Source organism: Mya arenaria, chromosome 1 (assembly GCF_026914265.1).
Source record: "Mya arenaria isolate MELC-2E11 chromosome 1, ASM2691426v1".
In the NCBI taxonomy this organism is placed as follows: Eukaryota; Metazoa; Mollusca; class Bivalvia; order Myida; family Myidae; genus Mya; species Mya arenaria.
Genome location: NC_069122.1, coordinates 23,422,487 through 23,475,118, shown reverse-complemented (window position 1 = coordinate 23,475,118; position 52,632 = coordinate 23,422,487). Strand labels below are relative to the sequence as shown.

The 52,632-nt window shown below is 42.2% G+C and overlaps 1 protein-coding gene across 1 annotated transcript; it reads left to right on the top strand.

Annotated features, from left to right (window-relative positions):
- Nucleotides 1–974: 974 nt before the first annotated feature.
- LOC128206740 (sorcin-like) lies at nucleotides 975–40,749 on the top strand. Its single transcript, XM_052909449.1, has 9 exons — nucleotides 975–1,208; nucleotides 9,872–9,946; nucleotides 10,657–10,732; nucleotides 14,297–14,321; nucleotides 29,904–29,925; nucleotides 30,029–30,176; nucleotides 34,228–34,365; nucleotides 36,276–36,346; nucleotides 40,057–40,749. The coding sequence occupies exons 1-9, from the start codon at nucleotides 1,050–1,052 to the stop codon at nucleotides 40,081–40,083; spliced, it is 741 nt and encodes a 246-aa protein (XP_052765409.1). The 5' UTR covers nucleotides 975–1,049; the 3' UTR covers nucleotides 40,084–40,749.
- The last annotated feature ends 11,883 nt before the right edge of the window (nucleotides 40,750–52,632 follow it).

Sequence of the window (52,632 nt, the reverse complement as noted above, 5' to 3'; positions counted from 1 at the left end):
TTTCTTGCAAATTGATCATCTTGAGCACAGTTGCTTCAACTAAGGCCTACGTTTTTAATTTTGAGTACAACATTGAACTTTGGACCATGTGTACTGTTTTAAAAAAGCCCATCTGTTAATGTTATGCTTCAGTTATCTTGATTGTGTCATTTTGGCGTATTTATTATGCAACTGGAATGAAATTTTGACCACGAAGTTGTTCTGCAAACAAACATTAACGATGAGATTGCCAGGTGACCTTTTCATCAATTTTTCAAAGCTACAGCATTAAGATGAATAATTATGTTTGGAAAATAAATATCAAGCTTAGATATTTGGTTTGAAGCATTGTCTAATTGTCCTCACCTAAGAGTGTTTAAATTATGCTTCTATATTCAAGATTAGGTTCCGATGATTTTCTGTGTTTATAAGAGAAAGGACTTAGTTCTTTACTTGCAGCAGACCGAACAATGTCACCGTCCATCAGCACTTTCAGTGCTTTGATTTTATAAGGAATGCATTTCGATCAGCATATTAATCATCGTCATATATTTTTACATACTAATTATGTACAAACTGGACAAACTTTTTTTATAAAAAAATCACATTGAGGAAGATTGCCAGTAGCAGCAAGATACCAAGTTTAAACTACCAAAATAACATTAACTTAAATAATATAAATGGAAAAATAATTGTGTAAATAAGTTTGAAAAAATAAACCAACGTTGTAACTTATCATTCATACGGTGATATGGATACTGTACTGTACATGTAAGCAATACGTACAAACTTTGTACACGATGCATGCCAAATGCATAGTAGGCCGTAAAACAAGAAGTTGGGGGGGGGGGAATTCACCATATCTTGTCGATACAGCCGCCTATGATCAATGCTGTGTCGATAATACATTATGTGCAATCTTTCTTTATATCGGTATATAAAATAGTGGCAGTTAGCCTACTTGTATTGATTATCTCCCTTGTTTAATCCCTTAGATACATGACGCGACGATGTAAATAAACTACCCGGATACGAACGATTAAAGTGAAACCTGAAGAAATTGATTAACAATGTCGTGGAATTACACACAAGCTCCACAGTCCAATCAACAACAGCAGCAGTATTATCAACAGAACCACCCGCAGTATGCAGGACATGGGCAGAGTGAACACTACGGCAATTACGGAAACTTTTATCAACAGAATGTATTCCAAACGAATGCATGGCAGGTAAATATTGCTTACATTCACGCTCGATATGTTATTTATGTAATACACCAAAAAATATTTGTGAAACTATTTTGTTGATGCAGGGAGGGAAGGGGAAGTTACTTTAATCATGGTCATGTATATAACTCGATATATCAGGTCGGGATGGCTCATAGGTAGTGTCTGCCTCTTGACCAAGAGGTCCTTGGTTTGACTCCCGGTCGGGTAACATTCTTGTTGCCTCTCAAATGGACACTCAGTACTGGTGAATTTGACCCAGCAAGCGGACTTGACAGTGTTTAAATAAGCTGTTAGCTGTCTACACAATTGAGCTAAAATATAAACTTAAACTGAAAAAAACCCTGCTCAGTTGCATAGTGCAACTCCCTGTTCCAGCTACAGTAGTGAAAATTCAACATGAGTTGGCTGTACAGTACCAGGGTATACATACATGTACAATGCATTAAATATTGATAGAGCTAAGGATATTTCTTTACTTTTTGAGCACTTTAATTGCATTTATAAATGGTTATTTAATAAACATATATATATTTCCTAAACGTTTAAAAAACATTGAGGTTATTCCTTTTAAACAATTTAGTGTGTTTATTTATAAATTAAAATTATTATATAAATAGTATTTTTACGAAGATACATCTGCGATTAAAAATACATTTACCTTTTTTTGTGTGTGTCCCTTTTACATAGTCTAAAATAATAGAAATTCGAAAGGGATTCTTTGAATCCCTAAACGTCTAAATGTTTTTGTCAAATAACAGGCGGAGATGATAAATATTAAAATGGTTTAGATAAGTATTTGATTCTTGAAATGGATTTTTCACTTTATTCAATGTGATATTCACATTTTATCATGTAATTGCAAAAGAAGTTATCACAAAATAAGCATTAAATTTACTGATAAACTGGTCTTACCCCTTTAATTAAATTCGTTAAACAGAGCTTCAAATGAAACACAGTTTTGCATAGGTGAACTGCATACAAAACTGTTGTCTGTTTCATGTACATTCCGTAATGAGTTGTATGTATATGTATGTATTTTTTTAGACCTTGCGGTCAAGGATAACCCGTGAAAGTGCAAGCACTTATTTCCAACGGGGTTCTTTGTTTTTGCTGAAGGGACAGCACGCTGAAGAGACAGTGGTGGGATACAAGGAAGTCCGGAAGCGATACCCTAGCTCTTTTTCGAAGAGACCCCTTGGTTCCTTTACGTGCTCGGTGTAAAGCACCGAAACACGGGGTACAACTTTCCTGGGTTAAACCAGTACTGAGTACACCACTTTTCCAAGCACTACCCTTTAAATGCCGAGCGCCAGGCAAAGGAGCTATTTGTACCAATTTTTAACGTCTTTTGGTATGACGCGGACAGGGATCGAACCCCCGCCCCCCCCCCCCTTCGCCCCCCCCCCCTTCGCCACCCCCCCCCTTCGCCCCCCCCGCCCCCCCCCCCCCGCTCCGTAGGCGGACACTTATCCACTAGGCCACGGAGACGGTTTAAGTTGACAGTAAGAATAAAAACACACCTTAAGCTCATAATTGTTCGTTGGACATTAACTATAATAATAATAGCTTACACTTAGATACATGTGCCCAGTAACTGCTAAACACCAAAAAATGCATAAAAAGATAGACGTTACTCGAATCTCATTTTGTTAACCAGTTTATCATGTGTACTTAATGAGGTGGAATCCGCGCACCATGACTACTTAATATGTTAGTGGTACTAATCTATACAACAGCTAGGTGACAGTTCTCGGCACTTTTAAGCATGTTTTAGGTATTATATATTTATCTTACCGAAAATGGTTCTCGAATATTTAAATAGATAGCTAGATAACTATCTCGACAATTTTATATGGTATTCATGAAACAATACGCGAACGTTATCAAGTTACGGCAGTAATATGCCACCATAGTTTTGTGTTTTGATGTTGGGGGAATAACACTTATTCAGAAGTGCCTTCTCATTTTTGATGCCTTATTTCTTTAAATTAACATTTGACCGTGACTCAACGCATGGTTGTACCAACTCAGACCATGTGGTGGTGTTAGTAGTTTATACTCCGGGTCTCGGCGTTAGCTCATTGAAGGGTCCCAAATAATGAAAAAAATTCAAGTTCATCTCTTATAAATCAATTGAAATGTCAAGGGATTACTTAACGAGGGAATATACAAGTTGTTCGAGGTGCTCATTTGGTTCATGCTAATTGTATTTATAATTGATAAAAACATTTCATATTCAAGAAAAAGGAGCATTTCATCATTTTACTTAAAGTTCTTTATTTAAGTTAACCAATGCGAGCAGAAAGATGATTGGATATGGAAATAAAGAGCTGTAAGAAAAAACGAAACACAAGTAATTAAAGGGGGTTCTATAATAGAGTCTGTCTCAACCATATACACTTTCCGAACTTTTATCAATGAAATGTATATGAAAAAAGTGACCAAAGTCCTTATATTGATATCCGTTTTGTTGTTTATTTGGGAATTGTTTGTTTTGTTCAGTGGACCAAAGTTTGAGGTGTTCATTAAGTATTCGTTTAAAGAATTTGTCGATAAAAAGCAGTAGCGTGATTGGTGTTCAACTCTTACACAAATGCGTTGGTTTGCTTGTGTATAGGAAATAAAACTACTGTTTTGCAGCCGTTTGGAACGTATGATGCTTCCAGTATAAGCGTACATAATGTTTTTAGTACGACTTAAGAGTCTGCCCTCCGTGTATTGAGTGTTCATTAACTATTTGTTGATTTCCCGGTGCCTTTAGTTTCTTGAGGTTTCGCAGCGCACTATCAAGTTTATTTGGCTGTACTGTCTTCGAGAGAATGTCATCTTGAAAGAAGTCGCTGAAAGTTTTGTACTTGTTTCTTATGTCCATCATGGAACTTCATGTCGTAATTTGGGGGTGTTTCGGAGTGAATACTTCTACATAATAATGTCCAGGCATTAGCAATTCCAATTGGCTCTCGCAACGTAATATTGTTGTGTTCGATTTCGTTTACTGATTCTTTTTGTGTATTTTGTTCTGAGCAGACGTATATCACAGGCAGCTGCTGTATTTGGGTCATCTTAGAAAATGAAGGATACAGATTTTTATTGCATCATTTTGCGTAATAATGAACTGCCGTTGTGCTTGTTTATAACGGGCATTAACATATTCACCTTTCTTTGTGATAGCTCCGTTATTCAAGCATTCATTTCTCGCAATTATTTGATTGCCATGTACCGTTTCATGTCATTATTCCAGTACGGTTTAACATGGGCATTGAATTTACTGATGGGCAATGCTTAAGATGCTCTTTTAATTCATTTTATCATGTGCTCATACAGCAATTCAATGTCGTTTGCTCTGTGTGATTAGTGCAGCAGTATCTAGGCATATGAGGTAGGCGTGAAGAAGGTCTACATGATTGCAAATGTCAGTTTCTTTGCATTTATTTCAAGTAATGGTTTTGTAGTTTTCTCGAAAACTGACATTTGAATCTTTAATTTCGTAGGAAGTGGATATTGGTCGGATGTAACACAACATGCGTCCTCAATAACTTCGTGATGTTTTATAAGGTCTTGTTGCCACGCGCCTGTAATGATATAATCCAATGTTTTCTTTGTCGGTCTAAATGAGTATTTTATGTTCTCTGTGGTTGGGACACATTAAATATTCTTATGTGTTAGGAATGCAGTAAGATAGTAGGCTCGGAGTTTAGTCCTTTGAAAGTTATCGGACGTGACGTCAACATAAGGTCACCACCTATGAGAACGATGCCTTCCGGTAATAATATAGTGAATATCACTTGAATACTTGCATTTGATCGGCGTAGTCAATTGGATCTCATAAATGGCTGATGGCATATACGTTGCAAAAATAAATACTGGTGTCATGTCGCTAGCCTGGTGTCATGTCGCTAGCATATAAGTTCAGACCACATATGTTTCGACAGTCAGGCAATAGGATAGTTTTACTGAAAAATAAGGCAAGGACTGTTAATACGTGATGACAACACCTCCCTTTCCCCATCTTGATTTAAATACGGTTCACTGCAACACACTGTAATGCACCAGTCAATTGTAACCACGCCCCCCCCCCCCTGGTCCGGGGGTGTACCGGGGATAGCCGGGGAAATGGGCCGTGTTTTCACCTTTCAGGTGGCCCCGCAGTGCCGGGTGAATGCGGTGGTTTTGTCTTCACTTTAAATATTGCAGGGAATGGGCCTTACCTAGGGTCCCTGGGGTGTGGGGGCATTTGGCGGGAATTTTACCATCTGTTCGTGTCCGCACGGCGGGGATTTTAGCCGGGGTTGGCTGGACCGAAAGTCAAAGTCCCCGCTATTCCCCGGACCCTGGGTTGCAATTGACTGGTGCATAAGTGCATCATATTTGCTGTTTGTTGGTAAAAAGCTTTGAATGCTTCGCGAAGAAGTGGAGGTGTATCTGCTTACATTAAAACTGATCCAATGAAGGATAATTTCATCACCATAATATGCTATGGTTGTACCGATTGTATAGTGTTAGTATGAAAGGTTAAAAGAGTCAAAATCCAATCCGCGTATTGATTATTTAAATATTGTTGTTTGACATTTCTTTCTGCGGACACTATCTTTTCTTTTAACATATGTGATCGTCAGAAAACCGTGTCTTTACGCTAAACTGTTTGTTGTTACATCTAATTTTGTCATTTCTAATCACATTTTAGAAAATAGTTATTCCCCATCGAGGCAAACGTTAATATATTTAGTTAACTCCCATTTGCTGATTTGGGAAACCTTATTTGATCTTTCTGTTCTTTATGTTATCAAAAATGAATGTGCCGATATTTCAATTGATATGAGTAAAATTCATTTGATAGTTTACACTAGCTAAACGTACAGGTGCAATTTTCTTCGTGCTAATTGCTATATAACGCTTTCCGCTTTAAGCTATTCCGCTTGTTTCATTCTGCTTGTTTCATTCGAACTTTCGGCTAGAATTTGTTTGTTGGCTCTATCCGGTCACTATTAGCAACACCACAACAGAAATATTAACTACTATTAGCAACACTCGACGGACATATTAGTTCATATTAGCAACACCACCACCCGACATATTAAAAAACATTGCCGTTTCGCCGTCAGCATCGGTTCACTGTCTGGACACTGTCTGACCTCTGTCGGATCGCATTCGAGATAATTTGGACGCTGTCGGGACAGATTCGGGTGTTTTTTACCATGCAAAAGATACAAATCGGATCAGAATCGGATTGAGAATTCGGCTGGAAACGACTGAATCGGGACGCTTCCTGAACAATATCAGATTGTTGTCGTTATTTTTTTTATTTCCAGCCTCGAATCAAAGGATCTTGATCAGTCTGTTGACAAATCGAGAATGATTTTATCAAGGACAGCACTAAATCGTGAATGAATGTGTGAATGAGGCATTAAGAGAATTTTGATGTGTTCATGAAGGATGCTATCATCACCCGCTGCTTTATCATGTCGTATTGATTTAACGGCTTTAATAATTTCCTGTTCATTAGATTACGTTTTTTTTCTTCCTCTAAATTTTAAATATCTGCATTTGCCTGCATGATTCCTTCTCATTGCAAAGTATCATCGTTTCCAATGTAAGCTATTTCAATGTCTCATAGATCTACATTGGCAAGATATAAAGCAGCGCACTAATGTCAACTTAGCGGGTCCGCAAAATAGGCGGATTTCAAACTGAAGACGTTTGATGGGTTGATACACAATACATTTTTTTGTAAAAATGGGGCTCAATGGTTTCCATGTATCCAAATCCACACGGATCTGTCGGCGACGATAAAGTAACCCAGCCCGTTAATTATAAAGTTGGCCGGCAATTAATATTTTAAAGAGTTCCCACTTTGTCCCTTGTGTCGGTTCCTTTTTACTCTCCGACCTTTTTAAGCCAGTAGATCGGGTAGCGCTTTCTTCATAGTCCTTACAGAATACACTAGTATCTCCGACAGCTCTTACATTGTCATCGCCGTATAAAATAACATTCTTTTTGCAAAGAATTTCACTAACCGTCAGAAACGTTTTGTTCTATAAAGACGGTCTCTCTGTCTTGTGTAAATTTTTCTATTGCTTATAGGTCCATTATCAGTATCTTAGTTATATGTTATATCCTCATATTGTGTTTTAATTTCTCATTTTGCATCACAGAATGTCACAGTAAATAACCAAACTATTAGATTATTATTAAATTGTAAAGAGTAAAAACGGGCGTTAATACGTCTGACTTACTTAACGCCGTACCTTGCGACGAACTCTGTTTGTTTGATAATTCTGAATAGCAGGGGGCGTTACATACACATATATGTTGAAAAATATGTGTTTTGAACATTTTCCTCCCTTTAATAAAACAAATAGTGCACCTTGCATATTTTTGTGCGCGTGCGCAATGTGCTTAAGGATAGATCATAAAGTGTTTAAGGTTTTCCGTTTTGACATACCATAGTAACTGTTTCTTGTGGAGATAAATACTTAGTTTAGTATCATATTAAAGGGTACAGAATGGCATTTTGTTTCTTCAAGTACTGACTGGGGCAAAGTGATTTGATTGGAATGAACTCCTGCTTTGATGTCATTTAACCTGTACAAAATTTAGTGACAATTAGTGGAAACCGGACGATATGGACCTTACACTATAACTTTAATTTGGGGAATTTGGGGAATAAGTGCTGTAAAATTGAACATGTGGCAAAGTAAAGCCCCTTTTTGCATAAACGTTTATATACTCAGTGCTTCACGGTGCCTTTTTGCATTAACACTTGTATAATTAGTGCTGTAAGATACCATGTGTCTCAATACTTCCTTGTTGCATTAACGTTTGTATACTTGTTGCTGTAAGATACCATGTGTCTCAATACTTCCTTGTTGCATTAACGTTTGTATACTTGTTGCTGTAAGATACCATGTGTCTCAATACTTCCTTGTTGCATTAACGTTTGTATACTTGTTGCTGTAAGATACCATTTGTCTCAATACTTCCTTGTTGCATTAACGTTTGTATACTTGTTGCTGTAAGATACCATGTGTCTCAATACTTCCTTGTTGCATTAACGTTTGTATACTTGTTGCTGTAAGATACCATGTGTCTCAATACTTCCTTGTTGCATTAACGTTTGTATACTTGTTGCTGTAAAATACCATGTGTCTCAATACTTCCTTGTTGCATTAACGTTTGTATACTTGTTGCTGTAAAATACCATGTGTCTCAATATAACTCCTTGTTTCATTAACGTGTGTATACTTAGTGCTATAAGGTACCATGAATCTTACTTACTGATGTTTCACATATCTTACGACACATTTATCATTTGCAGCGTATTTTTCCAATTCGAAATCTATTAGGTTTATCTACCCAGTAAGTCTAAAAAATAGCATTGTTATATTTATCGACACTTGATCATAACGTGACTTGCATATGCTAAATATTTACAATTCATGGTTTCCCAAAACGGACCTTTGAAAATGATCAATACTGCTTAATATGACAGCGAGATGGCTGAACGCTTATTGGCAGGTTAGTGTGTGAAAACGATCCCGTGAGTTGCAAGGTGTTCGGAAAATATCCATTCCGCGCTTTATTTAAATTGGTAAACCATTTAGCGCTATTTTTAAAAGGAGATACTTCGCTGAGACAGCTCGAAGGGCAACGTGATGTTGCGTTTATTCTTTAAATAATGTAAAATTATGTATTATCGGCCAAATACTGGATCGTATTGACAATTAAAGGCTTGTTTTAAGGAAATTCGGTATTTGCCGATTTTGGGACCATCTGGTGTCTAGTCCCATTGCTCTTACGTGGACCATCTGGTGTCTAGTCCCATTGCTCTTACGTGGACCATCTGGTGTCTAGTCCCATTGCTCTTACGTGGACCATCTGGTGTCTAGTCCCATTGCTCTTACGTGGAGCATCTGGTGTCTAGTCCCATTGCTCTTACGTGGAGCATCTGGTGTCTAGTCCCATTGCTCTTACGTGGACTATCTGGTGTCTAATCCCATTGCTCTTACGTGGATCACGGAGACGAGAATAAGAGAAACACACAATGCATGAACATCCTAATACAGTGTGTGTACCACATGATAAATTGCGTCATAAATGCTACGTCGGAAGGCAATATTTTGGTTTGAAAAAAGACTTTAAACAAAGATAACTTCACTATTTCTTCACCATTTTAAATGAAACAAAGCGCAGTCTACGCCGCTTACAGTGCCCCACCTTCGTTTTTTTTACCAGAGTTTGATTGCGAGTTTAGTTTCTTAAAACACTTCGACAAACCTTTTCACAATACGGCCGTCTGACGGAGCACTGTCATAACATTATTTTGGAAACAGGTTTGTCGGAGTGTTTGATGAAACTAAGGACCTCATCATATTTCGGAAATAATACAAATGCGGGACTCTTTAAGCGGCATAGACTGCCCTTTGTTTCTTTTAAAATGGTGTTGTAAATGAAAAGTTATCTTCGATTTAAGTCTTCATTTTAAGCAATTTTTTTGCCGTCCGACGTAGCATATATGACGTTATTTATCACGTGGTATACACACACTGTAATATACATGTATATATGCACTGGATATTGATATTTTGCCAGTGCATTTATACGTGTTTGTTTGGATGTTCATTCGTTGGTTCTCTTATTCTAAGATAAACTTTATGATACTTCAGGCATATAATATGAGTGCGGAAGATGAGCTGGCGAATCTGTTTGCACACTACGTGAACAAATCCGAGGCCAACACGGTGAGTACATTTGATTGCACACATTTGCCCTTCGTGAGTTAGTATATGTTAACCCAGTGTCACTACGGTCAACACGGTGACAAATCAGAGGCCACCACAGTGAGTAAATATGTAATCACATGGCAATACATCAACAAATTTAAGGCCAACATGTTGTATGAATATGTTCTTACTCTTTGGCATTAGGTCAAACAATTCGAGGCCAAAACTATTCTGTTGGAATACCATGTTGTTATGCAAATCCAAGGCCAACAAAGTGACTACTCACGTATGTGTTTGCTTTTAAAAGTTTATCCACCGGATAAAATCTCTCGGTAAAAACTACATGTTTATAACAGTTTTAAAACACTTTTTGAATAAATGCCCTTTTTCGTTCAATCTACTAAGCTCGGCTTAGACTGATTTCGTTTAAACCTATTTTTGGCAATTATATAAAAAAAGCTTACTGTTGTGGTAAGGCAACAGGTCAAACCACCTGATTGTTTCCATATTTGACTAGCTGCCATCGAGTTCGCTCTATATGATCAAAATGCGTATTTAAAATAATAGACACGTAATTTTCGACCGCAATTACATCCTTGATGGTTATTTTTGTGAAAAACACAACGCCGTGAGTGATGCATTTGATTAATGACGATTACTAGTATTATAGTGCCGACGTGTATGTATTGCTTGTTCTAGTGGTGCATAACAAAGGTCGTGTATTTCAGAGATCACAGGGCATACAGTCAGAAGATTTGTGCAGCATTTTGAACGAGACGCAATCCATACGGGCTTACTATGGCAGTAAGTTTCATATCATTACACTATTTGTTTTCAACGAGATACACGTACCCGTAAATACATGGAAAAACGCTTAATTGCCAGCGCCGGGTCATGTTTACGGTGGGTAAGTAAAAATCAAAAGTAGCTAGCCCGCTGTGCAAGTGAAAATGTTTTATACCACAGTAATTTTGAAAGTTTAATACCTTAGAACCCCTCATATCTCACTCAGAACATGTTTAATGAGTTGACGTACTTCGTTGTTCGGTTGGGGCCATCACACTCACCTATGAAACTGAGAATAGTTTTAGTTAGGGTTGACATTTTGTGAGCAAACTTTGTATGTATTTAGAGTTTAATGAGACCTTTCATGGGTTTGATTATGGGGCCCCTAGGGTTAAAGTTATAGCCATTGTTTCCAAAAATCGGAAAACGGTTGAACTGAATACCTTTAGTTAGGGTTGACATATTGTGACCAAGATTTGTATGTAGGAATAGTTTTAAGGAGACATTTCATGGGATTGTGTTCTGGGCCCCTTAAGGTCAAGGTGATGTCATTGTTACTAAAAATGAAAAAAATGGTTGACACTGAATTGCTTTAGCTTGGGTTGAAATATTGTTACCAAACTTGGTATTTAGGAAAGTTTATGGATACCTTTCATGGGACTGCATTTGGAGCTCCTAGGGCCAAGATCAAGGCCATTGTCACCTGAAATAGGAAAACGATTGAAACTGAATATCTTTAGTTAGGGTAGACATATTGTGACTACGCTAGGTATTTAGGAAGCGTTTATGGAGAACTTCCATTGGATTGCGATTGGGGCCCTTATGGTCAAGGTCAAGTCACTGTTACTAAAATAGAAAAATAAGGTTGAAACTGAATATCTTTAGCTTTGGTTGACACATTGTGACCAAACTTGGTTTTAATGAAGAGTTTATGGAGACCTTCCATTTGATTGCGCTAAGGGCCCCAATAGGTCTAGGTCGGTGTCACTGTTACTAAAAATTGAAATACGGTTGAAACTGAATACCTTTAGTTTTGCTTGACATATTGTGACCATACTTGGTATATATGAAGTTTTTGGAAACATTTTTGGGGGATTGGGTTTTGAAGTCCCTTGACAATATAAACGAGTTATATAGTCAAGGGCATTGGAACTAAAAATAGAAAAAAGGTAGAAACTTAATATATTTAGTTTAGCTTGACATATTGTGATTTTTTTATAAAGCAAGAGTTTATGGATTTTCCTTTCCTGTAATATTTGTTTCTTTTGTATGCGCGGATATTTCTTTAAATTGTGAGCTACTTTAAAACAATACAGACCAACAATCAATTGATAGTCACGGATAACAGGCTGTGATGGCGATAGTACTAACTAGTACATCGGTCTGATATTGTTTTTGACACTAGCAAGTCATGGTTTACATGGCTAATTTCATTCTGAGGTATGTAGCTTTTTGTTAAATTCTAGGATAACCATAGTTCTCAGCGACGGTTCCAGGACTAAATGGAGGGGCACAACTAATTATAAACATATCAAACTTATTTTGAATGCATTATTTAAATCATATAATGACATGGAATTAACATTTGTCTTCACTGTCAATAATGTTTGGCAGATAAATTGAATTAAAAAGATATCATTAACTAAGATAAACATTTCAAAAAAACTTAGGATGTCATTGTTATAAATTTAAGTTAACTGAATTAAAAACAACTTGACAACACATTCCAAAAAAGGTTTTAAATAAATTATAATGAATTAATTTACAAAGGCTCTAACATAATTCAGAGAACGAGACGATAATAAAGGCCGAAATGGAAAGTTTTAAAGCGGCAACGTTTTGAATTTACACTTTTGTTTAATGCACGTCATGCACATCTTGTTGGCACAGAATGACATTATTAAAAGCAATGACGAAAATATAATGTGCACATGTTAACAGTTTAAAACAACTTATATTTCTGGAATATGATATATTTTATAAACAGTAAACTTATGCGTATAACTGCAGCCATAGTTGTCTACTTTTGATCAGCTGTCTGTGTAAAATGCGGCGCCAATTTTTTTTTTATCGAATGTCATTTTTCGTTTTTCGTTTCGAATACTATATCATACTCGATAATCAGGTTGTTTATTTGCTCAAATGCTGACATAAAATTTAAATTGTGACAAACAAGTTATTTTTACAGTTAAATCAATATAGATGTGCCCCAAAAACTTTACTTGCCCGTCTGCTGGGGGGGGGGCATGGGCCCTATGTGCCCCCCGATAGATCCGCCACTGGTTCTGTAGGTGTTTGCAATGGTGTTCTTTTCAAAAGTCGTTTGATTGCTGAGAAAATTAGATTAAGCTATCGGCAGCATTGTATGTAAGTACTAGTCTTTTCATTTTTAGGCAAATCTTTGATCGATTAGCTGTTGTTGATGTCGTTCGCGAGTCGTGACCGTCTTCTGCTCTGTAGTATTTAAAGAGATGATTTTTTGAACGATTAGTGTTGGATCCGTGGTCTATTGGTAATACATTTGCATGGCAACCCAGGGGTCGCAAGTTCCATTCCCCGCCGCTCCACTAAAGATACTAATCGTCATCCGGAAAGGACGTTAAATGGGGGTCCCGTGTGACAGTGCTATATACTGGTGCACGATAAATAACAGAACCTGGGTATCTCTAATTAGGGTTACATTCTGTGCACTATGCTCTAACAACCTAAAATGAGTAACGCTCTTATCGGAGCACTCGCCGATTGGGCAAGGCCTGAGTGCGAGTATAAAAAAGCTTACACACCAACGTTTGATAGAGGGGGACGATAAATGGGGGTCCTGTGCGACAGTGCTATTCACTGGTGCACATTTAAGAACCAGGATAGCTCTACTTGTAACATTTAAGGTAGTACACTATACACAGTTTGCTGAATTTTCACATATGTTAGGAATTCCAAGGATATTCTGAAACTTGTACTTACTTATAATACTTGTTATTTTGGCAGGAAAGTATTTACATTTCTTATACATGTAAAGAAGATATTCCCAATAATACACTTTATATGGGCGTGGTACGATTTATTAACCCCAAGGCCATGTAGTCATTATATGATATGTATAAGATATTTGGGTTTCCAAAATGACGTTGCGTTCACATAAAATGTGGCGCGCTTTTATGTAAAGCTACTCTTAAGTGTCTTGCTGAATCCCTTTTAGGCATATAATAAAATGAATTGTTTCAGTGTAAGATCGCAATAAATATCACATCTTTAACATCAAAGGTATACGCCAATCGTGAAATATAGCTTTTGGTGTTCAATCGGTGAAATATATTATGATCTTACACTGAAGCAAATAATTATTCTCCATGTCATATGCCTTCTTTCAATATATGTAAATGATGTATATTGGACATAAAACGTCTACAATAAAAGCGTTTTTAGAAAACAAAAGCCTACGGGTAACGAATGCTTGTTGTTTGAGGCATGTACATGGGCCCTGCACTCGAAAACTGGGATCGAACCGGCACTTTAGAGGACTGGACTGAAATGAGACGTTAATACTAATACTAGTAACTGAAAACACGGTGCTTTACATTTCAGTTAATTGGAGTCGCGAATTATGTAGGTAAGCACCACTTTGTATTTCTTTTGTTGCTATTTGCTAATGTTACGTTATTATTTTGTGACTGGAAAAGTATTTGAGTGTATATCAAAATTTTGTGGAACTTCATCATTGAAATAATCCATGTAATTTCACCACTATTGATCAGGGCCCACGTTTACGAACGGTCTGTTTTACCACTATTGACCAGAGCCCACGTTTACGAACGGTCTATTTCACCACTACTGGCCAGGGCCCACGTTTACGAACGGTCTGTTTCACCACTATTGGCCAGGGCCCACGTTCACGAACGGCCAGTTTCACCACTATTGGCCAGGGCCCACGTTTACGAACGATCTGTTTCACCACTATTGGCCAGGGCCCACGTTTACGAACGGTCTGTTTCACCACCATTGGCCAGGGCCCACGTTTACGAACGGTCTGTTTCACCACTTTTGGCCAGGGCCCACGTTTACTAACGGTCTGTTTTACCACTATTGGCCAGAGCCCATGTTTACGCACGGTCTGTTTCACCACTATTGGCCAGGGCCCACTTTTACGAACGGTCTGTTTCACCACTATTGGGCAGGGCCTACGTTTACGAACGGTCTGTTTCACCACTATTGGCCAGGGCCCACGTTTGCGAACGGTCTGTTTCACCACTATTGGCCAGCGCCCACGTTTGCGAACGGTCTGTTTCATCACTATTGGCCAGGGCCCACGTTTGCGAACGGTTTGTTTCACCACTATTGGCCAGGGCCGACGTTTGCGAACGGTCTGTTTCACCACTATTGGGCAGGGCCAACGTTTGCGAACGGTCTGTTTCATCACTATTGGCCAGGGCGCACGTTTGCGAACGGTCTGTTTCACCACTATTGGCCAGGGCTCACTTTTACGAACGGTCTGTTTCACCACTATTGGTCAGGGCCCACGTTTACGAACGGTCTGTTTCACCACTATTGGTCAGGGCCCACGTTTACGAACGGTCTGTTTCACCACTATTGGCCAGGGCCCACTTTTACGAACGGTCTGTTTCACCACTATTGGGCAGGGCCTACGTTTGTGAACGGTCTGTTTCACCACTATTGGCCAGGGCCCACTTTTACGAACGGTCTGTGTTACCACTATTGGCCAGGGCCCACATTTACTAACGGTCTGTTTCACCACTATTGGCCAGGGCCCACTTTTACGAACGGTCTGTTTCACCACTATTGGGCAGGGTCTACGTTTACGAACGGTCTGTTTCACCACTATTGGGCAGGGCCTACGTTTGCGAACAGTCTGTTTTACCACTATTGGCCAGGGCCCACGTTTGCGAACGGTCTGTTTCACCACTATTGGCCAGCGCCCACGTTTGCGAACGGTCTGTTTCATCACTATTGGCCAGGGCCCACGTTTGCGAACGGTCTGTTTCACCACTATTGGCCAGGGCCGACGTTTGCGAACGGTCTGTTTCACCACTATTGGCCAGGCCCAACGTTTGCGAACGGTCTGTTTCATCACTATTGGCCAGGGCGCACGTTTGCGAACGGTCTGTTTCACCACTATTGGCCAGGGCTCACTTTTACGAACGGTCTGTTTCACCACTATTGGCCAGGGCACACGTTTACGAACGGTCTGTTTCACCACTATTGGCCACGGCACACGTTTACGAACGGTCTGTTTCACCACTATTGGCCAGGGCACACGTTTACGATCGGTCTGTTTCACCACTATTGGCCAGGGCACACGTTTACGAACGGTCTATTTCACCACTATTGGCCAGGGCACACGTTTACGAACGGTCTGTTTCACCACTATTGGCCAGGGCACACGTTTACGAACGGTCTGTTTCACCACTATTGGCCATGGCCCACGTTTACGAACGGCCTGTTTCACCACTATTGGCCAGGGCCCACGTTTACGAACGGTCTGTTTCACCACTACTGGCCAGGGCCCACGTTTACGAACGGCCTGTTTCACCACTATTGGCCAGAACCCACGTTTACGAACGGTCTGTTTCACCACTATTGGCCAGGGCCCACGTTTACGAACGGTCTGTTTCACCACTATTGGCCAGGGCTCACGTTTACGAACGGACTGTTTCACCACTATTGGCCAGGGCTCACGTTTACGAACGGTCTGTTTCACCACTATTGGCCAGGGCTCACTTTTACGAACGGTCTGTTTCACCACTAATGGCCAGGGCTCACTTTTACGAACGGTCTGTTTCACCACTATTGGCCAGGGCCCACTTTTACCAACGGTCTGTTTCACCACTACTGGCCAGGGCCCACGTTTACGAACGGTCTGTTTCACCACTACTAGCCTGGGCCCACGTTTACGAACGGTCTGTTTCACCACTACTGGCCAGGGCCCACGTTTACGAACGGTCTGTTTCACCACTACTGGCCAGGGCCCACGTTTACGAATGGTCTGTTTCACCACTACTGGCCAGGGCACACGTTTACGAACGGTCTGTTTCACCACTATTGGCCAGGGTACACGTTTACGAACGGTCTGTTTCACCACTATTGGCCAGGGCACACGTTTACGAACGGTCTGTTTCACCACTATTGGACAGGGCACACGTTTACGAACGGTCTGTTTCACCACTATTGGACAGGGCACACGTTTACGAACGGTCTGTTTCACCACTATTGGCCAGGGCACACGTTTATGAACGGTCTGTTTCACCACTATTGGCCAGGGCCCACGTTTACGAACGGTCTATTTTACCACTATTGGCCAGGGCCCACGTTTACGAACGGTCTGTTTCACAACTATTGGCCAGGGCCCACTTTTACGAACGGTCTGTTTCACCACTATTTGCCAGGGCACATGTTTACGAACGGTCTGTTTCACCACTATTTGCCGGGGCCCACTTTTACGAACGGTCTGTTTCACCACTATTGGCCAGGGCCCACGTTTACGAACGGTCTGTTTCACCACTATTGGCCAGGGCCCACGTTTACGAACGGTCTGTTTCACCACTATTGGCCAGGGCCCACGTTTACGGACGGTCTGTTTCACCACCATTGGCCAGGGCTCACTTTTACGAACGGTCTGTTTCACCACTATTGGCCAGGGCTCACTTTTACGAACGGTCTGTTTCACCACTATTGGCCAAGGCTCACGTTTACGAACGGTCTGTTTAATCACTATTGGCCAGGGCCCACGTTTACGAACGGTCTGTTTCACCACTATTGGCCAGGGCACACGTTTACGAACGGTCTGTTTCACCACTATTGGACAGGGCACACGTTTACGAACGGTCTGTTTCACCACTATTGGACAGGGCACACGTTTACGAACGGTCTGTTTCACCACTATTGGCCAGGGCACACGTTTATGAACGGTCTGTTTCACCACTATTGGCCAGGGCCCACGTTTACGAACGGTCTGTTTCACCACTATTGGCCAGGGCCCACGTTTACGAACGGTCTATTTTACCACTATTGGCCAGGGCCAACGTTTACGAACGGTCTGTTTCACAACTATTGGCCAGGGCCCACTTTTACGAACGGTCTGTTTCACCACTATTTGCCAGGGCACATGTTTACGAACGGTCTGTTTCACCACTATTTGCCGGGGCCCACTTTTACGAACGGTCTGTTTCACCACTATTGGCCAGGGCCCACGTTTACGAACGGTCTGTTTCACCACTATTGGCCAGGGCCCACGTTTACGAACGGTCTGTTTCACCACTATTGGCCAGGGCCCACGTTTACGGACGGTCTGTTTCACCACCATTGGCCAGGGCTCACTTTTACGAACGGTCTGTTTCACCACTATTGGCCAGGGCTCACTTTTACGAACGGTCTGTTTCACCACTATTGGCCAAGGCTCACGTTTACGAACGGTCTGTTTAATCACTATTGGCCAGGGCCCACGTTTACGAACGGTCTGTTTAATCACTATTGGACAGGGCCCACGTTTACGAACGGTCTGTTTAATCACTATTCGACAGGGCCCACGTTTACGAACGGTCTGTTTCACCACTACTGGCCAGAGCCCACGTTTACGAACGGTCTGTTTTACCACTACTGGCCAGGGCCCACTTTTACGAACGGTCTGTTTCACCACTACTGGCCAGGGCCCACGTTTACAAACGGTCTGTTTCACCACTATTGGCCAGGGCCCACGTTTACGAACGGTCTGTTTCACCACTATTGGTCAGGGCACACGTTTACGAACGGTCTGTTTCACCACTTTTGGCCAGGGCCCACTTTTACGAACGGTCTGTTTCACCACTATTGGTCAGGGCACACGTTTACGAACGGTCTGTTTCACCACTTTTGGCCAGGGCCCACTTTTACGAACGGTCTGTTTTACCACTATTGGCCAGGGCCCACGTTTACGAACGGTCTGTTTCACCACTATTGGCCAGGACCCACGTTTACGAACGGTCTATTTCACTAATATTGGTCAGAGCCCACGTTTACGAACGGTCTGTTTCACCACTATTGGCCAGGGCCCACGTTTACGAACGGTCTGTTTCACAATTATTGGCCAGGGCCCACGTTTACGAACGGTCTGTTTTACCACTATTGGCCAGGGCCCAGGTTTACGAACGGTCTGTTTCACTACTACTGGTCAGGGCCCACGTTTATAGACGGTCTGTTTCACCACTATTGGTCAGGGCCCACGTTTACGAACGGTCTGTTTCACCACTATTGGTCAGGGCCCACGTTTACGAACGGTCTGTTTCACCACTATTGGCCAGGGCCCACGTTTACTAACGGTCTGTTTTACCACTATTGGCCAGAGCCCACGTTTACGAACGGTCTGTTTCACCACTATTGGCCAGGGCCAACTTTTACGAACGGTCTGTTTTACCACTATTGGCTAGAGCCCACGTTTACTAACGGTCTGTTTTACCACTATTGGCCAGAGCCCACGTTTACGAACGGTCTGTTTCACCACTATTGGCCAGGGCCAACTTTTACGAACGGTCTGTTTTACCACTATTGGCCAGGGCCCACGTTTACGAACGGTCTGTTTTACCACTTTTGGCCAGAGCCCACGTTTACGAACGGTCTGTTTCACCACTATTGGCCAGGGCCAACTTTTACGAACGGTCTGTTTTACCACTATTGGCTAGAGCCCACGTTTACTAACGGTCTGTTTCACCACTATTGGCCAGGGCCCACGTTTACGAACGGTCTGTTTTACCACTATTGGCCAGAGCCCACGTTTACGAACGGTCTGTTTCACAACTATTGGCCAGGGCCAACTTTTACGAACGGTCTGTTTTACCACTATTGGCTAGAGCCCACGTTTACTAACGGTCTGTTTTACCACTATTGGTTAGAGCCCACGTTTACTAACGGCCTGTTTTACCACTATTGGCCAGGGCCCACGTTTGCGAACGGTCTGTTTCATCACTATTGGCCAGGGCCAACTTTTACGAACGGTCTGTTTTACCACTATTGGCTAGAGCCCACGTTTACTAACGGCCTGTTTTACCACTATTGGCCAGGGCCCACGTTTGCGAACGGTCTGTTTCATCACTATTGGCCAGGGCCCACGTTTGCGAACGGTCTGTTTCACCACTATTGGCTAGAGCCCACGTTTACTAACGGTCTGTTTTACCACTATTGGCCAGGGCCCACGTTTGCGAACGGTCTGTTTCATCACTATTGGCCAGGGCCCACGTTTGCGAACGGTCTGTTTCACCACTATTGGCCAGGGCCTACGTTTGCGAACGGTCTGTTTCACCACTATTGGCCAGGGCCCTCGTTTGCGTACAGTCTGTTTCACCACTATTGGCCAGGGCCAACGTTTGCGAACGGTCTGTTTCATCACTATTGGCCAGGGCCCACGTTTGCGAACGGTCTGTTTCACCACTATTGGCCAGGGCTCACTTTTACGAACGATCTGTTTCACCGCTATTGGCCAGGGCTCACTTTTACGAATGGTCTGTTTCACCACTATTGGCCAGGGCTCACTTTTACGAACGGTCTGTTTCACCACTAATGGCAAGGGCTCTCGTTTACGAACGGTCTGTTTCACCACTTTTGGCCAGGGCCCACTTTTACGAACGGTCTGTTTCACCACTTTTGGTCAGGGCCCACGTTTACGGACGGTCTGTTTCACCACTATTGGCCAGGGCCCACGTTTACGAACGGTCTGTTTCACCACTACTGGTCAGGGCCCACGTTTATGAACGGTCTGTTTCACCACTATTGGTCAGGGCCCACGTTTACGAACGGTCCGTTTCACCACTATTGGCCAGGGCTCACGTTTACTAACGGTCTGTTTCACCACTATTGGCCAGAGCCCACTTTACCGCACGGTCTGTTTCACCACTATTGGCCAGGGCCCACGTTTGCGAACGGTCTGTTTCATCACTATTGGCCAGGGCCCACGTTTGCGAACGGTCTGTTTCACCACTATTGGCCAGGGCCTACCGTTGCGAACGGTCTGTTTCACCACTATTGGCCAGGGCCCTCGTTTGCGTACGGTCTGTTTCACCACTATAGGCCAGGGCCAACGTTTCCGAACGGTCTGTTTCATCACTATTGGCCAGGGCCCACGTTTGCGAACGGTCTGTTTCACCACTATTGGCCAGGGCTCACTTTTACGAACGGTCTGTTTCACCACTATTGGGCAGGGCTCACTTTTACGAACGGTCTGTTTCACCACTATTGGCCAGGGCTCACTTTTACGAACGGTCTGTTTCACCACTATTGCCAAGGGCTCACGTTTACGAACGGTCTGTTTTACCACTATTGGCCAGGGCCCACTTTTACGAACGGTCTGTTTCACCACTATTGGTCAGGGCCCACGTTTACGAACGGTCTGTTTCACCACTATTGTCCAGGACCCACTTTTACGAACGGTCTGTTTCACCACTATTGGTCAGGGCCCACTTTTACGAACGGTCTGTTTTACCACTATTGTCCAGGGCACACGTTTACGAACGGTCTGTTTCACCACTATTGGCCAGGGCCCACGTTTACGAACGTACTGGTTCACCACTACTGGCCAGGGCCCACGTTTACGAACTGTCTGTTTCACCACTATTGGCCAGGGCCCACGTTTACGAACGGTCTGTTTTATCACTATTGGCCAGGGCCCACGTTTACGAACGGTCTGTTTCACCACTACTGGTCAGGGCCCACGTTTATGAACGGTCTGTTTCACCACTATTGATCAGGGCCCACGTTTACGAACGGTCTGTTTCACCACTAATGGTCAGGGCCCACGTTTACGAACGGTCTGTTTCACCACTAGTGGCTATATTGGCCAGGGCCCACGTTTTCGAACGATCTGTTTCACCACTATTGGCCAGGGCCCACGTTTACGAATGGTCTGTTTCACCACTATTGGTCAGGGCCCACGTTTACGAACGGTCTGTTTTACCACTATTGGCTAGAGCCCACGTTTACGCACGGTCTATTTCACCACCATTGGCCAGGGCCTACGTTTGCGACGGTCTGTTTCACCACTATTGGTCAGGGCCCACGTTTGCGAACGGTCTGTTTCACCACTTTTGGCCAGGGCCCACTTTGCGAACGGTCTGTTTCATCACTATTGGCCAGGGCCCACGTTTGCGAACGGTCTGTTTCACCACTATTGGCCAGGGCTTTATTTTACGAACGGTCTGTTTCACCACTATTGGCCAGGGCTCACTTTTACGAACGGTCTGTTTCACCACTATTGGCCAGGGCTCACTTTTACGAACGGTCTGTTTCACCACTATTGGCCAGGGCTCACTTTTACGAACGGTCTGTTTTACCACTATTGGCCAGGGCCCACGTTAACGAACGGTCTGTTTGACCACTACTGGTCAGGGCCCACGTTTACGAACGGTCTGTTTCACCACTACTGGCCAGGGCCCACGTTTACGAACGGTCTGTTTCACCACTATTGGCCAGGGCACACGTTTACGAACGGTCTGTTTTACCACTATTGGCCAGGGCCCACGTTAACGAACGGTCTGTTTGACCACTACTGGTCAGGGCCCACGTTTACGAACGGTCTGTTTCACCACTACTGGCCAGGGCCCACGTTTACGAACGGTCTGTTTCACCACTATTGGACAGGGCACACGTTTACGAACGGTCTGTTTCACCACTATTGGCCAGGGCCCACTTTTACGAACGGTCTGTTTTACCACTATTGGCCAGGGCCCACGTTTACGAACGGTCTGTTTCACCACTATTGGCCAGGGCCCACGTTTACGAACGGTCTATTTCACTAATATTGGTCAGGGCCCACGTTTACGAACGGTCTGTTTCACCACTATTGGCCAGGGCCCACGTTTACGAACGGTCTGTTTCACAATTATTGGCCAGGGCCCACGTTTGCGAACGGTCTGTTTTACCACTATTGGCCAGGGCCCAGGTTTACGAACGGTCTGTTTCACTACTACTGGTCAGGGCCCACGTTTAAAGACGGTCTGTTTCACCACTATTGGTCAGGGCCCACGTTTACGAACGGTCTGTTTCACCACTATTGGTCAGGGCCCACGTTTACGAACGGTCTGTTTCACCACTATTGGCCAGGGCCCACGTTTACTAACGGTCTGTTTTACCACTATTGGCCAGAGCCCACGTTTACGAACGGTCTGTTTCACCACTATTGGCCAGGGCCAACTTTTACGAACGGTCTGTTTTACCACTATTGGCTAGAGCCCACGTTTTACGGTCTGTTTTACCACTATTGGCCAGAGCCCACGTTTACGAACGGTCTGTTTCACCACTATTGGCCAGGGCCAACTTTTACGAACGGTCTGTTTTACCACTATTGGCCAGGGCCCACGTTTACGAACGGTCTGTTTCACCACTATTGGCCAGAGCCCACGTTTACGAACGGTCTGTTTCACCACTATTGGCCAGGGCCAACTTTTACGAACGGTCTGTTTTACCACTATTGGCTAGAGCCCACGTTTACTAACGGTCTGTTTCACCACTATTGGCCAGGGCCCACGTTTACGAACGGTCTGTTTTACCATTATTGGCCAGAGCCCACGTTTACGAACGGTCTGTTTCACAACTATTGGCCAGGGCCAACTTTTATGAACGGTCTGTTTTACCACTATTGGCTAGAGCCCACGGTTACTAACGGTCTGTTTTACCACTATTGGCTAGAGCCCACGTTTACTAACGGCCTGTTTTACCACTATTGGCCAGGGCCCACGTTTGCGAACGGTCTGTTTCATCACTATTGGCCAGGGCCAACTTTTACGAACGGTCTGTTTTACCACTATTGGCTAGAGCCCACGTTTACTAACGGCCTGTTTTACCACTATTGGCCAGGGCCCACGTTTGCGAACGGTCTGTTTCATCACTATTGGCCAGGGCCCACGTTTGCGAACGGTCTGTTTCACCACTATTGGCTAGAGCCCACGTTTACTAACGGTCTGTTTTACCACTATTGGCCAGGGCCCACGTTTGCGAACGGTCTGTTTCATCACTATTGGCCAGGGCCCACGTATGCGAACGGTCTGTTTCACCACTATTGGCCAGGGCCTACGTTTGCGAACGGTCTGTTTCACCACTATTGGCCAGGGCCCTCGTTTGCGTACAGTCTGTTTCACCACTATTGGCCAGGGCCAACGTTTGCGAACGGTCTGTTTCACCACTATTGGCCAGGGCCCACGTTTGCGAACGGTCTGTTTCACCACTATTGGCCAGGGCTCACTTTAACGAACGGTCTGTTTCACCGCTATTGGCCAGGGCTCACTTTTACGAATGGTCTGTTTCACCACTATTGGCCAGGGCTCACTTTTACGAACGGTCTGTTTCACCACTAATGGCAAGGGCTCTCGTTTACGAACGGTCTGTTTCACCACTTTTGGCCAGGGCCCACTTTTACGAACGGTCTGTTTCACCACTATTGGTCAGGGCCCACGTTTACGGACGGTCTGTTTCACCACTATTGGCCAGGGCCCACGTTTACGAACGGTCTGTTTCACCACTACTGGTCAGGGCCCACGTTTATGAACGGTCTGTTTCACCACTATTGGTCAGGGCCCACGTTTACGAACGGTCCGTTTCACCACTATTGGCCAGGGCTCACGTTTACTAACGGTCTGTTTCACCACTATTGGCCAGAGCCCACTTTACCGCACGGTCTGTTTCACCACTATTGGCCAGGGCCCACGTTTGCGAACGGTCTGTTTCATCACTATTGGCCAGGGCCCACGTTTGCGAACGGTCTGTTTCACCACTATTGGCCAGGGCCTACCTTTGCGAACGGTCTGTTTCACCACTATTGGCCAGGGCCCTCGTTTGCGTACGGTCTGTTTCACCACTATAGGCCAGGGCCAACGTTTCCGAACGGTCTGTTTCATCACTATTGGCCAGGGCCCACGTTTGCGAACGGTCTGTTTCACCACTATTGGCCAGGGCTCACTTTTACGAACGGTCTGTTTCACCACTATTGGGCAGGGCTCACTTTTACGAACGGTCTGTTTCACCACTATTGGCCAGGGCTCACTTTTACGAACGGTCTGTTTCACCACTATTGCCAAGGGCTCACGTTTACGAACGGTCTGTTTCACCACTTTTGGCCAGGGCCCACTTTTACGAACGGTCTGTTTCACCACTATTGGTCAGGGCCCACGTTTACGAACGGTCTGTTTCACCACTATTGGCCAGGGCCAACTTTTACGAACGGTCTGTTTTACCACTATTGGCTAGAGCCCACGTTTACTTACGGTCTGTTTTACCACTATTGGCCAGAGCCCACGTTTACGAACGGTCTGTTTCACCACTATTGGCCAGGGCCAACTTTTACGAACGGTCTGTTTTACCACTATTGGCCAGGGCCCACGTTTACGAACGGTCTGTTTCACCACTATTGGCCAGAGCCCACGTTTACGAACGGTCTGTTTCACCACTATTGGCCAGGGCCAACTTTTACGAACGGTCTGTTTTACCACTATTGGCTAGAGCCCACGTTTACTAACGGTCTGTTTCACCACTATTGGCCAGGGCCCACGTTTACGAACGGTCTGTTTTACCATTATTGGCCAGAGCCCACGTTTACGAACGGTCTGTTTCACAACTATTGGCCAGGGCCAACTTTTATGAACGGTCTGTTTTACCACTATTGGCTAGAGCCCACGTTTACTAACGGTCTGTTTTACCACTATTGGCTAGAGCCCACGTTTACTAACGGCCTGTTTTACCACTATTGGCCAGGGCCCACGTTTGCGAACGGTCTGTTTCATCACTATTGGCCAGGGCCAACTTTTACGAACGGTCTGTTTTACCACTATTGGCTAGAGCCCACGTTTACTAACGGCCTGTTTTACCACTATTGGCCAGGGCCCACGTTTGCGAACGGTCTGTTTCATCACTATTGGCCAGGGCCCACGTTTGCGAACGGTCTGTTTCACCACTATTGGCTAGAGCCCACGTTTACTAACGGTCTGTTTTACCACTATTGGCCAGGGCCCACGTTTGCGAACGGTCTGTTTCATCACTATTGGCCAGGGCCCACGTTTGCGAACGGTCTGTTTCACCACTATTGGCCAGGGCCTACGTTTGCGAACGGTCTGTTTCACCACTATTGGCCAGGGCCCTCGTTTGCGTACAGTCTGTTTCACCACTATTGGCCAGGGCCAACGTTTGCGAACGGTCTGTTTCACCACTATTGGCCAGGGCCCACGTTTGCGAACGGTCTGTTTCACCACTATTGGCCAGGGCTCACTTTTACGAACGGTCTGTTTCACCGCTATTGGCCAGGGCTCACTTTTACGAATGGTCTGTTTCACCACTATTGGCCAGGGCTCACTTTTACGAACGGTCTGTTTCACCACTAATGGCAAGGGCTCTCGTTTACGAACGGTCTGTTTCACCACTTTAGGCCAGGGCCCACTTTTACGAACGGTCTGTTTCACCACTATTGGTCAGGGCCCACGTTTACGGACGGTCTGTTTCACCACTATTGGCCAGGGCCCACGTTTACGAACGGTCTGTTTCACCACTACTGGTCAGGGCCCACGTTTATGAACGGTCTGTTTCACCACTATTGGTCAGGGCCCACGTTTACGAACGGTCCGTTTCACCACTATTGGCCAGGGCTCACGTTTACTAACGGTCTGTTTCACCACTATTGGCCAGAGCCCACTTTACCGCACGGTCTGTTTCACCACTATTGGCCAGGGCCCACGTTTGCGAACGGTCTGTTTCATCACTATTGGCCAGGGCCCACGTTTGCGAACGGTCTGTTTCACCACTATTGGCCAGGGCCTACCTTTGCGAACGGTCTGTTTCACCACTATTGGCCAGGGCCCTCGTTTGCGTACGGTCTGTTTCACCACTATAGGCCAGGGCCAACGTTTCCGAACGGTCTGTTTCATCACTATTGGCCAGGGCCCACGTTTGCGAACGGTCTGTTTCACCACTATTGGCCAGGGCTCACTTTTACGAACGGTCTGTTTCACCACTATTGGCCAGGGCCCACGTTTACGAACGGCCTGTTTCACCACTATTGGCCAGGGCCCACGTTTACGAACGGTCTGTTTCACCACCATTGGCCAGGGCCCACGTTTACGAACGGTCTGTTTCACCACTATTGGCCAGGGCCAACATTTACGAACGGTCTGTTTCACCACTATTGGCCAGGGCCCACGTTTACGAACGGTCTGTTTCACCACTATTGGCCAGGGCCCACATTTACGAACGGTCTGTTTCACCACTATTGGCCAGGGCCCACGTTTACGAACGGTCTGTTTTACCACTACTGGCCAGGGCTCACGTTTACGAACGGTCTGTTTCACCACTACTGGCTAGGGCCCAGGTCAGGGCCCACGTTTACGAACGGTCTGTTTTACCACTATTGGTCAGGGCCCACGTTTACGAACGGTCTGTTTCACCACTATTGGCCAGGGCCCACGTTTACGAACGGTCTGTTTCACCACTATTGGCCAGGGCTCACTTTTACGAACGGTCTGTTTCACCACTATTGGGCAGGGCTCACTTTTACGAACGGTCTGTTTCACCACTATTGGCCAGGGCTCACTTTTACGAACGGTCTGTTTCACCACTATTGCCAAGGGCTCACGTTTACGAACGGTCTGTTTCACCACTTTTGGCCAGGGCCCACTTTTACGAACGGTCTGTTTCACCACTATTGGTCAGGGCCCACGTTTACGAACGGTCTGTTTCACCACTATTGTCCAGGACCCACTTTTACGAACGGTCTGTTTCACCACTATTGGTCAGGGCCCACTTTTACGAACGGTCTGTTTTACCACTATTGTCCAGGGCACACGTTTACGAACGGTCTGTTTCACCACTATTGGCCAGGGCCCACGTTTACGAACGGTCTGTTTCACCACTATTGGTCAGGGACCACGTTTACGAACGTACTGGTTCACCACTATTGGCCAGGGCCCACGTTTACGAACTGTCTGTTTCACCACTATTGGCCAGGGCCCACGTTTACGAACGGTCTGTTTTATCACTATTGGCCAGGGCCCACGTTTACGAACGGTCTGTTTCACCACTACTGGTCAGGGCCCACGTTTATGAACGGTCTGTTTCACCACTATTGATCAGGGCCCACGTTTACGAACGGTCTGTTTCACCACTATTGGTCAGGGCTCACGTTTACGAACGGTCTGTTTCACCACTAGTGGCTATATTGGCCAGGGCCCAAGTTTTCGAACGATCTGTTTCACCACTATTGGCCAGGGCCCACGTTTACGAATGGTCTGTTTCACCACTATTGGTCAGGGCCCACGTTTACGAACGGTCTGTTTTACCACTATTGGCTAGAGCCCACGTTTACGCACGGTCTGTTTCACCACCATTGGCCAGGGCCTACGTTTGCGACGGTCTGTTTCACCACTATTGGTCAGGGCCCACGTTTGCGAACGGTCTGTTTCACCACTTTTGGCCAGGGCCCACGTTTGCGAACGGTCTGTTTCATCACTATTGGCCAGGGCCCACGTTTGCGAACGGTCTGTTTCACCACTATTGGCCAGGGCTTTATTTTACGAACGGTCTGTTTCACCACTATTGGCCAGGGCTCACTTTTACGAACGGTCTGTTTCACCACTATTGGCCAGGGCTCACTTTTACGAACGGTCTGTTTCACCACTATTGGCCAGGGCTCACTTTTACGAACGGTCTGTTTTACCACTATTGGCCAGGGCCCACGTTAACGAACGGTCTGTTTGACCACTACTGGTCAGGGCCCACGTTTACGAACGGTCTGTTTCACCACTACTGGCCAGGGCCCACGTTTACGAACGGTCTATTTCACCACTATTGGCCAGGGCACACGTTTACGAACGGTCTATTTCACCACTATTGGCCAGGGCACACGTTTACGAACGGTCTGTTTCACCACTATTGGCCAGGGCCCACGTTTACGAACGGTCTGTTTCACCACTATTGGCCAGGGCCAACGTTTACGAACGGCCTGTTTCACCACTATTGGCCAGGGCCCACGTTTACGAACGGTCTGTTTCACCACCATTGGCCAGGGCCCACGTTTACGAACGGTCTGTTTCACCACTATTGGCCAGGGCCAACATTTACGAACGGTCTGTTTCACCACTATTGGCCAGGGCCCACGTTTACGAACGGTCTGTTTCACCACTATTGGCCAGGGCCCACATTTACGAACGGTCTGTTTCACCACTATTGGCCAGGGCCCACGTTTACGAACGGTCTGTTTTACCACTACTGGCCAGGGCTCACGTTTACGAACGGTCTGTTTCACCACTACTGGCTAGGGCCCAGGTCAGGGCCCACGTTTACGAACGGTCTGTTTTACCACTATTGGTCAGGGCCCACGTTTACGAACGGTCTGTTTCACCACTATTGGCCAGGGCCCACGTTTACGAACGGTCTGTTTCACCACTATTGGCCAGGGCCCACGTTTACGAACGGTCTGTTTCACCACTATTGGCCAGGGCCCACTTTTACGAACGGTCTGTTTCACCACTATTGGGCAGGGCCCACGTTTACGAACGGTCTGTTTCACCACTATTGGCCAGGGCCCACGTTTACGAACGGTCTGTTTCACCACTACTGGCCATGGCCCACGTTTACGAACGGTCTGTTTCACCACTACTGGCCAGGGCCCACGTTTACGAACGGTCTGTTTTACCACTTCTGGCCAAGGCCCACATTTACTGGTCAGGGCCCACGTTTATGAACGGTCTGTTTCACCACTACTGGCCAGAACCCACGTTTACGAACGGTCTGTAGACAAATTTTAAATATGAAATAAATTGAATTGAAATTGCATTCACAAAATATGTGTGCGTGATTTCAAGATAGTAAGGTTAACATGGAAAAGAACGATAAATTACAATACACTATACAGTGTTGAGTGTTTGTTACCACGGGCCCAGGAATTATGAGTAGTAGTAGTAGTAGTGGGTATTTATGAATTCAATCCCAAAAGTCGACCACCATAATTTCTTTTAGAAGAAAAAAACGTTATCAAAGTACATATTTCATATAGCGTGCCAGAAGTAGAATGTTGGTGCTGATAGCCCCGATTGTGGTTAAACAATAATCAAAATAATGTGAGAGATACTGCAGACGTGGCAAGTCACGATAATAGTAATATTGAAACAAGACTGGTGCTCTGGTTATGTCTATATACACAACTAGTATGTACGTTAAACTACTGATGTTTGATTTTCAGCGTATTGATGGCGATGTTGGATGTATCCTTTATTAATATTTATAGTATTAATGCTGTGTTTGTTTTATACATGAATTCAGACAGTTCTATCATACACACAAAGTTCCTTAACCATTCCCTCCCAGCGTAACCCGGATGGATTCATGCAGTGGGCGGAGTTTATGGAGCTTCAGCGCTGCCTGCTGGCATGGCACAACATGTTCCGCCAGTTTGACGCCGACAGGTCGGGCTTCATCGAGTCATGCGAGCTCGCAAACGTCATCAAGGCCTTTGGTATGCGACGCGTTTTTTTTGTATCACACATGAATAAATGGCTGTTGACGCAATCCAAAGCAGGGTCGTCCATAGAAATTTCACGATATTAACAAATCTAAGCGCGAGGCGCTGACAGACTATATGCGGGCAAATATGTGAGAGTTGCAAATTTTATTTGAACAATGGGAATGGGTGAAAAGGCACATAGATAAAAGTGAAAAATGTGCCGAGTGCCAAGAGCGCTTGTGCCCACACTGGGCGAGGAAACAAACATATCAATATCTATTTATGGCGTCTTATGTCATTTTGTTTATGTAATTGCCACTTCAATCGTCGTAATCCCCCATCCCCATGTATTAAATGTTACAATGCATGCCCTTTTCAATCGTTTCTAAAGGGTTTTCGTTGATTTAATTATATATCATACGATAGGAAAATACAATACATCATTATTATATACCATATTTCTATAGATCTCTTTTCATACATAAAATATGTTCAAAAGTGCTTTACAATGTAATATAAAACAATAGACAAACTTAAATGCTTATAACAATATTAACGCTAGTCAATTAAAACAAAGTGTTTATGCATAGTACATATGTACAAAATTAATATAATATAAAATGTTTGAAATAACTTTAAAATAATAGAATAATAATTTCAGAGTTAGTGAAAACCAATAAAATTTAAAGATAAAGTAACAACAAGCAGTTAAATCCCGGATAGATCTATGCACTCGGAAATAAAATAATAAAACACTTATCGTCCATAATACTGTATAAAATAGTGAGTTTTCAGAGCCTTCTTAAAACTTTGCAAGGTGTTACAGTCTCTAATGTCAGATGGGAGGGCATTCCATAACTTAGCTGATGCTGACTGGAAACTTCTGTCACCATAACGCGCCGTCATATATATCATTTCCTTTTATGAACATACACGTTTTGTTTAAGGAAAATCATTTTTTTACAAACAACTTCAGCAATAATTCCATTCGAAGTGCACAGCTTATCGATTACCAGTCGACGTATCCTCATGTATTTAAAGTTACAATGCATGCCCCTTTCAATCGCTTCTAAATGTTTTTCGGTGCTTTGATTTGATATCATACGTTAGGCAAGTTTTATAAACATACACGTTTTAATTGTTTAAGGAAAAAGATTTTATTTTTACGAGCAACTTTAACAATAATTCCTATCAAAATGCAGAGCTTATGAGATGGTCGTTTTCCCGCGATGAGGACAAACATGTGGTCATTTAATGTATGTAGAAACTATTTTTAGAAAATCGGTCAGTTAATGTAGTTCAAACTATTTTTAGATTATTGGAAATTGTCTGTTCTAAGAATGGGAATATGATTGTGCTTTTTCAAGTTTTATTAATAAATAAATGTTATTTATGTTTTATGTAAGTATCTGTATAGAAATAATACTAGTGCTGTTATGAATGCTTTTCACTCTATGGATGTTTTACAGGTTAAATCCGAACTACTTTGCTTCATCAAACGTATGCATAACTCACAGTCGTATCAGGGCATGGGTGTTAGAATAAATTGAAAGCCTTATGTCCAAAAATATGCCTAGATTTCTCTGGAACGAAGCTTTTACGCAAAAAAATGAAAACATCTTATTAGAAAAGTATACGCCTAAAATCATAGAATGAATAGTATTTTCTTATTGTATAGCAGGCAAATCATAGTATTTAAAGCATTAGCAACGCGAAACCTGAGATACAACTATTTTGACTTTCACACAATCATTTTTGTTTCTTATCTCATAAAAGTAATATCAAAAATACACCATTACAATTAAGCGTGCTTCAGGGTCACGCCAGGTTATAATAACAAACCCTGCAGGCGAAGGGACATTTCCGGTCGGTAATTTTTTTTAGAACATCTTGGGCTAAACTCAGAGAGAATATCAGTATGTTACCTTCCTACAAAAGCCTCCATTTTATTGACCCACATTAATCTGATAAATATAACGATCTAAAAATAGTTATATTCTCCTAAAAATAAAACGCCGGGATCCATACACAAATACAGCGCGGAAATAGCCGAACAAGCAAGAACTCATACTCGGACCGCAATTCAACTAATCTATTTTTGTGATTTCGTCGTCATTCTGCTATACATAGAGAGCATTGAGACAAAAAAATGGGTTAAAACGACATGAAAAGAAGTAGTTCTTGGGATTTTGCGGTCTTAAGACTATCTGAGCGCATGCGCAGATAGTCTAAAAAGTAATAATATGGATGTCAAAAACATAATTTGAAAAGGAAATGCGTGTATAGGCCAGGTCAATGTGAAATTTACCGAGGCTGAAATCATAGGCCATTGTTTGGGATACCTCCTAAAAGTTATTTTTACACGACGTCGACTGGTACATCTTACATGGTGTCGACTGGTACACCTTACACGGTGTCGACTGGTACATATTACACGGTGTCGACTGGTACATCTTACACGGTGGCGACTGGTACATCTGACAAGGTGTCGACTGGTACATCTTACACGGTGTCGACTGGTACATCATACATGGTGGCGACTGGTACTTCTTATACGGTGTCGACTGGTACATATTACATGGTGGCGACTTGTACATCTGACACGGTGTCGACCGGTACATCTTACACGGTGTCGACCGGTACATCTTACACGGTGTCGACTGGTACATCTTACATGGTGGCGACTTCTACATCTTACATGGTGGCGACCGGTACATCTTACACGGTGTCGACCGGTACATCTCACACGGTGTCGACTGGTACGTCTTGCACGGTTTCGACCGGTACATCTTACATGTTGTCGACTGGTACATATTACACTGTGTCGACTGGTACATCTTACACGGTGTCGACAGGTACATCTTACACGGTGTCGACTGGTACATCTTACACGGTGTCGACCGGTACATCCTACACGGTGTCGACTGGTACAGATGACACGGTGTCGACTGGTACATCTAGCATGGTGTCGACTGGTACAGATAACACCGTGTCGACTTGTTATTCTTACATGGTGTCGACTGGTACATCTGACACGGTGTCGACTGGTACATCTTACATGGTGTCGACTGGTACATCTTACACTGTCGCGACTGGTACATCTTACATGGTGTCGACTGGTACATCTTACACTGTCGCGACTGGTACATCTTGCATGGTGTCGACTGGTACATCTTACACTGTCGATCTTACACTGTCGCGACTGGTACAGATGACACGGTGTCGACTGGTACATCTTACATAGTGTCGACTGGTACATCTTACATGGTGTCGACTGGTACATCTTACATGGTATCGGCTGGTACATCTTACATGGTGTCGACTGGTCGACTGGTACATCTTACACTGTCGCGACTGGTACATCTTACATGGTGTCGACTGGTACATCTTACACTGTCGCGACTGGTACATCTAACATGGTGTCGACTGGTACATCTTACATGGTGTCGACTGGTACATCTTACACTGTCGCGACTGGTACATCTAACATGGTGTCGATTGGTACATCTTACACTGTCGCGACTGGTACATCTTACACTGTCGCGACTGGTACATTTTACATGGTGTCGACTGGTACGTCTTACATGGTGTCGACTGGTATATCCCTTGTGAAATATAAGTTATTAGAGTATTAATTCGATAATGTTTGAGCAAAGGGGATGGTGATACCATGAACAGCCGTGAATAAGCCAGTACTTACACACATGTTCATGATGCAAACCTATAAAATAATGTTACACGATTGATTTATTCCTTTCTCTATAGATGGAAAACATCTATAGATTCTAGTCTAGTTGACGACCTTTATATATAATCACATTGTCGCCAGAACGTATTGTTAGTCGCAACGTTATTCCAGAAAGATGACGCCCGGATGCATATGACGTTTATGGTTCTGTCTGCGAATGTAACCCTATCATCAACCAGTATTTATGTTTCTAACAGTATTGTTAATATCATGGAAAGTAAAACGCGTCACTACAATGACAACAATGAAAGAATGGTGTGATCATCAATTAGAGTTTCCTGTATTTCCACTATGGTAAACCCTATGTGATTTCAGGTTACAGGATAAGCCCTGAAGTAATGACAACACTTCTGAAGCGATACTCGCGGGCACATGCAGTAAACCACCAAATAAGGACATTAATTGCGTTTGACGACTTTGTTTCTCTGTGCGTCAGGCTTCGCGCTTACACAGGTAATTGTTTTGTGCGTGAATGCTTAAACTAGTTAGTTTTTGTTCTTATATACAACGGAGCCAGCCCAGTGCGTGTACATTCATTTTACGATATCACTGGACTATTCATCGGCGTCGCGCCTAGTTAGTAGGTTCTGGAACAAAGTGAGTGCACAGACAGGATGTAACCCTGGTAAGACCTACTCTTTTTAACGTGAAACAGTGTATAGCATTGTCACAAAGAACCCCCGTTTAACTTCCCTTCCGGAAGACAGTAATGTTTTCTTTAGTGGTGAGACGGTGGATCGAACTTGCAGTCCCTGGCTTGACAGCAAAGTGTTTTGCAACTAGACTATGGTTCAGCCCCTTGTCAAAGTGACGGTGTACGTTTATACGTCAAGGCGAGTCTTCTTTAATATGTTTTATGTGAACAAATTCTTACGTATATTTTCCATTCAGATTACTGATCATACATTGTTAGATATTATTACACCATCAACGATGTTCGAGTTTATTTTCAATTCTGACTGACATGGTTTTTTGTATCATTTTTTCGTCCATAGTTGTTTTCTCAAGATCCAAAATAAAAATCCTAAATCCATTATATGTCGCATACACAGGTTAAGCTCTTTTAATGATATGAACATTTCTTGTACTTTGTTGATGGGCACAGACTCGGAAAGAATGACATTAACAATGCTTCTACACATTTTTAAAAAAAAGACCCGGCATAATTCTTAATTCTAAGAATGTATGATCAATAAACGTGTTGAAAAAAACTGCGGAAGAAATATATATGTATATATGGAAAAAAATATCCAAGAAGGCTCGTCTAATTCAACTTTCAGCACGATTGCGCATGGCTAGGGTAGGGTCTGGCAGTAATTTACTTCAAAGTTTAAAGATGTGGTTATAAAAGTATTTCGATGAAAAATGTAATTCATGAAATTGTTAGCATCAATCTCTAAAAATGTTGCTAAGCTGGGAAACAGTTTTGAGGTATGTCACATAAAATTCCTATCGATTTATAAAAAACTATGAATTATTTTGTTAAACTAAAGATTAAACTTGCTTGGTCTATATTAAGAATTTGAATACTTCTGTTAAATGCATGTAAAGACACATTGAAAATGCATGTATTGGCTAACTGAATTAACATTTTGAAAGGACTATACTGTTGCTGTTTTTTTTATATAATTCATGAGCCAATGTATGCTTTTCATAAAGCTCTACGATGCTCTTGGCAGCATTCTGTACTACAATCGACTGCAGTTTTTTTAAAGATCTATACAATGCCTATCAAAATATTTTTCCACAAAGCAAGATTTGAAAAAAGAATGAGAAGTCCCGTTGTGTAATTCTTTCATAAACGACGGAAATCCAAAAACTATTTCTGCTTTTTTTATGAATAATACATTCACTAAAACGCTGTTTGCAGTGCCACCATAAGGAAATCGTCAGTGTCTGAACTTTTACGTTTATTAAAGCATGCTGGCCTTTTTCGCAACTTATTTCATACCCCCCATTTTTTATATTTTTGCCTAGCCGTGACTGTTTAAATACTTAATCTAGTTGTTATAGCATGTATTACTTATACACTGGTTCAGATTTAGTTTTCCAAAGTAGTTATGGATGTTTTGTTTTGTAACATCAAGTTTGTTTATTTATGATAAGTGAACTAAGGTACATAAGCTAGTGTAGCTTCAGTATTTCGAAGCCTGGTCAGTTTTGTATTATTTAGTCATGATACTTCCACGTTGGCGCAAAATATTTCACTTTTTCAAAGGAAAATCCTGTTTGTTATCTTTATAAGGTTATTAGGTTGAAACTTGCAATCACGTTTTGAGTTAATGGCTAAGAAAGTGTTGTTTTTGGTTTGTTTGTTTGTATTTTCTTATTATCGAGTGCATTACATGAATCATTTATTTTAGATGCTTTTCGCAAGCGAGACAGGCTGACAAGCGGTCACGAGACGGGTCAAACCATGTTTAGCTATGACGATGTAAGTATTTAACTTCCAGAGGTCATGGGAAAGCATTGTATGGGAAAAGCAAGACCACAGAGATTAAATAAAGAGACATATACATTCACTCACTTGGCAATGTCTTAACACAACAAGCTACAACCACATTTCTAATGCGTTCAGTTTTAAAGCTCAATTGAATATCTAAAAAGCATTGCCGCTAAGAAGCGGGGCTATATTTCACTATAGAGGATTAAGGCAATTCGAGATTTTCTGACATTGTTAAACTGCAGTTATTCATAGTAATATTATGCTAGATGAATTGAAGAAAAAATAAATATTTAAGGTTAAATATCACTAAACTTTGTACAGGTCAAATTACACCAAAGCAGGAGTTCATTCCCATCAAATCACTGTGGCCAAAACGGGGAAAGGCCTCCGGCCACGACTAAATTGTTAATGAACACTTCTTTCATGGTGGAGCTACTTGACAGTATTATCTCAAAGTGTTATTTAATCTGACGATTAATTCATTGTTTTTACATCGTTCTGCACAATTCGAATAATCGTAACCATGCATAAGTCGAACAAGACGAAAATGCGCGTAAAAGTTACCGCCAAGTGACACAACTATTTATCGTTTACGAAGAGTTCGAAAAACTGCTCCACAGTCGACTTCCAAAATGGTTAACTCAGCACCAAAGACAGTTTCCTATGCACCACAAAGTCGATATTAAAAAAGTGTCGGGTCAATTAGAGCAGCTTTCTCTCTCCGGGAATTTTCAAACCTATAGTACCGCTCGCCGTCTTCCATAACAACACTTCCGGTGCTTTTGACAATATATTTCATTCGGCTTTTTTAAAACTCTTCGTATGCAAGATGTTGAGATTAATTATAAGCTGTTATACTCGTCTAAATTGTTCTGTACTAGTAAACGGCTTACTGTCAACGTCATTCCGGTCTGCCAGGGTGGAATATTGTCCACTTGCCTGTATCTGCTCTTCATAAATGAACTCCTTAACAAGCTAGAAAACTTTCCACACGGATCTAGAACTCACACTTGAAATCCAACTCGGGCAAACGATCTCACCCTTGTTTTACCAAACAAAGCTGCGCTACAAGCTGTAGTTGCATATACAAACATATGGGGCTATCAGTCAAATGATGTGTGTGTGTGTGTGTGTGTGTGTGTGTGCGTGTGTGTGTGTGTGCGTGTGGGTGTGCGTGTGCGCGTGCGCGTGTGTTCAAAAATACGTGCACTTAAAGCATCACTACTAGTGAAATGAAAGCGCTGAAAGCGTTAAAAGACTGTAGGCGCGACAAGCGGGATTTTACGAAGTTACAATTCTATTCACTAAAAATCAAATCCAAATTTATTTTGAGTGGCCCCAAACTGTTACCGATAATTGCCTGTCATTACTTAAGAGAAGGTAATGTACATTGATACAATAAGCTAGTTTCACGACAGTAATTGATATATGTACTAGAATATATGAGCATTTCTTTCATCTCTAGTTTATTGTTAGTGTAAAATTAATCAAACTAATCCTACGTTTTGACTGTTAATTTTGAAGTAGTTAATGTAAGTCAGGGTCTTATAGCCTACACATTTCCATTTTCAGCCTAATCGCCTCGGTTCCTCACGAAGACTTATTTAAGACTCTTCGCATTGCTTTTAAATCGACAATTACGTAGCAGTCTTATGAACGTATTTATATTAAGTGATCTTTCAAATCGTACTATTTTAACCGCACACTACCAGTCACATTCTGTAACGCCGGCGCATTATTTGTTTTAAAATGTCATGTAAAAAGTATCTTTTACGCAATATTGTTCAGGCCATTTTATAGTGAAGAGGCATAACTCCTGTCTACACAATATTTTTATGAAGTTACACTACATAACTTGACGCATCAGACGAAAATCCTATCCACCCCAAGTTTCTTTCTGCATTATGATAGTTTAATACATAGTTTCATCCTTAAAACGGTTGATGAGCAATATGAATTTAACCCCTACTTAACTTGTAGTTTGGTAAAACACGAAAGCAGAATCAAAGGAACTCTACCATGAGCCTTGGTGAGTGTTACACCTAGGGGTTATTATAAAAAAAATGATGCATTGTCTGGACAATCATTGAAGGCAGTTTTTGTAGCTTAAAAGTTGTTTATCCAATTATAACATTTGAAACTCTTTTGAAGACAAATTTCACTTTTTACTTGAATGTCATTTTTATGCCGAAACATGAATAGTATAGGTTTAGGCATATGGTTTTTAAAGACCGAATATGTTTAGTTTATTGAGTTGCAATCTTATGAACGTATTTAAGACATGAAGACATGCTTTACCTCTCAAAAACTGTTGTTAAAAGAAATTTGGCAGTGTATGTGTATAAAGCGTTTGAAGTACCAAAAACATTTCATATGCATTCTTTCATGTCTTGTGAGCTATGACTTATTTGTATTGCAATTTATATTTTATCATTTGTATACTCAAGGACATATTGCTTAATGTATAATTAAATAAACTAAGCTATAAAAGTATAATGTAAAACGTTTTATTTTAAACAATTTAAAACGGAATTAGCTGGCCTCCATTATGATTACAACATATATGTGATTTTAGCTCATTTTTACATTAAATTAACATTCAGCTATAACAAGTAAGTGTATTAGGCCAATTTATATTTTAGCCAACACTGTCGCTTTGTAAATTCCCGTTTTCCAATATGGAAATCTTCGAAATTAAGCTACTAAATAACCATTCAAAAGTGTATGAGGAGTTTATATGAAAACGTACCTGTAAAGAGATGATAGAACACCAAAATATTCATAAAAAGTCCACAGTACAATAAATCTGCGTTGACTGTAGCCCTTCAAACACATATTTGGGTCTAAGTGTTTGCAAAAACTGTAAAGAGCACGTTGAAAACGTATACACCGGAGAAAGCATGATAGATTGGTCACCCGATATCGCAGTTCAGCATATGTAAATTAACATACATGGGACCAGTTTACCTTGACACTGAGCAGCACACGTTCTCTTAGTGATTAGGAAGAAATTCTTGCTTATTAATACTGACCAAACGCACCACAGAAAGAGAAACCAGTAACAAACCTTTTACAAGAGTTATTTCAAATAAATAATGTGAACAGTTTATTACTTTGAACAAGAACAATCCAAGTGTTCACAAAATATCTTCACTGATCCTGGTATTTATGAATATCCAAAGAATTGAATCCATATGATATATTGAACGCACTATTTAAATCCAACAACACTTTCAGAATTATACCCGTAAAACGTTGAAACGTAATCATCACTGAATAATTTAATGAAACCCAAGACGTTATATTTTTTAAGCATTGGTGAAACTGATAAATATTTGTAAGACTCCAAATCGGAGAAGTTTGCCAAAAATTAATGCTACAGTACATCAGGAATTATCTCTCAATTTCTATAAATATCTTGTTTAGTTTTCCATACATGGAATATATAAATATCTAGATTATTCTAAACAGTCTTTGTAAATACATGCTAAACGTATTATAGTGGAAAGCAGTTTTTTTCAATAAATCTATGCAGATGAACTCCAGCTATTAAGTACTGTATGTGAAATACATATACTTCTCACAGTTTGTTAACATACACAGGTGTCCTATTGTTCAAATGCCGTTTTGTAAAAGAGATAAGTGTTAATGTTAGAGTTAATTTATCATTGAAAATCGCATTGATTGTCTATTTTCAGTTTTTACGATGCGTCATGTGTTTATAAGTGAACGCCAGTTACTCGAAAGGGATAAGAAACCAACACCGACAGACATATTGCTGAAACTGACAGGCACAAACGTATTGCTAGCGTAGTTCCTTCAGTCTCAATTCTTCTGGAACTTGCAATCGAACTACATTTTTACATTTTCAGACTTATCATAATTATCACATCATAATTTGATCTTTAACCTAAAAATACACTTACATGCGCTCACAGTTTAATCAAGCTGATCATGAATGGAGTGAATAGTATCATGTCCCGTTACACCATTACGTGGTCTATATATACGACAAAGGTTCTGATCTGTCATGAATCATGTACAACAGTTCTACAATGCTCCTAAATGTGTTAGACGTCTTATATTTTTGAGTTTGTCAATTATCGTTTAAATATATATAGCATCCGTGTAAAGTTGTGATCAAAACATTGTGAGTAAAATAAAACTTGGAAAAAAAACAGGCAGACAGAAACAAACTTGATTTTGATTTTTCCTTGTCATCTGGTGTATGTGAGGTTGTTTATTTATAAAATGCAACTGTATTTACATTATTTTACCTACAATGTATTGTTGTGTGTTTTTTCAATTACCTCAATAGTTTGTGTAAAGAACACGCGTTTCTTCTTTGGCCGCATTTGAATGTTACCTTGTTATTAAATTGCGTTCGCTACTATGAATATTGTGTTACAGAATATACAACGTTGCGACAGGGGCAATGTAAACAGTCGAAACTTCAACTCATACTATTTTACGTTTTATAATTCTTATATTTAACACAAGGCTATGTTTTAGAGTGCCAAGTGACAGTGTTTTGGGGCCGCTAGGACTGCAGATTTTTTTAGCCGTAAATCGGAATCTACCATCGGCAGATCGAAATAATTTTGTTTATTGTTTGACGAATTAATGCGCAAACGGGCATATCAACTCAGCGCTGTTATATGTGGTAAACAATATAATTTAACACCAATCTGCTTTAATAGTTATGGTGCTGAGCTTGCGAAAGTAGCGCTTTAATGGGTATTCATAATAACATGTAGTTCGGAATAGTGCAAATAGGCTGTGTATAGGCTGTGTATTTGCAATTGAAATCTTACAAAAACGCAGAATACGCAAAATGTTTCAAAACGAACGCTTACTGAATCAAAATAAATACATGTAGGTATCTGTGTTTACATTTTGAAATTCTCGCGGCCGGGGATCTAGAACTTTCGGTTTAAAATAGAATCTTGATCATCGGTGTCGGACATTTTTTTCCCCCGGAAATTAGTTTCTTTGTTTAAAATAGCCTTAAATCGGCTCTTACTCGACAGTTTTTTAGTGTATTAAGATTGTAAGTTTGAGACTGTGTCGCATCAAACCGTTTATCTGTATAAGTACATGTACATACTAACAACATTTAACTGTTACTAAATGCATATTATTCATTTTAACAATTAAAATTATAGAGGAATTTTGCAAGAGGATCCTGTCATTATAGACCATAAACATAAACTTTATCAATATGTCCAATACATTTTGTTGGATGCACTTGGTTAATAGGACACACCATTGTGGAAAATCAAATACGACTCATGTTTAAAGTGTAGAGTAGGATTACTAAAATGTGTTAATGCTGAATTCGTGGCAGTTCATTGTTTATGAAATCAAATTTCCAGAGAAGGTTTCATATAAAATTGAGTATAAATTGGGTATACCACATATACAATGAGTAATTCAAGTGATCGATTCTCCATGGTTTTGATTTAATTGAGTATCATAATAAACAGACTAGAAGTATTTGCGAAGTAGTTAATGAACATTCATATACTATCTTTATATTAATTTGTTGTACAATTACATGACTATACTCAAAAAATATGGGAGACCGAAAGCCTTTAAACGCTTTTAGCGCTTTGATTATTATCATAAATTGAATTGAAATTCCACGAGATTCTGGATGTGACTTCGTAGGCATTCCTACGTCGTGTAATCATCCATCGGTACATACAAGTCCATGACAATGTTTATTTTAGACATTCAATTCTGATTTTAAGTTTTTAGCCAACCACTTATCTAACGTGCTTTTACTCGAGAAAGCTAACACATCGTTAATAACGAAGAACCGTGGAAATGAAGATAGCACAAGCAACTCGTCTTATAGCAGTTAAGTAACAAAAGATACAACAAATAAGATATTTTAAGAAGGAAATAAACCTGCCAGAACCCATTATCACACTTACAAGTAACGTATAATATACGATGCCAATTGGAAAGTTTGACAGGGGTTAACAAGAAGGTAACTAACGTCAGAATTCTGGCATTTAAAGTCCAATAATACACCTTGTTCATTTCTCACATGTCATTTCTAAAACATTCATTACAAGCAGCTGATTTCTGGAATTGTTGGAATGCGAACTATTCTAACACCTGTATCCAATTATTGGAAAACATGAATAATAGTTCAACGCTTTAAATGGAACACTCTCTTCCAGAAAATGTAACACAATTTCTGACATGTAGTTTTAAGAAGTGGGCCTGCCCTTTCGATTATAAGACAACCTTTAATACCTTATGTCAAACATTTGTACTTGGCATAGTCATTTTGTCGAATGTTTCGTATATTATGTGATATGTTTAAGACCACTGTATTAGTTTGTTTGTTGTTGTTTTTATACCCCCGACAAACGAAGTTTGAAGGGGGTATATTGGAGTCACCCTGTGGTCGGTCGGTCCGTCGGTTTGTCGGTCGGTCCGTTGCAATTTACCTTGTCCGGAGCATAACTTAAAAACTACTGGATGGAATTGGATTAAATGTAATACAATGATAGAGCATAATGAGAGGAAGTGCAGTGTACAATAACCATAACTCTATTCTTGCTTATTACTGAGTTATTGCCCTTTATTTGTTTTTTGCTGTCAAACTTTTGTCCGGACAGTAACTTGAAAACTACTAGATGGAATAGCATAAAACTTCATACAATGATAAAACATAATGAGAGGCGGCGTTCGGGGGTATTAATCACCTTCAGTGATAGCTCTAGTTTCTAACAAAAAGGATGAGTAAAGGGTTGCACAAATAAAGAGGATGCCGCAAAGTTTCCATGACTGAATGAGCCATCAGTTCACGGACACGAGATGGGGAAAGGTACGCCCGTGAAATGAGCCATCAGAACAAGGACACGAGATGGGGATAGATACGCCCGGGAAAGGAGCCATCAGTACAAGGACACGAGATGGGGATAGATACGCCCGTGAAAGGAGCCATCAGTACACGGACACGAGATGGGGAAAGATACGCCCTTGAAAGGAGCCACCAGTACACGGACACGAGATGGGGGAAAAACGCCCGTGAAAGGAGCCATCAGTACACGGGCTCGAGATGGGGAAAGATACGCCCTTGAAAGGAGCCACCAGTACACGGACACGACATGGGGAAAGATACGCCCTTGAAAGGAGCCATCAATACACGGACACGAGATGGGGGAAAACGCCCGTGAAAGGAGCCACCATTACACCGACACGAGATTGGGAAAACACGCCCGTGAAAGGAGCCATCAGTACACGGGCTCGAGATGGGGAAAAACGCCCGTGAAAGGAGCCATCAGTACACGCACACGAGATGGGGGAAAAAACGCCCGTGAAAGGAGCCATCAGTACACGCAAACGAGATGGGGATAGATACGCCCGTGAAAGGAGCCATCAGTACCCGTACACGAGATGGGGGAAGATACGCCCGTGAAAGCTGCCATCAGTACACGGGCTCGAGATGGGGGAAAAAGCCCGTGAAAGGAGCCATCAGTACACGGGCTCGAGATGGGGAAAAAACGCCCGTGAAAGGAGCCATCAGTACACGGGCTCGAGATGGGGAAAAACGCCCGTGAAAGGAGCCATCAGTACACGGGCTTGAGATGGGGAAAACAACGCCCGTGAAAGGAGCCATCAGTACACGGACACGAGATGGGGAAAAAACGCCCGTGAAAGGAGCCATCAGTACACGACACGAGATGGGGAAAAAACGCCCGTGAAAGGAGCCATCAGTACACGGACACGAAATGGGGAAAATCGCCCGTGAAAGGAGCCATCAGTACACGTAAACGAGATGGGGATAGATACGCCCGTGAAAGGAGCCATCAGTACCCGTACACGAGATGGGGGAAGATACGCCCGTGAAAGGAGACATCAGTACATGTACACGAGATGGGGATAGATTCGCCCGTGAAAGGAGCCATCGGTACACGGACACGAGATGGGGGAAGATACGCCCGTGAAAGGAGCCATCGGCTCACGGACACGAGATGGGGAAGCAGGCCTTCCAGCGTTCCCCCTTTTTCCTACTTTTCCTACTTTTTCCTACTATTTTAACAGCTTCCTACTTTTTCCTACTTTTTTCTAAAAAAAATCCTACTATTCCTACTTTTTTGAAAATAAAGTCCGCAAAAATATTAAAGTTTGATCTTTGTGCTAGTTTTATTTGCAGAAAATGAACAAAAGATGTCAAACTGGCTGGGTTCTGTTGTTGAAAGGTGTGGCAACATGTTCCACTTTGACGTGCATCATCTTTTCACCCACACAGTTCAGCAACAGAAACCGACCAAGCATCATTCATTAAAATATTCAATGTGGCATATAGAATGGTATGTTTTTGCATTAAAAACATCTCCTCTAGGTAAGTTAATAGCTATTAATAATTACATATTTAACCAAAAATATTCCTACTTTTCCTACTTTTTTGTAAAAATTATTCCTACCATTTCCTTCTTTTCTATCAGAAAGTCTCCTACTTGTTTCCTACTTTTTTGTTAGTGGCTGCTGGAAGGCCTGGGGAAGATACGCCCTTGAAAGGAGACATCGGTACACGGACACGAGATGTGGATGGATACGCCCGTGAAAGGAGCCATCGGTACACGGACACGAGATGGGGATATATACGCCCGTGAAAGGAGCCATCGGTACACGGACACGAGATGGGGATAGATACGGCCGTGAAAGGAGCCATCGGTACACGGACACGAGACTGGGATAGATACGCCCGTGAAAGGAGCCATCGGTAGACGGACATGAGATGGGGATAGATACGCCCGTGAAAGAAGCCATCAGTACAAGGACACGAGATGGGGAAAGATACGCCCGTGAAAGGAGCCATCAGTACACGGACACGAGATGGGGAAAATACGCCCGTGAAAGGAGCCATCAGTACACGGACACGAGATGGGGAAAAATACGCCCGTGAAAGGAGCCATCATTACACGGACACGAGATGGGGAAAGGTACGCCCTTGAAAGGAGCCATCAGTACACGGACACGAGATAGGGAAAGATACGCCCGTGAAAGGAGCCATCATTACACGGACACGAGATGGGGAAAGGTACGCCCTTGAAAGGAGCCATCAGTACACGGACACGAGATGGGGAAAGATACGCCCGTGAAAGGAGCAATCATTACACGGACACGAGATGGGGAAAGGTACGCCCGTGAAAGGAGCAATCAGAACACGGACACGAGATGGGGATAGATACGCCCGTGAAAGGGGCCATCAGTACACGGAAACGAGATGTGGAAAGATATGCCATTAAAAGGAGCTATCAGTACACGGACACGAGATGTGGAAAGATACGCCCGTGAAAGGAGCCTTTAGTACACGGACACGAGATGGGGGAAATAAACGCCCGTTAAAGGAGCCACCAGTACATTGACACGAGGTGGTGGAATATACGCCCGTTAAAGGAGCCATTAGTACATTAACACGAGGTGGTGGAATATTCGCTCGTTAAAGTAACCATCAGTACATTAACACGAGGTGGTGGAATATACGCCCGTTAAAGGAGCCACCAGTAACACGAGGTGGTGGAATATACGCCCGTTAAAGGAACCATCAGTACATTACCTCGAGGTGGCCGAATATACGCCCGTTAAAGGAACCATCAGTACATTACCTCGAGGTGGCGGAATATACGCCCGTTAAAGGAACCATCAGTACATTAACACGAGGTGGTCGAATATACGCCCGTTAAAGGAGCCACCAGTACATTAACTTGAGGTGGTCGAATATACGCCCGTTAAAGGAACCATCAGTACATTAACACGAGGTGGTGAAATATACGCCCGTTAAAGGAGCCATCAGTACATTAACACGAGATGGTTGAATATACGCCCGTTAATGGAGCCATCAGTACATTAACACGAGGTAGTTGAATATACGCCCGTTAAAGGAGCCATCAGTACATTAACAAGAGGTGGTGGAATATACACCCGTTAATGAACCATCAGTACATTAACACGAGGTGGTGCAATATAAGCCTGTCAAAGGAGCCATCAGTACATTAACACCTCGGTGGAATATAACAGTACACGGGCGCGAGGTTGAACAATATACGCTTGAGTAAAGAACGCCCGTGAAAGGAGACACCAGTACATGGGCACGATATGGTGCAAGATACGCCCGTGAAAGAAGCCATGAGTTAATGGACACAATATATTGCAACATACGCCCGTGGAAGGAGCCATCAGTACAAGCGTACGAAAAGATGAAAAATAAGTCCGTAAAAGGAGCCATCAGAGCACGCATACTAGACTAAGAAAGATACGCCCGTGAAAGGAGCCATCAGTACACTCGTAAGCGATGGAGCAAGACACGCTCGTGAAAGGAGCCATCAAAACATGGACACGAGATGGAGCAAGATACGCCCATGAATCATCAGTACACGCATACGAGCTGGAGAAAAATACACACATTAAAGGAGCCTTCAGTACACGCGTATGCGAAGAAGAAAAGAGAACCTTCAGTACACGGACACGAGATTGTGCAATACGCCCGTTAAGGAGCCATCAGTACACTCGTTAGCGATGGAGAAAGATGCGCTCCTAAAAAGAGCTATCAGTCAACTCGTAAGCGATGAAAAAAGGATACGCCCGTTAGATGAGCCATCAGGTTCTCTCGTAAAGGATGAAGAAAGATACCCCCATTTAAGGAGCCATCAGTACACTTGTAAGCGACGGAGAAAAAAACGCCCGTAAAATGAGCCATCAGTACACTCGTAAGCGATGGAGAAAGATACGCCCATGAAAGGAGCCATCAGTACACTCGTTAGCGATGGAGAAAGATACGCTCGTGAAAGCAACCATCAGTACACTCGTAAGCGATGGATAAAAAAACGCACGTTAGATGAGCTATCAGTACACTCGTAAGAGATGGAGAAAGATACGCTCGTGAAAGGAGCTATAAGTATACTCATATGCGATGGAGAAAGATACTCCCATGAAAGGAGCCATCAGTACACTCGTAAGCGATGGAGAAAGATACTCCCGTGAAAGGAGGTATAAGTACACTCGTAAGCGATGGAGAAAGATACGCCCGTGAAAGGAGCTATCAGTACACTTGTAAGCGATTGAGAAAAATACGCCCGTGAAAGGAGCCATCAGTACACTCGTTAGCGAATTAGAAAGATACGCCCGTGAAAGGAGCCATCAGTACACTTGTAAGCGATGGAGAAAAATTCGCCCGTGAAACGAGCCATCAGTACACACGTAAGCCATGAAAAAGATACGCCCGTGAAAGGAGCCATCAGTACACTCGTAAGAGATGGAGAAAAATACGCCCGTGAAAGGAGCCATCAGTATACTCGTAAGCGATTGAGAAAGATACGCCCGTGAAAAGAGCCATAAGTTCACTTATAAGCGATCGGGAAAGATACGTCTGTGAAAGGAGCCACCAGTACACTCGTAAGCGATTGGGAAAGATACGCTTGTGAAAGGAGCCATCAGTACACTCATAAGTGATTGGGAAAGATACGTCTGTGAAAGAAGCCATCAGTACATTCGTAAGCGATGGTGCAATACACGCTCATGAAAGGAGCCATCAGTATACCGACACGTGGTGGTGGAAGTTACGCTAGAGAAAGGAGCCATCAGTTCACTCGTAAGCGATGGGGAAAGATACGCTTGTGAAAGGAGCCATCAGTACACTCGTAAGCGATGGGGAAAGATACGCTTGTGAAAGGAGCCATCAGAACACTCATAAGCGATCGAGAAAGATACGCTCGTGGAAGGAGCCATAATTGCACTCGTATGGCAGCGCCCATATTGAAAACGTGTCGTATGTGTTCTTACCGTTAAGTGAGATATTGAATTGAACATATGGCGAAGTGAATCAAGCTATCTTTCTTTTAATTTGAATCTCCGAAGCGCAATTAAGATACGAATCGAAATAATTTATTTCAGTACATTGTTTACTAAATCGAATGGGTAATGATAATTGAATCTCTACACATTTTCGTACAACGTGAAATGTATTTACGAGGTCTATTCAGAAGCTTGCCGGTGTCGGCCAAGTTGTTACGATTAGAGGTGTTCAACTTTTCAGTAATATCAACTATTCAATGACCTTTTTCACTGCAAGACAGTAGTGAATATTTACTCCGCTATGCTACGTTTAGTACAGTATCACACTAATCGTTTTCACTGCGACACGAGCCCACAAAAAACGCATTTTTACACTAAAGACAACCACCTTAAAAACGAGCACATCCTGCTATATTAAGGTCGTCCGCGTTTTCAATAATCCTACTTCAGCATTGTGGTCTGCACTTTCTTATATATCTTATATCATCTATCTGGTCTTTTCTCCTCTTAGTTCGACCAATATAACTACTAAACAGACTTTCTTGATAGTTCACATTTTTTGGATATTTTCTTATAAAACATATTTTACAGCTGCTACAGTTTATTACACTGATAATTCGTACAGGCCGTTAACTTTGACTGTAATTTGGGTTACTGTAACGGCCAAACTGACTGTCGATTGCTCGTGTTGGAAATTTGAAATTTGCTTTTGTTGTATTGACACTTGTGATTTTTCAGAAAGTCGCCAGTGTCAACACAACAAAAGCAAATTTCAAATTTGCCACAAAAACAGCTGGACATTTTTTGGAATTCGATGTAAGATCAACCTGTATTTCCCTCTAGGTCACAGAAAACAAATGCTTTCATATATTCGGTTAATTAAGTTTCGTTCTTACAACACAGTACAACAAATATCCCCCATTTCTATCCATCCAGTGTTTCTATGCCAACAATATATGCCAAATAAGTGCTTCCACCTTCAATAATCAACGCACACCAGGCAGCATCTAAATAGGAAATATTTACATGAGGCCAACCATTTCATTCAAACTAACCAAGTTCTTGCTGTTGGACAACATACCGAAATGTATAGTATTCATGTGAGTTTGTTGGTTTTAGTTACGGCAATGTGAACTGCGACTATAAACACGTTTTATGTTCGTTAGGTATGAAAGCGTTACTTATAATTGACGATACAAAATCCGATTAGTATCATAATACATTTTTTAATAATTGTGCTATTTAAAAAAGCATCAAATACAATTTGAACTATATTGAAAACAGTTAAAAATTCCCATTGTGTTGTAAGCAGATAATGCAAAATTGTGCGCGGGCCTCATAATGGAGGATATGTGCATGTGTTGTTTCAGGATCCGGAGCGGGATATTTGCCAAACGATCAGCTGTTCATTATTTATATCTTCCTATTTATATCTTCAAGCGGTCACTCTGGCCAAGTTTATACAGATAATTAGTTGGTGGCTATAACTTGCATTGCATATCGAGGGCATACTTGAAATAGTTGGCAAGTGAGGGAGCATTCATTTAAAAAACTATATTCCTGGAGCTTAAAAGCTACATATCTCTAAAAAATATCTTATATTTAAAGGTAAATATGTTGTTTGCTTACAACGTTTGTAATAGAACGCAATAATAAGTTCCATGTACTTCATTTCGAATGTGCTGGAACATAAAAACGGTTAAAATCCTAATCAACTGTAATTCAGTTTTAAATTTTTGGAACTGGTGGCTTCTTTGTCTGCTTAATGCGTAATGCATAGTAATATCACTGTTTAAAGTTTTAAACTCAAAATGAAATTTGACTAAGCATGATTGAGTTCACAGTCACGCAAACAACTCAATACTTAACAATATATCCCTTGTCTAAAAAGCCGACAACATACTAGTTATTTTTTTATTCTTAAGCCATACTGAGTTCGTTAATTATATATTCATATATGCGACAATATAATATGCTGCTTAAATAAAACCGACACATTGTAATATATCTATTACTCGTTACAAGCATACTAATTTATTAATTTAACTGGAGTAATGATGTATAAGACATCCACAACAACATAGGTATATCGTGATATAGAAAGAGCGCAGTGCACAATAAGCAAAAACAATACGCGTTATAATATTAGTTGGTCGTCCGATATAATTATTTAATTTTTTAATATCTCTAATTTGAAACACGCCATTTTTTTCTTTGAATTAATCCATAGAACGTTTTTCAATCGTTAGTGTATTTAACACAATTTTTGCTTTGAGATCACGTTAACCATGCGGTTCGGTAACGAATTTACCAAATTTCATAGAAATAAAGACATTTCAAAACAGTGGACGTTGTGTTCAGAGACCATAATTACGAACAGTTTCACGTCCGAGGCTAGACTCAGACTGAGAAAGGCACATTTATTAAATTACAAAGAATCCATTTTATTCCATTCGTTTTAAAAAAAAGTTTCAGATAGTAATAAAATTAAGCAATCTTCGTCACCAATACACAATTAGAAGGAAAGTTTAAATAAAAGAAAGATTTGCAATTTTGCGTAGTCATTAACAGACATAGGGCAGTAATGCCAACATATGCGGCACTAGACTGTTGACAGTGTTGTAATGAGCGTAGTCATTAACAGACATAGGGCAGTAATGCCAACATATGCGGCACTAGACTGTTGACAGTGTTGTAATGAGCGTAGTCATTCACAGACATAGGGCAGTAATGCCAACATATGCGGCACTAGACTGTTGACAGTGTTGTAATGAGCGTAGTCATTCACAGACATAGGGCAGCAATGCCAACATATACGGCACTAGACTGTTGACAGTGTTGTAATGAGCGTAGTCATTCACAGACATAGGGCAGTAACGCCAACATATGCGGCACTAGACTGTTGACAGTGTTGTAATGAGCGTAGTCATTAACAGACATAGGGCAGTAATGCCAACATATGCGGCACTAGACTGTTGACAGTGTTGTAATGAGCGTAGTCATTAACAGACATAGGGCAGTAATGCCAACATATGCGGCACTAGACTGTTGACAGTGTTGTAATGAGCGTAGTCATTCACAGACATAGGGCAGTAGTGCCAACATATGCGGCACTAGACTGTTGACAGTGTTGTAATGAGCGTAGTCATTCACAGACATAGGGCAGCAGTGCCAACATATGCGGCACTAGACTGTTGACAGTGTTGTAATGAGCGTAGTCATTCACAGACATAGGGCAGTAATGCCAACATATGCGGCACTAGACTGTTGACAGTGTTGTAATGAGTGTTGTAATGAGCGTAGTCATTAACAGACATAGGGCAGTAATGCCAACATATACGGCACTAGACTGTTGACAGTGTTGTAATGAGCGTAGTCATTAACAGACATAGGGCAGTAATGCCAACATATGCGGCACTAGACTGTTGACAGTGTTGTAATGAGCGTAGTCATTCACAGACATAGGGCAGTAATGCCAACATATGCGGCACTAGACTGTTGACAGTGTTGTAATGAGCGTAGTCATTCACAGACATAGGGCAGTAATGCCAACATATGCGGCACTAGACTATTGACAGTGTTGTAATGAGCGTAGTCATTCACAGACATAGGGCAGTAATGCCAACATATACGGCACTAGACTGTTGACAGTGTTGTAATGAGCGTAGTCATTAACAGACATAGGGCAGTAATGCCAACATACACGGCACTAGACTATTGACAGTGTTGTAATGAGCGTAGTCATTAACAGACATAGGGCAGTAATGCCAACATATGCGGCACTAGACTGTTGACAGTGTTGTTATGAGCGTAGTCATTCACAGACATAGGGCAGTAATGCCAACATATGCGGCACTAGACTGTTGACAGTGTTGTAATGAGCGTAGTCATTAACAGACATAGGGCAGCAATGCCAACATATGCGGCACTAGACTGTTGACAGTGTTGTAATGAGCGTAGTCATTCACAGACATAGGGCAGTAATGCCAACATATGCGGCACTAGACTATTGAAAGTGTTGTAATGAACGTAGTCATTCACAGACATAGGGCAGTAATGCCAACATATGCGGTACTAGATTTTTGACAGTGTTGTAATGAGCGTAGTCATTAACAGACATAGGGCAGTAATGCCAACATATGCAGCACAAGACTATTGACAGTGTTGTAATGAGCGTAGTCATTTACAGACACAGGGCAGTAATGCCAACATATGCAGCACAAGACTATTGACAGTGTTGTAATGAGCGTAGTCATTAACAGACATAGGGCAGTAATGCCAACATATGCGGCACTAGACTATTGACAGTGTTGTAATGAGCGTAGTCATTCATAGACATAGGGCAGTTATGCCAACATACACGGCACTAGACTATTGGGAGTGTTGTCATGAGCGTAGTCATTCACAGACAGAGGGCAGTAATGCCAACATATACGGCACTAGACTATTGAAAGTGT

Excerpts from the sequence above, each read along its gene's own strand:
- LOC128206740 (XM_052909449.1), top strand. The coding sequence starts at position 1,050 with ATGTCGTGGAATTACACACAAGCTCCACAGTCCAATCAACAACAGCAG. Across the intron at positions 10,733-14,296 it reads CATACGGGCTTACTATGGCA|TTAATTGGAGTCGCGAATTA; the intron begins GTAAGTTTCATA and ends TTTACATTTCAG. Across the intron at positions 34,366-36,275 it reads CAGGCTTCGCGCTTACACAG|ATGCTTTTCGCAAGCGAGAC; the intron begins GTAATTGTTTTG and ends CATTTATTTTAG.